The 71,624-nt window shown below is 43.7% G+C and overlaps 2 protein-coding genes across 2 annotated transcripts; one reads left to right on the top strand and one right to left on the bottom strand.

Annotated features, from left to right (window-relative positions):
* The first annotated feature begins 1,688 nt into the window (after positions 1 to 1,688).
* On the top strand, positions 1,689 to 16,578 carry TUBE1 (tubulin epsilon 1). Its single transcript, XM_009819786.2, has 12 exons — positions 1,689 to 1,716; positions 1,793 to 1,866; positions 3,088 to 3,140; positions 5,735 to 5,792; positions 6,387 to 6,502; positions 7,512 to 7,633; positions 8,943 to 9,130; positions 9,958 to 10,133; positions 10,885 to 11,025; positions 12,557 to 12,697; positions 13,593 to 13,767; positions 15,376 to 16,578. Exons 1-12 carry the CDS (start codon positions 1,692 to 1,694, stop codon positions 15,532 to 15,534), a joined length of 1,428 nt encoding a protein of 475 aa, XP_009818088.2. The 5' UTR covers positions 1,689 to 1,691; the 3' UTR covers positions 15,535 to 16,578.
* A 359-nt stretch (positions 16,579 to 16,937) lies between these two features.
* Positions 16,938 to 31,680, bottom strand: CCN6 (cellular communication network factor 6). The gene is made up of 5 exons (XM_009819787.2): positions 31,631 to 31,680; positions 21,003 to 21,268; positions 20,333 to 20,575; positions 17,612 to 17,805; positions 16,938 to 17,219 (listed from the first exon to the last, which is right to left on the bottom strand). Exons 1-5 carry the CDS (start codon positions 31,678 to 31,680, stop codon positions 16,938 to 16,940), a joined length of 1,035 nt encoding a protein of 344 aa, XP_009818089.2.
* Between the last annotated feature and the right edge of the window lie 39,944 nt (positions 31,681 to 71,624).

The raw sequence follows: 71,624 nt of genomic DNA on the forward strand, positions 1-71,624 counted from the left end.
ACCTAGTCTGTCCAGAGAGAGATGAGAAATTACTACCTGCTTTTCTGATTAATATTCATGTAGTTTTACACTGATAATTAGTTTGTAAAAGAAGCGTTTGAGGTAGTATTACTCTATTCATGCTAAACTTTCCACCTGCCTATAACACTGAAGCCACTGGTCCTTTGCAACTTCAAACATGAAGCTTGAGTAAGCTTGGGCCACTCCCTACTTTTTCTTAAGAACAATACAAATTTCCAGTAGATGGATTCTTCTCTTTCAATTAAGTTTTAAAAAATTAGTCTTGATATGTATTTCTTATACATAATGCTATTATACTGTATTGTACAATATTGTATTTGCTGCAATACATAGTTAATCTTCCCAGAAAAGTTTTTTAAAATAGTCATTTGGGGTAACTTTATTTTCCTGGGGACTTATAATTGATCTCTACAGAATGCGAGGTCACGTCCAGGAGTCAGCACCGTAGTTTCTCCAAAGCAAATAAAAGATTAAGAGATGCTGAACTTCAGATTTCTATTTAGAATTTCATTTAGCAAATTATGTTTGCACACCAGCACCAGAAATAGTATTCTTGGAAAAAGCATATTTTGTTGGATAGTTTTAGCCATAAAACCTAATGAGCTGGGTTGCATGGAAGTACTTTTCTTCTCCCACAGGAAGCAGAAACGCCATCTGTGTCACAAGAGAGCTTTCTGCAAGCAACCATTTTGCACAGCACATGTTCTTTACATCATTTTGCAGAGTAGCTATGCTGTAGACCAGTCTTACCATTCTGAGACAATAGCACCTCTACATTTCTCATCTCTCATTTTTAGTCCCAAAGTCGCTATGTTCAACACATAGGCAAAATCACCTCCTAATTGCACTGTGGACAATTATTTGCACAAGAAATATGAAACTGAGCTTGAAAAAAAAATAATTTGCAGTCTGATGGGAGGGTGCATCGTTACAGCATTTCCACATGACCATTTTTTATTTTAACTTTTACTTTGTATTTTCATACCATTTGGCACATTTCGCACCATCACTCTGAATAATGTATTTGGGGAAAATAAAACCTATCTGATCATACATTTTTAGCCATAAAAAGGAATGAACTGTATTGTATGGAAATATTTCTGTTCTGTCATAGAAAGACTTCATTTTATGTCCCTGCCACGTCTCTTGTATTTGGGCTTTTGCAGAGCCCCTGTAGCCCCTGACAGGTTCACCCTCAAGACTACACCGAGTTTCTAAGTACCTCACCGCGTCCACTGTTCGCGTACTGACAAATAGGCGAGCAGACACCTTCCTACTGCCTCAGCTGCTCTCACTGCACACTTATTCTTACACCAAACCTCGAATCTTTTAGAAGCAGTCGTGGCCACCAAGATGGACTCCCCAACGCCCTTCCCTCGGCCTGCCGGCCACTGAGACCCACCGGCTCAAACAAACCCACACCCGCCACGCTGCACAGCCTGACACACCCCGCCCCCTAATGGAATGTTCCACTCGCGACGGGCAGACAGCGAGCGCCCGCAGCTAAGCCAACGGATGGGACGTTCCACCGCAGAAGGAAGACGGGGGGGAGGAATCTACGCGTTGGAAGAGCCCGCCCGCCGTAACGTCCCCCCCTCCGCCGCGGCCGTTAAGGGGGCGTGGCTTCCGGGCGCCGAGTTCGAAAGGAGGCAGGCACCGCCCGGCCCGCCATGACCCAGTCGGTGGTGGTGCAGGGTAAGGGGTCGTGGCGCTCAGGGCCTTCCCTGCTGCCCCCCTCCCTGTGCCTGACGCGTGTCTCTCCCCTTTGCAGTGGGCCAGTGCGGGAACCAAGTGGGCTGCCGCTTCTGGGACCTGGCGCTGCGGGAGCACGCCGCCGTCAACAAGGTAACGGTGCCGTTTCCCCCTCGCCTCCGGCTGTTGTTGGGCTAGGGGAGGCCACGGTGGGCCTCGCTTCGTTCTGCGTTCTTTTTTGTGACTGCAAAGCACTGTATTTATTTCGCTCAATTAAGGCGGCTTCATTAGGAACAAAACTATCCCCGGAGTTTCCCGTCGTTTAACTAAACGTCTCTAATTCAGATCAGCCTTTCCGCCTTGAAAAGCCCAGGATGTCTCCCTACAGGCAGACGTTGCCAGGTTTGAGGCAGTTAGTGAGAAGAGAGGGTTGTTCAGTGCAGGTGCTTTACCACTGGCAGTAAGCAAAAAAGCAGCTCACCAAAGCTCACCTTTCTTCTCTATGCTAGCGCATGCCATGCAGTGACTTACTGTATAGTTGTGCTGACCAAAATAGCAGCGTAGAGAGGGCACGGGATTGTTCTGAGTACCCTGAACAAAAATACACTATTCTTGCCGTGACTATAAAGGTACTATTTCCTGGTAAGCACCGTATGTTAACAGATAGTGATGAGCAGTCCTTCTCAATGCCTTCTCCTGAAGCAGCTGTAAAAAGGCAATGGATAAAGTTCATATGTGTATGGAGAGTCTCTTGGGTTTAGTGTTGTAGGGAACAGCGACTTCCAAATTCTGCTCCATCAGGTCCTTAGGAGTATGGTAAGTGGTCTGTAAAATAATAATGTTAAAGTATTTAAACTTGCCAAGTCTCTTTAGCTTTATGGTGGGGTAAGTAATTTCCATGCTACCCCTCAGCAGGGAGTTTAAGAATCACTGATACAGTGTGATGTGCTTTCCTTTCCACAGAACTTCATGGACATTAGTATCATGGGCATGGATACAACTGAGTGTTGTATCAGTGATGAGCCGAGTCAGCTAAACAGCAGCTATTCAATTTAATAATTGCATTGGGATCTTCAGTAAAATCCTAAATCTTTGGAAATGAAGGAAGAGTAGTTGTTTAATCTTGTGCTGAAAAATTAATTTCCTACTTACATCCTCCTGTCCGTTTTTAACATCAAGTTGACCCTTCAATGAAATGTTCTTTTTAGTGCCGACTAGAGCTAGTTGGATTCAACATAGATGTTAACTCTGTTTTGAGTGGGGAGGTTTGATAGGTGACCTTCAGGGGTCCCTTCGAACTTAAATTATTCTATGAAAAAGCACTGAGAATTGCTGATGTTGCGCATCATCTTATGTTGTGTTGTTTCTTTTTAGAAAGGAATTTATGATGAAGCATTAAGTAGTTTCTTTAGGAACGTAGATACAAGGTAAGTCATCTTATCAAGCAGTTCATGAGTTTAGCACAATAGATCAACACTTCTAGTATCTCCTCCTAACTGAAGTTACAGTTTTCTTTGTTTGAGGTCATGTTTAGTTTGGTTAGAAAAAGATTTTGCTCTTTTGTATTTTCCTCAAAACACTGTCTTTACCTTTCCGTTCTAACTATACTTACTTCAGTAGTTAAAGGTGTTGAAAGTGTTTGGGTTTGTTTTCCTTTCCTTCTGTCCCAAAAATGGACAGGCTGCAAGCTCTCTGAATACCAATTTAGCAGCATTTATTGAAGAGTTGTAAGAGGAATCGTATACAAGGTAGTCAGAAAAGGTCATGTCAGTTTTTAAAACCTTTATCTGACTAGTTTGTCACACAAAGAGTGGTGGCTATGATTTTTTTTTAAAGTTATCCAATTCATACCTTAAGAGCATTCAGTCATCTTTTATATATTCAGTTACAAAAATCCTTGCAGTTTGCAAGAATAAAACAGTTCTGCACTTGAATATTGCTGTTTCATTTTAATTAAAAAGCATTTGACCATCCTCTGTTTCCTTCCATCATATGGCAAGGCTGCAGTGCAGTTTTAACTAAAATGGCATTGAAATACTAATTATTTTGTCTCAAACGTCTCTTTGAAAGAACATGCAAGTGCATTGGAGTTTATCATTGCCATTCCTTGTGGGCATTTCCTAGAATTTTTTTTTTACCAAGAAAATTTGGTTGTAAGCAATGTCTGTGTTTCTGTATGTACCGGATGAAACCACCAAATCTGTAACTGACAGGTTGGCTGCAATAGAAACATCTGTCTTCTCTCTGTAAAGAGGAAGGACTTACCTCACTGAATACTGTAGAAGTTTCAAGGAAGATTCCCCTACCTATGAAACAGAAAAATGATTATTCAAATCTCATCTTTTTCCAGGAGCTGTCCCTTTTCCTGTTGAAACAATTCCCACTTTTAACTGCAGCCTTGAACCATAGTTTAGTTAGGGAGAGTCGTTTCAAACTCTGTTGCTCAGTCTGTGAGGTTTTCACCTTTTGTTATTGTTGTGGAGTTTGTTTTAGTTTTATCAGAAAGAACTAGTTCACCCCCCAGGTCATTGCAGGCATAAAACCCTGTGTCATAGAAGTGGCAAACTTCAGTCTTCTACGCTACGCCACACACTTTTCAAAATAATTAATCCAGTTGGGTTGTTCTGTCAGAAACAGCTATGAACAACACTCTGGTAGAACCAGACAGACTTTTTCTGTTATGGTGGTTATTAAATTGTGTGATATTGGAGATGTGGTTGTTATTAAATTGTGTGATATTGGAGATGTGCTTATGCACATGTGCATATATTTTATATGCAGAAATGCATGTCTTAAGCCTAGGGGGTTCTAGGGAACATGGGGATTTTTTTTTATCAGCAATTCAGTCAAAGTAATTGAAAGTATGGTCTAGCGTGAAAGACCACAAAGACAATAGTAAGAGAAAGAAGTGTTGATCTGGGCGGTTTTTTTCCTCTTTGAGTTTTGTTAGTCCCTGAAGAGAAATAGAACTTTTCTAGCTGGATTTACTGGTGCTATAGTGGGTTCATATAGGAAGTTGTGTAGGCTAGAGTAATGACGTGACTACTGGAGGCTGCTGTGACCTGCTCAGCTAATGAGAAGTGTCTGGAGAGCTTCTTTGAGTGAGACAGTGGAAGATCCTTGAGGAATCCAGTGCAGCCCTATACTCTGTTCCCCCCGTTCCTGATGGGGCTGAGCATGGTCAGAACATTTGGTGCTGTAGGGAATTTCAGCTCATGTTTTTGGAATATTTTTGTGGTTGAATGTAGAATAGTCTAAGAGCTACTTTAAATTTAGGCTTGACCAGCCCCCAGATTAGGTGAATTATTGAGGGGAAAATTAGATCCATCTTCCAATATCCCTGCCTTTTTGTCCTGTGTTGAATACAGTTTGGCCAGACCAGAGTATCTCATCCTTTGAGTGCAGAAGCACCAGCATTTATTGTGGGGAAAAAATGTGACTGTACACAATGCATAGTCCCCTAGATAGGCTCAGTACAACAGATCCTGGAAAAAAACAAAAATTAACCTGTATCAGCCTGGCATGATTTCTGAAATGGTAAATCTAAATGGCAAAATAAGTCAAGCACAGTGCTGTGCTAGTGCAGTTACACTGCTTTCATACCTTGAGCAGTAGCACAGTGCTGTACTACCCCTATTAAAAAGCTAGTGATGCTATTTGGTGCACTGTGTTCCATTATATGATGCAGACATACCACATGCTGGATAAAAGATAATCCTTTCAAGTTTTGGCAATGCTTGTAGAATTACCACAGAGCAGAGGCTGTATCTGAGACTAAACTTTCAATGCTTATCTTTTCAGCTTCCTGAAGTACTGCTTAGGATATTTCTGATTGAGATCCTGTCCTGTAATTGCATTACTTGAGGGAATTAGGAGGTCTTTCTTAGCATGTTCAGGGTGTTTCTATTTGTTTACATTGTACCAGTTCTCTGAACACTAAAGATTAAGGGGGGAATTTTATCCTGATATATATTGCCTTATTTTCTATTACAATTCTGAGCTTGGATTTTTTTATTTTCAGAAGTGGTGGTGATGGGCCTGATATTTACAAAGGCAAAATCTGCTCTTTAAAAGCACGAGTAAGGCAATCTATAAAGATCATTCTTTTTACATTGCATATTTATGTCCAACTGCATAGGAATTTTCATGAGGTCCTTGTAAGTGCATAAGTTTTTAAATACTACTTTGAATAGTAATGTTTCTAATAGTAACTTTTATGATTCAGTGGAGTAGTCCAGTTTGCTGCCAGTCTTCTTGAGTAATCTAAATTATAATTTTAATAAAATGGTTGCAGATATTACCAACCATGTTTTTATTTGAATTTTCTAAGGAGTGCAGTTTTTTTGAGCCACTTTAAGTGATTAAGAAGCAAGAAAACTTGAAACATAAAAATGCTTTAATTTCTTTACTCCTAAGTATTGGGGCAAAATACTATAAAATTTTAACAAAATTGCTTTATCTGAAATGCTGTTGTATTGAATGAACTCTAACAAATCAGCCAAAGTGAATGTAGTTTGTCTCCTACTTAATAACTAAAAAAAAATTATGTTTGTCTAGAGTACAGTAGAAACAACATACCTTTTATATTGTAAATAGTTTCATATTTCTTTGTGTGATTATTTCAAAGAGTGGTTTGCTTACTGACTGAATTTTAATCCTTTCCTTTCTCAAAGGCACTATTGATTGACATGGAGGAGGGTGTGGTAAATGAAATTCTGCAGGGACCATTGAGGGATGTGTTTGATAGCAAGCAGCTTATCACAGATGTTTCTGGTTCAGGAAACAACTGGTGAGAACCTCTTAAGAAAGCATTTCTTAGCAACTAATTAGATGGCATTTGAAAAGGGAAATGGTGACAGTAGCTTTCTGGTTTGTTCTGCATCTGGGGAGCTGCAGCATATTACCAGTAAACTTTGGAGTCACTGTTGCCTGGAGGAGGGCTTTGAAAAGCCTTTTACAGAAGGATAATTCTGCTGATACATCATTTTGTCTCTTTTTTTCCTTCTTTTTTCATTTTCCTTTTCAAAAGAACATGCTTTTTATTTTTGTTTCTTTGGTATTCAGCTGCTTGCGTTGCTCAGTTGAAGCCATAATCTAGTTTGAGACTGTGCAACTAGTGTGGAAATGATATATATGAACAGATGCACTTCTGATTTCTGAGCACCACAGAGTCTGGCTTTGTGCATATAAACTACATTACCAAAAAGAGAAATTCAGAAAAAGATTAACATAATGAATTCCAAATTTTCACCGAGGCCTTAATGAGCCTCTAATAATATTCAGTGCACTACAGACTGGAAAGCAAATCATCAGCAAATGTACTGAAAGAGAGTGCAATACAGGGAATAAAGCATCCTGTAACTTCACCATATAGCAGGCAAATGTGTTGAAAATTATCTGTTTGGGGTTTTTTTATTAGTGGTAGCTACTGACTCCTGTAGTACTCAAAGGAAGATCAGTACACATATTACATAGGGTTATCCTTACTGTTAAGGAGTGTATAACTTTCATTTCATGGTTACAATTTGATCATCCAGTGTCGGAGTTTATTTCCTTATCAGTACAAAATAACAATGCACACTCCAAAGCTGTGAACTTGGTGCTGCTTGCATCCTCAAAATCAAAACTATCCCTGCTCCCATATTCAGATGGTGTAGTCACAACTTGGCAACTCTCACAAATTAGATGTTGCACCCAGCTCTGGACTCTGAACTCTAAAATGTCAAATAGGAGGAGTTAAAATAAAAAGCTGAAAGACTGATTGTTGGATATTTTTTAAGTACTTTTCATATCTTCAGGGCTGTAGGTCATAAGCTGTATGGCTATCAGTACCGGGAAAACATTGTGGAAAAGCTGAGGAAAACTGCAGAACATTGTGACTGTCTACAGTGTTTTTTTATAATTCATTCTATGGGAGGCGGTAAGTAATTTTTTTATGGTTAATACGATTGCACCAGCCACAGGTGAAAAAGAAAAATCTGGATCTTGAAAGGAAGATCAATGTGATAATCTACATCATTCAGAATGCAGAATAGAAAATTTAACGTAGTCCAATTAAGTGGACCTGTAATTATTTATTATTTGTTTTGTTAGAGCATTGAGGAGCCCTAATCATGAACTAAGGAAGTGCTACCCAGAACAAAAATACAGCTAAAATTTTAGATACGAGGCAGTGGGTGGATCAAGACAGGTACTAAATACCAGGGAACACTGTGGTACTACTGATCAGAAGAAGGGACAGTGGCCTCAGAACGTTGACATTGTTGTAATCAAGTTATTTTTAATCATGGGGGAAGAGTTTTCCAGAAGACTTTGAAGGAGACTTCTAATGTTGCTTAACTTTAGAAAAACTTTGTTTTTCTGTTTTCCTTCCCTATAATTCTCTTGAATCCAGTCTAGCTACTTCGTTAATAAATCAGAAGGGAGAATCCCTTGCAGTGACAATTTTGTCATTACTGTATTGCTACTAAGCTTTCCTCCGCCACAAATGCGGGGGGAGCATGTATTATAACTGGTTATGATGTGGAAAAAGACACAGAAAATAGCTCTAAATATGAAGCAAGTGTTTTGTCAAGGGTCTCTTTTGTGGCCATTTGCTTAATTTGAGAGACCTTGCAAATATTGTTTCCATTATTGCAGAAAATTGCTGTCTTGTTCATAGACGAACCTGTCTGCTGCTGAGAATGTTAGCAGTCCAAGACAGAAAAAACACAGTTCAGTTCTCTGATTTGAGCTCAGTGCTATGTGCTTAGTGCTAATGAGGAAAAAAGTGTATGTGCTGGGGGAAAGGGGTTATTCTGTTTTAACCGGAGAATGAAACTTATAAAACCCCAAAAGGGAAAGTAAATACTTGTTTGGGGCAGTTCAGTGTTTTTAAATGGATTTTTTATTTCAAAATTCAAATTTAAGAATTAAAAATACTAGGTCAGAAAAATATCATTTACGTAATAGGACTTTTTGGTTTGCAGAAATTTTTGGGATTGAATACTTCATCCTATCTGATATTCTATGGGAAATACTTCTATCACTTAATTATTCTCCTGTCTGGGAAAAACCTTCCTGCCTTAATTTACTTCTGAGTAGCCACCACTGTCAGCCGTATGCTTCAGAAAATGTTACTTAATATATATTAATTAAAAAGTTGTAAGTTTCCAACATATGAGACTTAAGGCTTATTATAACATGGGGAACCTTTTATCCTCTCTCATTCTGTCTTCATTCATAATTAGGGACAGGATCTGGTCTTGGAACTTTTGTACTAAATTTGCTTGAGGATGAATTCCCAGAAGTGTACAGATTTGTTACTTCAGTTTATCCCTCTGGTGAAGACGATGTTATTACTTCTCCATATAACAGTGTTCTGGCTATGAAGGAACTTAATGAACATGCAGACTGTGTGCTACCAATAGAGAATGAAGTAAGAAATAATATCCTATTTCTGTCAACTTCTTTTTTTATTAGACTGCACATAGGAAGTGTTTCTTCCTTCTGTGTGTTGATTTGAGTGCCAAGTGCTAAAAAGCATAATTTCATTTTTTTTAAAATAATAATTGAACTCCTAAGTCACTTGCGGGCTTTGAAATTAATATGGGTATCACTAAAAAGTTGCTCTGTACCTTCAAAGTAGTCTAGAGTGAATTTTTTCATGTATATTTCAAGGTAAACAGTGAAAAGCTTCTATTTATTGTGGCTGAGAGTCTTATATTCTTTTAGCAATCAATTTGTGCATAGTATTAGTAGGGTCCTGCAAGGGAAATGGCTAACCAGTCCAAATTCCAACAGGCTTGCCCATATCACCAATCAGTAAAGTCATCATAGGCACAACTGGCCACACAAACCACTAGACTCATTTGAATCTAACTTTGATGACTCTTGCTGTTTGCTTATGAAAAAAGCAAGAGAAAGTAAAATATATTTAGAGAATATATTTTTGCTTTCACAGGAATTATGAGAATTTAAAATGTAATTTTAGAAGATGAGGATTTTGAAAAGTTGAATAAAATTCAAACTTCTGAGTCAAGCTGTGTACATGTTTGCAATATGTAAGGAACAGACTTTTAGAAACACTTCAGTCAATTGGCATTGGTCAAAGGTTGGACTTACATATATCAAAGGTATAATCTTTGGATTAACAGTACCATGTCTTAGCTTTTTCTTTAAGATTAATTGAAATGAAAAATTGGGGTACTGAATTTGAAAGCTCTGTGCTGAAGACTTCTTGTATGCTTTTTTCTTCTCTCCAAGTCTCTGTTTGATATAGTTAATAAAATTCATCAGATGATCAATTCTGGGAAGTTAGGGTCAACTGTGAAGCAAAACAGCTTGGTAACATCAAGTGCAGGAAGTGCAAAAACTGTACAAGAGAAGCCATTTGATGCAATGAATAATATCGTAGCCAACTTACTGCTGAACCTGACAAGGTAAAGTTACAGGTTATTCCTCTGTAAGAGTAGTATTGCTAGAGGCAGTGTGTGCTGCAAATATGCAGACCTGCATCAACTCAAAAAACATTAATTGTTTTCCATTTGATATAAGTCTCTTTTTAAGAATTAGTTACTAAATGTTAAAGTATTTGGAAGTATTCAGATTGCAGTGGTGTTGCTCTAGCCATGATAGTCTTAGAACTGAAGTAAGAAAAGGTTTGTAGGCAGAATGATATTGTCTTCAATTAATGCTTAATGGACCCCAGGGAGGTTTGCCTTTCTAGGCCAATTGTATTATTTTATAAATACCATCAGACCATTGTTGCTCCTAAACTGTCTATTGCTGTAAGAAACTCATGGTGAAATATACTTCTGGAGTATTGGCCTGCTTTTCTTTTAAACAGCTTGTCAGGAATGCTAAGTCATGCATGTTTTATTATAGCCTGTTTATTAAAACTGGTATTCAGCAGCTATGTCCACATACTGAAAAACAGTGCTAAAGACTACGACGGGGAAACTTAAGGTCTCATTCTTGATGATGAATTATTCTATAATTAGGAGTGTAATGAAATAAGATACAGCACTGTTACTGCCAAATGTGAAAGCTTAGTAATTATACATGAACAGTTTCTTGAACACTGTGTTGTTTTACTGGTTTATTGTAGGGAACGATTGAAAAATAGATTTAATTAATGTTTACCTTATAAAAGTAATTTACTTAGTTTATAACAGTTTGTTAATTTTTCAGCTCTGCTCGGTTTGAAGGATCCCTTAACATGGATCTTAATGAAATCAGCATGAATTTGGTTCCATTTCCACGACTTCATTACTTGGTTTCAAGCTTGACTCCTCTGTACACATTGGCTGATGTTAATGTGCCTTCTAGAAGGTAAGAAAAAATTATGGAAGCTTTACATTTGAAGCTTCATTTCTGATTATTCCATAGTTTTAATTTAAAAAATTCCATTCTATAGCACAACTAAGAGTAGAAGTTTTAAAAGTTTTAAGTCTGCCACGTTTTCAAATTCGTCCTGCTGATTTTGAGAACATACTTTGTGCCTTTTCTCTGTAATGGTTGAGCAAGCAAACTTGAAATGTATTTTTGTTATCTCTGCTAGGAAAAGTTTCTGTTGGAAAAATGTATTACTTAGAACACACACCACAAGTTCTTTTGAGTAACACTTTGCAGTTGACTCACAAAATACTGTAAAGACAAACAAGGAATTAAACTAGACTCCTTGGGAAGTAATGGCATCTTCAGTCTGGAGATGCAGCGAGCCTATTTAGCAGCTTATTGTAACAATAAGCTGATGCTTGTCCAATTTTGTGAGATTTATCCCATTGACATGGCAGAAAAATAATCAGTTAAAATAGATTTCACTGGTTTTAGTGAGTCAAATTCAGTCAGCAAAAGGTCCAAATACTGATAGAAGCAGTTAAGTGATGGAAGTATGCAAAGTGGAGAAGAGGGCAGGACCACCCCTTTTCTGTGATAGCAAGTTGTGACATTCATTGGGATCTCTTGAAACCACACCCTGAGGAGACAATACAGTGCTGGAGGTAAGGTAGCAGACTATGGGGAGATGCTCAGTCAATCATGTTTCAGACTAAGGTGGGAACAGTACTATTTTTGTCTCCTTTATTTAGTTGGGTTTTTTTATTAGGCAGATTGTAGCAGAGGTGATTTAAAAAAAAATAGAGATGATAGATGCAGAGAGTTTGGAACAAATAGTAAGAATAGCTTAGATGTTACAAGTCTATAGAGACCTCCTCAAAATACCATCTCTGATATCCCACAGTACAGTGGAACTTAAGGAGGTGAAGAGAGGAAGAATATGGTCTGCTGTGTCATCTTTTAAAGCAGTCATGCATGATAAAATTCTAATAAGTATAGCCTGATTTTTCCTAAATCATTAATCAAAATTAATACAGTTATATGATTCATTGACCTTTTTAAATAGTAAGGTGTAACAGACAGATAATCAGTTCTGTATGGGTCAGCAGCACTTTGGTATTCCTTGTCCTTCGCAAGCAGTGAGATTGTCTGCTCAAATTGTCATAGAACCAGAACCTCAAGTATTTAAATCCTTTTACATATTTCAATATTTTGTAACCGTTAACCTAAAATTTCCTTAATAAAGGTCTCTTAGTCTGTCCACTTCTGAGTTCAGACTCAAAAGTGGATTGTAATGTGAGGGAGAAGAGAGGGGAAAAATGGATCTGGTCTGTTTTTAAAAACTTCTGATGCCAACATATGTATATATAAAGGTTTGAATCTTTTTCCTGTCATTCATGGTCCCAGGTTAAATGTACCTTTATTTCCAGAATTTTATGTATTTTTAAACCCTGAAGGTGGGCATTCTGAAGAACTTTTGTAGCCTGCTTTAATAAGAGTAGATAACGGTTTTCTTTCCACCTAGGTTGGATCAGATGTTTTCAGATGCTTTTAGTAGAGATCATCAACTAATTCAAGCAGATCCAAAGCATAGCCTCTACCTTGCCTGTGCACTTCTCGTACGAGGAAATGTGCAGGTTTCAGACCTTCGCAGAAATATTGAGAGGTTTGTAATTCCACACCAAGTAGTCATATTATTGAAGCTGTTGTCAGTTGTCCAGAGCACTTTCACTTTTCATCTGAAGAATTTCAATAGCAAATCAGTTTACTCAGAAATATTTTTCTTATTTTCAGAAGGGAAGAAAATAATTTACTTAATGAGTTAGAATAATTCACAGCATTCTTGGATTTCCAAATAATGGGAGCTGACTATATGTCCCTGTGTTGCTCCTCCCGTTCTCAAAAATGCAAAAGAAAGCAAAGCCCAGCCTTCCAGAGGTCTCCTGCCAGGAAGGGATGTTGGAGGAATAGGTTCTGTAGTAGAAGTTTCTTTTTTCTGAACAGAAGCCTGCTCTCTTTCATGGTTACTCTTGGGCAGATAGGGAATCATCCTTATTTTAACAACTCTGTATTGTTAGCAGTTTTCTACCTTTTACACTATTGATCTACATAGTTATAACAGGAAAGGCAGGCAAGCTTCACATACAGAGTGGATTTTAGACGCGGACAGGGGCATGTGGGGAACATTTCTGAGAATCACAAGCATTTTACTTACTTCTAAACTATAGGTATACTGATTGTCCCTGCACAGCATTAATCTGCCCATCTCCTAAATCTCAGAGTGCTTGCAGTCCCTTTTATAGAAATAGGTTGCTTGTAACTTTACTTTTCAAACCCTGATACATTAAATTAACAAAACAAAATTGGTGTTTGCAGTTTGAATTTAAAATAGACATACTGTTCTAGTCTGAAGTTTAAAATGTCGTATTCAAAATGCTAGTTATAACTGTCTGTCTTAGTCCTGAAACCTTTAATGTTAACCTCTTCAGACTGCTAGCTAAGGAGATTTAGGCTTTGTGTTCTTTACTTTCCCTAGGTAGCTGTAAATTTTTGTATCACAGGTTGAAGCCTTCCCTGCACTTCGTCTCCTGGAATCAAGAGGGCTGGAAAACTGGTTTGTGTTCAGTACCTCCTGTGGGCCATTCCCATTCCCTTCTGGCTTTAGCAAACAACACCTGTGTGAAACCAACTTTTATTGAACTTAAAGACAGATTTATGAAGCTCTACAAGAAAAAGGTACAACTCTATCATCATTATAACATCCATAGTCACTAATCATTAGCATCTTGCATTATAGGGAAACAAGCCTTAGTATCACAAAGGGACTGCTTAAAAGTAACAGCCCAAGATTGTTGTCTGTGTTACCTATCGAGGAATCATTCCAACAGCTACTTCTTAAAAGGGGTACACCCCTTATTAACCTGTACCTACCAAGCAATATACTGCCTCATTGCTGCAGAAAGTAAGTATCTGACAGATCTGCCTACCAGTTTGTGGTGGGTTGACCCCGGCTGGCTGCCAGATGCCCACCAAGCTGTTCTCTCACTCCCCCTCCTCAGTGGGACAGGGGGAGAAAATACGATGAAAAGCTCATGGGTCAAGATAAGGACAGGGAGATCTCTTGCCAATTACCTTGATAGACAAAACAGGCTTGACTTGGGGAATATTAATTTAATTTATTGCCAATTAATAACAGAGTAGGGTAGCAAGAAATAAAACCAAAACTAAAAACACTTTCGCCCTACCCCCTTCTTCACAGGCTCAATTTCACTCCTAACTCTTCTACCTCCTCCCCACCCCAAGCAGCGCAGGGGCATGAGGAACGGTGGTTGTGATCAATCCATAACACGACATCTCTGCCACTGCTTCCTCCCTATGCTTTTCCCCTGCTCCAGCATTGGGTCCCTCCCACAGGGTACAGTCCTTCACGAACTGCTCCAACACGGGCCCTTCCCATGGAATACAGTCCCTTCAGGAAGAGACTGCTCCAGTGTGGGTCCACCATGGGGTCACAGGTCCTGCCAGAAAACCTTCTCCAGTGTGGGCTCCTCTCCACAGGCTGCAGTTCCTGCCCGGAGCCTCCTCCTGCATGGACTCTCCCTGGGCCACAGCTTCCTTCAGGGGTGCATCCACTTGGTGCAGCATGGGGTCTTCCATGGGCTGGAGTGTAGATATCTGTTCTGCCACGGTCTTCTATGGGATGCAGGAGGACAATCCTATTCACCATGGTCTCTTCCACAGGCTGCATGGGAATCTGTGCTCCAGCGCCTGGAGCACCTCCTCCCACTCCTTCTTCACTGACCTTGGTGTCTGCAGGGCTGTTTCTCTAGCATTTTTCTCACTCCTCTCTCTCACAGCTGTTACACAGCATTTTTTACTCCTTCTTCAACATATTATCACAGAGGCACTACCAACATTGCTGATGGGCCCAGCTTTGGCCAGCGGCAGGTCCATCTTGGAGCCAGCTGGCACTGGCTCTGTCCGGCATGGGGGCAGCTCCTGATGTCTGCTTGCAAAAGCCACCCCTGCAGTGCTTCCCCCCTGCCCCCCGCCCCCCCGAACCTTGCCACATAAACCCAATACACAGTTTGGTCAGATGTACCCAAGAAGACAGAATATGAAAAGATGGATGTCTAAGAAATGAGCAATATCACCTGTGATTCCATAGGGGTTTGCTACTAAAGTTGCCAAGTATTTAAGCAAGGGAAGTCATGATAGAAGTCTTTAAATCTATTTTCTACAGTGCTTGCACTCCCGTCTTCAGTGCAGGCTGAATGATACTTACCGAGCCAAAGCAATTAGGTTCCAAGAAAAAGGGTAACGCTGAACTTCTTATTCTCATAGGCTCACCTTCATCATTATCTGCATATAGACGGGATGGAGCAAAGCTGTTTTTCTGAAGCCATATCATCTTTGTCTGACCTAATAGAAGAGTACAATGAACTGGATGCCACAAAAGGTGGGCCTAGAACAGATCCATCAAGACTGAAGATAGCTGTTTAAAGAAGGAAGAACTGATTTTTTAAAAAAATTTCTGCCAAGCAGCCAATTGCTTCAGTTAACCAGAATAAATTGCAGCGTGCCTAGCTATTGTCATTCCAAAGTGAGACTGGGACAACAGCTTCCTCAGCTTAAGTGACAGGCCCAGCCTGTAAGAAATATTTGAAGGCACCCAATTATGGTGGGTATCAGAAAGACCAGTCTTCCTAACTGCAGAGTAAATTGACATACCATATGCTGTAAAGAGAAGAAAGAGAGGTTGTAGCAGCCAAAAAATGTAGTTCTTTTCTCAGACTTTCAGCTTACAGTAAACTAAAGGCAGGCCTTGCTTCAAAGAAGGATCACTGTTGCTAGATTTCTTTTTTTACAAAAGAAAACCCTTTTCAAAGGTTTCATCTTTTCAAAGATGAAAGCAAGCCTCTAATGAAACGGGTTTCTTAAACTTTGCAGGATAGTAGTCATTTCAGAATGCTCTAAGCTATGTTCATAGTTTTAATATTTTTGCTTCCATGTTGTACTTGGCTGTATTAGAGCATTCTGAGTTGATGAAATGAACCAATTGCCAGTGAAAATTGGCAATATCAGAAAATTCAACAAATACATTTTGTTTCAAGTATTATACTTAGCATATTAATTAACACATTTTAATGATTCATATTCATGAATGCTGAGTTGCACTTGATAATGAGATAATACAATATACCTCTGAGTGAAACATGCACTAATAATAAAGTTATAATGACTGTTTGGAGAACAAATTTTATATGCTTAAAAGGATGCAAGTAAAATAGATGTTTTAATATTTATAATTACCAGGGTAAGTGGAGTTTCATATTACTGTAAGAACTTTTACAAAATACAGTGCACAGCTATTTCCAGTTGCTTGCCAGCCTTGGCTGTCTTAGAACAGCAAGGCTAGTAAACTGTTACGAATCAAAATGGACCAATACAATGATTTCTTAAAGCTTTGAAGTCCTTCTAGAAGAGTTAGAGTGGGTGTATAAGTAAGTACAATTATCAATGTATAAGTCCAGTATTCAATAAAACATTCTGATAACATCTGTTGAATTCATCTATGAATTTAGATGTATTTGTCTTTGTGGGCAACAACTTGTTACAGTGGGGTACAAAGCTGTCTTGCTGTGCCTTTTATAATTACCAAATGTTCTCGTTTTGACAATACTAGTGTTATATACATCCTTCTCCAGAATGTATTTCCACATATAAAAACAATGAAGTTTAAAAAGATGCACTCTTACTTGCATTTTCCAGGTCCTATTTAAAAAACCAATATTCACATACGTAGTTTCACTATAAACATTGCTGTGGCAGGGGGTGACGCTAAGTCTTCAGCATGTGAATGTGCTATTGCACTCGCAGTATGTTACCGTCAATGGTGTGGCTTGTCATAAAACTTTGAGTTCAGAAAATATATCTCCTGGAGCACTGCAAATCCTCTGACATACACAAGACGTTATCCACATCATCTTCCACTTAAAGAAGCCTTCCTTGGGACACTCAAACTGTACAGTGATCATCTTGGACTTATTAGGTATGCAGCACCTCTTGTCCAAGCACACCCCGCAGAAAGTTAATTTGTAGCTTTGAGTAGTTGAGCATCCGGAAAAAAATAGTTTTTCTGCCGTAGGAAGCTGGAATGTCGGTTGACATGTTTTTCCTTTTGGAATCTTTAGTATAGAAACAAAGAAAAGCCTGAGGTTTTACACATTAAAAACAGAACATGTAAGAAAAAATTGCACCATTTACATAGAAATATCTTGAAAATCATTCCTTCTGAAAGCTGTCTCATTTTTCTTTATCAGCCAACAAATAGAAAATATTTTCTGAGTGACTGAGCACCAGGACAGCATTAGCAGCACTTATATTTCAGGACATTATTTTGTTTGAAATTACACATCCGTAGCTTACTACTGAAACCTAAAGACTGAAGGTAGAAAACAGAAGAGTTATTTTAAAACCCTTAAAAGGAAGTAATTTTATATTAGCAGTTGCTAATACATCCATTTTCTCATTACTTCCAATATTTTCATTTAGGAAGTAATTTTATATTAGAAAGTACCTTTATTGTCTTCAATGTATTGGTCAGACAAGGCCGGATGTAGCATAATCTCTTTTCTTTTTTCATTTCACACTGCCTGTTGTCGTTGGTCACTCTGCTGGATATGCCTATGCCACAGGTCCTGGAACAGGGTGTCCAGGGAGTTGCCTGTACTAGGCACTTTTTCTTCAAAACTAGTGGTAAGCTTCTGTAAGCTAAGAGAGCAATATGTTATTTATGCAGCAGAACAGCTCCAAAAGGATTAATAGAAAATAAAAGGTTAAGCATTTGATTTCTGTTCATGAAGGTGCTGTTGTAGGTAAGTCTAAAAATGAGGCATAAACAAAGTTATACAGAAGCCTTAGGGCTGAGCTGCTGGTAAAGTTTACTGACGCTGGATGCTCAGATCCTAGCAAGGACTATGAAATTGGGGGGGTCATACAACACAGGCAGTTTAATGTGATGAAAATGTTATGTGGAGAGAGTTATTTGTGGAATTTTTCTGAAATGTCCAGAATCGAAGAGACATTGAAAATTATTTAAGGCCAAGCATGGCTTGAAAAGGGGTCCTGAAAACATTAATGTTGGTTTCTTTGTAGATACTGTGAAAGCTTTGGGTTTTGTACTGAGGAATAAAATTCTCCAGTCACTTCCTAGATGTCACCAGAAAGCCTATTTTTTTGATGAATTAGGGCTGGATTAGGTGGAGTACACTTGAAAAAAGAAACAAAATTGCGATGCGAAAGTTCATGGTGAAACTCTGCAAAAAACCTATGTGGAATCTATGCATTTAGGTAAGGGTATGGGCAGAATTACAAGGATACCTGCAAAGTAGACAGCAATTTAAAGATCTCATTGCAGCAAGCAGATTAAAAGCCTGTCACAGATCTGCAACAAATAAAGGGAAGTTAAATGGTTGATTATACGTGATATGTCTTTAAAGTATGACCTGTGTACATCCCTATGTATCTAAATTAGGTAAATAGAATTCACAACAAAAGCCAGAAAACAAAGCAAGAGCAGTGAAATGAAACTTAGCATTTGTTGTCCATGCTAACAGAAGAAAGTATTTTCAAAATAGATATTGGCCCATTGAGGCATTCATGGAATTAATGCACAAGTTGATGTGGTACTTCACTTCTGCTGCTCTGGGAGAGGGAAGAGGGAAGACCTCGCTTTGAAACAAAAATTTCAAAGTGCTTTTGTTCAGAGGGTTTGTATCACCTGAAGAATAGCATCCTTCAGCACGTACAGCCACCACAGGGACGGGCTGCTGGGTCCCTGAACCAAGTCAAATAGGATGTGTGCTTGGCAAGCTGGGTATCTTTTCTCAAGATTATGTTCTGCAGTGGATTCACATTCCTGAATAAATGCTGTGAGGTGCAGTGTTGCAGTCTACTCACCGAAAGCATTACTGAAAGTTGGACTTCAGCTTTTGGATCCATTAATGTGCTACAAAGTAAATGTCTTAATGTAGTTCTCCAGATATCTGAAATACCCACAAACCCAATTAATATATTTCATGGGGTCAAATGGTTTCGTTGCCATTGTTTTCAATGCGTTACGTTCTCTCTTTCATCAGATTAGCAACGTTCTCTAGAAATGAAGCCTCTCCTCATTGGAAGTCAGTTGCCTTACTGAGTGCGTTTTTATACACAGCATGAAGTATACTTCTGTAAAAAGGCTTTGACATTAGTTATAGGTATTGTATCATAATTTTGAAGTAAAGATGAGCTTCCTTTTTTATTTTTACTAACTGCTTATATGTTAGAAGTTGTCCAAACTGAACTTCAGATTTTGTAAGTGGGTCTATTTATCTGCAGATTGACTTATGTATCTATCTGTTTACTCAGCAGACTTTTACAAAGATTTTCGGAGAAGCTTAGCGATCCCTTTATTTTTATTTTATTGATCCATGATGATGATTCAGGCCATAATTCAAACTGCTGCCAAATAAATGGCTCCGCTTTCTGGTACCCACATTAGTTGTAGTGAAGATGAGTTTCACCATGGAAACTTACACTTGCACAAGACAGCACAAGGGCAGGCAGCTGTGGCCAGGGAAGGGCCAGGATAGCTGCTTCTGGCAATGGTGCTTCCTTAAGGTGTAAAAGAGAACTACAGTGTCAGCAGCAGGGCAGGAGTGAGGTTAAAGGAAGTATCAACTGACCCTGGTAGAACTGCCTGCATAACTGTTGTATGATTTTGATCAGACTGAATAGAGAAGAAATTGGGAGGAGGGTTGTCCTTGCAGTGACCTGAAATTTTGTGCATTGATGAAAGCTGCAAGGCAGTCTTTGTAACTTTCTGCTTTCTATTGAAAGAAGAGGGCTGCAACATGTTAACGTACGTATGTGAAAACCAAGACTCCCTACCACCACAAAGCAGGAGAAAGTGAGACAGCTCCCAGGCTGTGAAATGGCTCTCCACCAGCAGCCCTAATTAGTCTGATCTGATGAGTAGTAAAACCTCTGCAGAAAGACGGGTTGAAGGTAGCTTTGGCCAATTCCCTGGTGACGGAAGCCAAAAGGCTTTTTGCTTTTCATATTCATCAGGTTTAGAGAAAAGAGTCTGTGACCTAAGAGTAAGAGGGGTAATTGGGACAGACCAGTCACCCTGGCAATGGCCTTCAGCAAGAACTGAGAAATTGCCAGTGCACTGCCTGCCTGGCTGCTGGAGCCAGGGACACTAAATGCAGCAAGGCTCGTGTACAGAAAAGTTTACCAGTGTAGCCAGGCACACCTGACATCAGTCTGTAGTTTGTTGATTGAAGCTGCTTGTGCTGTCCTGGGCCACAGATGGATTGCCCGGGCTTCTTTCTGCCCATGACCCTGGTGCAGGGACTTGCTGCTAATCTTGGTGTGAATACAGGTGTACATCCAATTGCACCACTGACACACAGGCACTTGTAAAGTGGGTTAGGTTGGAAGGTCTGCCCATTAAGATAATAAACTCCATTGAGCTCACATCCTACAGCTACCAGATCTGCAAATGGTAAAGAACAGTTACTAACACAAGAGGAGCACGTGGCTCCTGCTTACAGAGTGCTAAAACACGACCAGCCTTTACTGCACCCACAGCTTCGAGTTCTTCCTAGCCCAAGCACGTATTTTTTTTATTTATGCCCAGTAGTAACTACAGCCGCCTAACTTTAAATCCGTCATCAGCATGTCTGCAAATAACAGGCTTGTGCACAACGAACTGGTTTCACCAGTGCGTATGCAGCTAAGTTTAAAGACAGTCCCAGCCCTGCTCTCAGATTCTCTGACTGAGCAGCTGGAGGACTAAATTAGGATCAATTGCCTAGCACAGAGCTGTGCAGCACCAGCAAGCAGTTTTCCTCCAAAACTGTTCACCTGCCTGGTCCCACCCTCCTGGATTTCAAGTAAGGGAACGTGAAAGAACAACTTACATGCACACACGCCTGTTTCATACCTAGGCTCGTCTTCTGAGTAGTCGCAGTAGAGGCCTTTGTGGGGATCACAGATGTCTGCTTCATTGCAGGTCTCTCCTGACTGCTTGGCACAGATCTTGCAGCAGCCACAACCGTCCTTCACCAAGCTTACCCCAAGGGTGCAGGTTGGCACAGGCGGGCATCTGCATGGCCAGCGACAAACCTCCTTGCGCTGGTGGACTTCGCCGGTTTCTGAAGGTTTTTCTCCAGGCTTCACTGGTGGGCTGTGGAAAAACTTACACACAGTGGGATATTTTGAGAGCCAGATGCATTATGCATAGCTGGGATAGCATACAATGAAGCTGGGATGGAAAAATCTGTTGCATGAAGACACTTAACATTTCTCATCTCACAGGATCCAAAAAGTGTGAGGCTGGGAGGTTTAGGTAGGAGACAGAGGACCTGCTTCATCAGTCACTGTCATGCACTGAGCTGTCGTTCCACCAGTGAGCCTGGCCTACTGCTTGTATGAAACACAATTAATTGGTCTTTCCTTTGCCTTCAATAGAACAAAACCTGTAGTAGAGCTAAAGTAGGAAAAAAAAGTGTTTTAAAGTAGAAGGTGGTTTTATTTTAAATAGTCCTTCCCACAAACCTCCCATCACATTAGTCAGCTTTTGACTTCTCCCACTGTTTGACAGCCAGCCACTGCCCTGTGTGCCACTTCACTTCTGATGGCAAAAGCCTCTTAAAATAGTAAACCTCTTTTGAGTGTTATTTTTGCTCCAAAATTTGAGTAGCTGTTTGGGAAGGAGCATTATAGTATTTACAAATTCTCTTGTGCTAGACACAAAAATTGAATCCTAATAAGGGAGGCTAGCAGTTGCACTGAGCTTAATAGGTCATTTTCTAAGAGTGTATCTATTTGCATGAGTAAGTGTTCACTGAATCCAGGGCTTACACGGCAAAGATGTATCTCTAAAAGAGATTTGTATCAGCAGTAGGAAGTCAAGATCTAGCCAGAATTTACAGTTTTCCACATTCTGTCCAGAATTCATGTCTTTTTTTTTTTCTTTTCTTTTTTTTTTGAGAAAAGGAAGTCCTAAGTAATTCTTGATGGGTTTATTTTTCTGAGACATGGGGGAAGATTAAGTCAGCACAGAGTGTGAAAGGGTCTATTTGAGATAGCTATATTCTATCTGCTTTTTTGAAGAACTACATCTAAAACATAACAGTTTAGATCTTGGCATTAAATCTTTTCATGCTGTTGATTTCAGCAGAAATGCAGATCATGATACAGTTATTCATCGCGGATGACTGGATCCATAGTTAAGTGGGGGCACACACAGCGCTTGGCCACTGCTACAATGTAAGGCTTGGGAGCTGCTCTCATCAAGCAGCTCTGACTGCCCAAAGAGCAAGAGGGAAAGACAAGGTCCAGCCCCTCATCAGGTGCCCGTATCACCATCTAGCTTGCAGAAAAATGAATATATATATAGATAGCACCTATATTTTTTCTGGGCACGTGAAGCCCCATCTATCCATTTCTCTGTGTTCCTCCAAACTGCAGGGTGCTACTGATGTAGAAACCACCTCCAGCAGAGATGCTAAGGGAAAGCTGGGGAAGGGGTCACTCGGCTGGGTTTCCTTTCAGTTCTACTTTCGAACTGGAAGTATCTGCAGAATTCAGCATTTCGTATGTCATATCGCATGAAAGCTCTCGCAGCATAATTGAGCTGGCCTAATTGCATGCAGCAGTAAATGACCTTTTAAAAGGCTTTTTTCTACCACTAATTTCCATTTTTCACGGTCATTTACAACTATACTTAGGATATCTTAATCCGCAGCTACTAATGAAGCTCCAAAGTAGTAGCTTTCAAGTTCCTTTGGCTGAATGATTTTTAAGATACATATTAATTCACAGAGGCAATTCATATAATAAATGAATATTAAACAATGTCAAGTGATATTCCATGCAGCATGCAGAAGATAGACAGTCATAAATGTGTTATTTTGTTAATCATTTACTGATGAAGGATTTCTTCTAATCCTTTTTACCTAAATGCAGCAATAATACAGAAACAAATAACTTAAGTAGACTTTTTTTTTAGGCAGCTAAGCCTTTCCGATAAACCACAATGTTAATTTGGTGAACGTGTGCATTGGAGTGTAAAGGTTCTTAAAGGCTTGTTCTGGAAACAAGACACACAGGTGTTCCTATACATTTAACAGTGTTCAAGACTGTATGGTTGCTTTAGGAAACACTTCTGTGCTGCTTTTTTTCTTTTTAAGCAGAGTATTATTATTAGGAATTTGGCCATGTGCCAGCTCTGTGAGGTTATGTGGCTTAAATCAGATACTGCGTTTCAAAATGAGTATGTGTAGCAGGAAATAATCCGTGTGCTTCGGCCAGTATGTTTAATTTGTATTACAAATTAAAATGTGCTTTAAATTTTCAGAATTCTACCTAAGCAAGTGCTTTTTCTCTCCTTTTTTTAGGGAAAGATGTCAACTGAAAGGTGTGATACTACAAAGTTTGCCAGTAAGAAAAACACCATCAGGCAAATATCTGAGAGTTTTAACTGTGGAATTACTGAAAAGCTCAGTCTACCTGAAAAATCCTCAAAAGTCTATTGACTTACAATGAAAATTTAAAGTTTGCCTGTAAAGTTTACAGGCCAAATATTTTTCTAATCCTTGCTTCCCAAAGTTTCTATACTAAAGCTATCCACCTCACAGAAGCCCACTGCATACTTTTCCTGATCCTGTGGGCGGATCAGAAAATGAGACCATTGTGTAGGAACCCTTCATGTGTTGTTATTTGTTTTCTTATGTTTTAAAGATTGAACAGGGTCTGTATGGCATAAATAAGCAAATAGCAGAAGTCGGCAATGTATTATTGCTAATGTTCGGTTATCTTAGTCTGGCTTTAAATATGCAAAAAGTTAGCAGAGGGAGAGAGTCATTTGAAAATTCTCCATTTGACATTCATCTTGATCGTAAAGGAAAAATACACGGTGTACAGGTAAAGTGGATCTTCAAAATTAAGTAAATAAATAATGAAATTAGCCTTTGACACAAATACCTTCAGCAAAAGCTATCACTTAAAATTTTCTTATAAGAGACAAAGCATAACACAGCCCGGGAGCCTTTCTCATTTGTAAAACTAGCCTGAAGTCAGGTCACTGTGTATATATATCCATCTGGAATATAAGCATGGACAAATATTTACTTTCTTACTGCATCAGATAACCATTTGTGCTTATATTAAAAAAAAAAAAAAAAGCAGCAAGGTCACTGACAATTTAAGCTTCCCTAACACTTTTTTTTCCATCAAATCGTATTAATGTACAGATTAGAGAGAAAAAAATACCGAAATCAGGACTGATGCAGTAAATAAGCTGCAAATGAAATTTACTCAGGAGTGGGGAATGGCTCCTTATTCTTTATGAGGAATTTGCTTCTCTGAAATTTATTTTGTCATTAAGCAAATAAAAACTTTAAACCGGGACAGGGTGAGGAAGGGAGAAATCTTTTTCTTCTTTTTAATGAACTTACCTGTTGCGTACAAGGGATGATGAAGATGGTGGGAAAAAGGAGCCACCGCATGTTCCTGCACATTCAGAAGTGAAACTGGGAGATAGGGAACAGGCTGCGCTGTGTCAGAGGAGGCACTGAACACAAAGCTCTCCTCTGTCTCCCTTGCCAACCCTACTTTCCCCAGCACATGCACGAACACATACACGCATTCACACTTGAAATTCTCCGCTTCATACAGAACCAGCTTCACACGGAAATTTCCAACTGATCTTCTTTTCTCTGGCCGGCACTAGAATACAGATTTTTCACACCCTGTTTGATCCCATCCAGCTGCTTCAGCAGATTCTGCCTGACTTAATTGAGGTCGGGTGGGGTGACATCTGATTCTTAAAATCTTGCTGCTGGAAATGTAGTGTTATTTTTAACTTATATCTAAGTCCATATTACAGGAATTTCTGAAGTCTGAAGGGCAGAGCCCCAAATACATGTATTTTTTGAGGCAGAGAAAGCAGCGTTTCTCAAAATCTCTAATGTATTGTGCCTAGCAGAATCACAGCGTAAAAATTCAGTGCATGCTTTCTAAACAGAGAAAGAGAGATACTATAGTGTGTTACAACGCTAGTGCATACTCTGCACTGCTTCTTTCCATGAAATCCTAATGGGGAAACCCAAACTACAAAGTACTTTTCCCTGAAGTATGCACCTTGTCTTACTGCCATGCCACCGCGCTTAAACACAAAACCATTCCAATCTCCAAATTTCCTCCTCCCTAATACTACCGAGGTGACATGCCTGATTTTTAGGCAAACAAGTGAGGGTCTCCGGGGTAAGATAAAAGCTCCACCCCTGCAATAGTGATGTTGGTGGTGCCCTGGTGAATGCTCCTCCTTTGCGTTTGTCCTCGCTCGGTCACCTCCTGTGAAGTCCAACAGTTACTGGGGGAGGCTGCCAAAGCCCACGCTCGCACGGGAGCTGTGTGTGGACAGAGGCAGCAGTGGGAGTATCGAGGCAAATCCGGCCCAGGGAATTCTGTTTTGTATTTTTTTAATTTGTAAGAGCTCTGCAGTTACAAATTAATCCTGAACTGCCCTTCCAAACTCTTGATCATCAGCTGGAAATCACTGAAAAACTGCTCTTCTTTAGGACATCTGCTTTGTCACATACTTCAACATAAAGTCCAACCAATACCTAGGTACCAAGTGGATGCTGCAGATCAGTTAATTTCAGCGGCGTTACCCTGAGTATGCATCTGTGCAGACCAGGTCTGACTCAAGCCTGTGTTTCCCATGATGAACATAGCACCTAGGTTTCTCAAAAATCTCTTCTGTATGCTTTCAAAACACAGCTTGTTTCATAGGGTCAGAGGATAGTTGAAGTTGGAAGAGACCCAGGAGGTCTCTAGTCCAAACCCTGCTCAAGCAGGGTCAGCTCTGAGATCAGACCAGGTTACTCAGGGCTCTGTCTATTTGGGTCTGAAAAACCTCCAAGGGTGGAGACTGCCAAACCTCTTCTGGGAGCCTTTCGGAGTGATAATAATGAGCAATGCAGGCTGTCCAAGGAGATCCCAGGAACAGTTTTCTCCTGCAGACCCAAAGACACCCCTTTCACTCTCCAGCCTGGAAGAAGTGAGGAAGGTCAGAGGACTAGGACATCCATTCTCCTCCTCCTAGGGCTGCAGGGAAGCACACAGCATTCATTTGAAATTGTTGTTCCTCTTTGCATAACAGAAATAAAGCATGTGGCCAGTGCAGGGCTGCAAATGCTCTGTATGAGCTGGCAAAGACTGGTCTGCTGTGGATAACGGTCCCCATTCTCGGGAAACAGGAGACAGATGTTCCTGCAGGATTATCCATTTGGTTTACATGGTAAATTTGTTGGAATTCACCTGGAGAGCACAATACCTTCAGGACTGGAGAAAGAGACTTAGAAACTGGGGTTTGAGTATAATTAAGCTGACTGATTGATAGAAACTGTTGGGTTTGGGAGGGGTGGGAGGAAGGTTCCTCCCTGAGGAAGACGTTCTGGTGGTATAAGACATTAAGATGTGATTTTATGTGGCTGGATCGTTGCCCACCTGTGTGCAAAGCAACCGGCGTGCTTCTTCAGCCAAGGAAGGGCCTGCTGCTAGAAGCAGCACTCCTACTAGTAGAACTCAGCTCTCCAAAGCAATAATGTGCCTTCTTTGCCTCTCCCTAACAAATGCATTAACTGAGGCTGTCTGGAGCTTGCAGTACCTGCAGTACTGAACCCTGAGTGTATTTAATAAGGAACCATAAGACCACAAAGACAGCAACACAAACTCCTTTGCATAAACGCACCAGTTCTTTGACTTAGTATTAGAGTCTGTGACTCTGCTAGTATTGGCTCTGATTTAAATAAATGGAGGCTGTGTGCCCTTTTCCTCTCTTGCAGATCTTTAGTGATCCCCCACAACTTAAAAATTAATGCTCTTAATGCCATGTCCAGACTCAGCAATAGTTTGTCTGTATGCATCTTTCTTACCAAATCTCCCTTGCAGATTTGATTATATAAAGCATCATTCATTTCCTGAACTAAACCTGCTCTGTTATCTGGTGCCATTCTAATACTACCCTGAAGGGAAATGTAATTTGGTTGTATATTCAGTGATCTCTACGTACTGCACAGATTTCTTTGGTGCCGAAAAATCATCTTCCTGTCTGTGAAATGCGCCATGTAAATCCATTGTCTTAAGAGATGGAAAAGTATGGGATATAAACCCATAAATGAATACAACCATGCATTCTAAGAGGATACCCTGTCTTAGATGAAATGCCAGAAGTATTCATTATTGGTACTTGTTATGCACCAGGATTTTCAATACTCCCTGCCGGGCTTGGTGGAGTTATTGTGGCTAAATCCAGGAAAGCCAGGGCTGAGTTCAGTCATTCCTAATAACGGATGTCAGTCCCAGCCACACACCAGAGCTGGGGGCTTATCTTTTGGCAGGAAGGTTTCAACATGTTGTCCTGTTTTGTCGCTCTTTGTACATGAGACATGTTTTTACATGTTTGAGATTTGTTACAAAGAGACTGCTCTGTTTCAGTCGGTCAAACCTACTGTCTGCGTCTCTTTGCTCAAAAAAATAAATAAATGAGTAAAAAGAAATAGGCACATTATGTGACAACGTATTGCCCTTGGCTCACCCTGTCTCACATGCTGTTTGCTCACTCAAGCTTTGCAAAGAAGCAGCCTTCCTCAAAACAACTGCGCTCCAAAACCACCAATAGACTTCACCAAGAGGTACGCTTGCTATTGACGGCAGCTTAGCCACACCGAGGCACAGACATCTGCCTGCTGGGAGCAGCAGAGTTTGCTCCCGGGCAGCATGGCGTGCCCCAGGCCCTGGGCTTAGCCATGCTCAAAAGTGTGGTGAAGTAACCAGCTGGGTCACTCAGGCTGAGCGCTGCGATGGTCTTTGCAGAGGAGCCACTTGTCCACCACCGACGAGCTCTTGTGAGGTCCGTCCCTTCTTGGCTGTTCAGCGATTCAACTTTCGTAAATTTGGGCCATTTTTGCTTCTCTTCAAATTGTGTTTCAGACATGAGTTGTACTCAAAAAGGTTCCGTACCTCTCCTCCTGGAGCACCGCCAATAACAGCACATTCCTCACTGCAACTGAGTAAGGAACTTCTCCTGAGATGACAGGGATATTGCCAATGGGACAGAAATTCATCTTGTCCTTTATATCCACTTCAGCAAGGCCACGTGTGACACTGAGATCACTGTCGGAGGGGTAGAAATGCTTTGCATAAGGCAGCTCTAGTATGTTCCCCACAGTGTGCCACTGTTTCTATTATTTCAGCTATTGTCTACTTCCAAACTAATTTATAAAGCTTCTCAGAGCCATAAAATGCTGCCTCATTTATGAAGATACTTACACGCTGATTTAAGATGTCTAAGTCCCACTTTCAAAACTTGCTTATGCAGGTAGTTGTCTATATCCTATTTTCTTCTAACAGGCCTTACACCCAGAAAAGATGCCACAAAGTGCCTATATTCCTAAGGACACATCTCTGAAATGTTTTGTCTTTCCATGACCGTCAACCATGTGAAACAAGAAACTCTCAGAATTGTTTAAGTTGAATATGCGTTAGCAAATAGAGGCTGAGTTTTTATTTTTCTTGTTAGCAGATCATTTAAAGATATCTACGTGCTGAACAGGCTTAGCCGACGCTCTGCCCAGCTCTGAGGGGCAGACTCTGTGCAATCAATCCAGAGAGGCACAGACTATAAAATGCAGGCCAGGAAGAGTGAAGACAGAGACAGGAATAAAAATGAAGACAAATTGGGGACCCACCAAGCAAGGCAAAGAAGCGTAACTGTGCTGAGCTAACCGATTACACCCTGGAATTGGCCAATTCTGCGTCCAGTGCAGCGGCTCTGCTTTCTCTTTTTGATTTGATGCTGAATTCACTGTGACAGAATAAACTCGGATCAGCCCAAATCATATTTGCAAAGCAGCTTTTCTCCTCACAGCCTGGCTCTGGGGGCCCCCCAACACCGGCAGCTCCAGCCTCCCCTACCCTTCTCCCCCGGGGGCTGGCCGGCGCTTTGCAGAGCAGGCAGCCAGCTGCTCCTCGGGGAGAAGCGCCGTTAGGATAAATATTGGAGCACGGCGGCTAATCCCGCGTGTCAGGAGACACGCAAACTTCCACCAAGGCTCATACGATTCTCAAAGGGTTTCCATTGTTAGTTATAGGAGGAAATAGTAAAGCAACTTCCCAAACTCCTGGGCTATTTACACATGTAGTTTGTGTGCCAGCTAAAAAACATCCCCGATGGAAATGAAAATAAGGTCCCAGCCAACGTCTTACCCAAATCTTCCTTGAGGGGAGGGCATGGGAGAGACACAGAAAAAGAGTTGTATTTTTTCCCAAACCACTGGCTGGGGATATTTTTTTATGTTATTCCCAGTACATACTTTATCAACATTTTAAAAAACATCCCGCCTAAATATTGGAGTATTCCCACTGCTATCGCCAGATTATTCTGGCACAAAGTCAAACTCAGAAAGATAAACTCAGCTCTTCAGTCTACAAGGAAAGTACGTGATGCTCTCTCTCTACAGACCCAGAGACACCCATAAATCGCCATTTTGCATGGCAAGTGTCCCAGGGAGTGAGAAACCCCCAGCAAGAGGAAAGGAGGCTGCGCCCACCCCTCTCCTTCCTGCTGGTGCAGTCACCGCCACCTCTCTCCTCTTGTGTACAAAGAAAGTCACCTCCACCTCTCTCCTCTAGTGTACAAGGCAGCTGCTCCAACTTTCAGGGCTGAAAGGATTTGCTCCTTCATTGAAGGGGTCCATTAAAAATAGCGGAAGCTGGTGGTGAAGAGTCCAAAGAGCAAATGCTGAGTGGGCGCTTCGGATCTGGTGACAGCCTGTCTTCAGGCTCTTGTAAGGGAGGGTTTCAGAAAGGGCATAAAGGCATTCTTGTCCCAGCCCTCAGGCTGCCTCTCTTAGGCTCTAAAAAGTAATGAAGTATCCAAGACAAAAAATCTATACCTCTTTGTTGCAAGGGTATGGAGAATAGTGTGAAATTTCTTTATTTTTCTACGTGAGAATCTCACCTCAGCATATATGTATGAAAGAGTGCAAAAAACCATGGGAAACTCAGTTTCAACAGCCATGTTTGGTTTCTTTTCCATTTCCTCTATATAAAAAGCATCAAAATCTACAGAACATCCAAGCAAAACCCTAAACCAACTCGAACTCTCCAGAGGGCTTGCAAGGTTGCCTAACATGTGAGAAAATGTTGCCAAGTTGTGTTGGGTTGACCACCCCAGCAATTCAGGTGCATAGTTACGGTTCCTTTTTCATGCCTACAGCAGAATTCCCTGTAAATCATCAAGGAAAATGAAAATAACCACCTCTGTTGCACAGCTGCGTCCATTTACTTCATCCCAGTTGATGGGATGAAGTCATCATCGGTCCAATTAATGTGCCCACCACCACCACCAGGCTGAAGTAAGGAGAAGAGATGGCAGGCAGGGTTCAGCTGGTGGGTTGCCCAAACCTCATTTGCCACATGGGTGGAGGGGGGAAAGAAAAAAAAGCAGGAAGGGGTTAAGGCAGAAGTCTTCTAGTGAACAAGTGTGCCTGGCTCAGTCATCTCCAATCCGGGAAAGCCCATGGGAGAGCTCAAACATAAACAAGTGAATAATGTGTCCGAGATCCAAGGCTCTCAGTACCATTTTGCAGAAAAGATTATTTCATTTGCATTTTGTATAAATTAGTCATGACCTATTGATAGCTACAAAAGTCTCCGTATTGCTTCTGCAAAAATTGGGCCTCAGAGATGTCGCCTTACTTTTTTTTTTCCGCATTAAAATTCTGGCTCCCCATGTGGTGGGAGCCATGGTGCTGACTGCTGGTGGGACGATACAGTGGCAGAAAGCGAAACCAGGGAAATTTAAATGGGAAAGAGGAGAGAAACAGAATGTTTAGTGCTGCTGGAGCCAAATCCGTTCATGGGGCCATCTTTGGAGCTGGTGTCCCATCATCGCTGCCCTGACCTCCTGCCCCAGCTAGGGCTGAGAGGTGCAGGCGCTGCACCTAACGCCTTGTCTTGCCTCACCTGCTGACTGGTTGCCAGAGAGAGGATGCCCCGGAGGTACATGCACAGATACCCAGGAGGCCTCTGGATGAACCAGGCATGGCCCTACACTACAAAGCTAAGAAGAAATTAGGAAAAGAGAAGAAAACTTTTCCAATGAAATTAAAAGCAAGAAAGATATTAGGGTTTTCTTTTATATATCCTCAATAATGCATGGATCCCTCAATCCCTGTCTTTTAAAATCTCTTGCAGGCCACCTTAAATTCAGTGGAGAAGTTCTCGGTCTTGCATTAGGTACAGCCCTGCCATCTGTCGGATTTTGTTTTAAAATTAAACACTTGTTTAATGTAAGAAAAAAAACCCTGACAGCAGTTGCTTGGTTTTTTATTTCAGTCAAATATGGGTTTGCTTTCCTAAAGGAGTTCAGAAACCAGCAGCAACCCTGACATTTCCTGGGGAGTCCAGTTAATCCGGGGCCCCATCCAGACAGCCTGCACCCAAGGCTGAGCTCCTTCTTCAGAGCCCATCTCACCAAAGGTTGTAACCAGATTCCACAATGGCAACATCCCACTCTGTGGGCATCTTCCCACATGAAAAGGAAAAGGTTGCTTTTAAGGGAAAAAGGTTGGGTTTTTCACCTAAGACTAATGGATCATTTGTCATATCTGTTTGTCTAGGCTCCAGAGAGACTTTCTGGGAGAAGAAGACCCGGGTACTAAAAGACCTTTTAACCTAACAAAGGGATAAGAAGACCCAGTGATGGGCATCTCAGCCAGACAAATTCTTATTAGACACAAATATTTAACAGAGGATGAACTATAATGCAATATATGGAGGGAAGTGGTTGGTCTCTGCCTTTTGGGGCTGAGATTCCCATATATGTCCCCTGATGGGGACAGCTACATGTCAGCTAGGGACCCTTTCTGTCTCTGGAGAGCAACAGGCACTTCCACAGTGCAGTTCATTTCTTCAGATGGACACTTCATCCTCAGGAGGAGATGAATCACATCCTTGAAGTACCTCTATACCTTTTTTCTCTGGTGATCATAATGGGAGCTTGGGATGACATCTGGTCAGAGAAGTGTGCCTTTTGTGTCTAGGCATCTCTCTGGCAGAACCACTTGAACAAAACACAAATAATGATGCCCAAAGCTCAGGAGACCGGGAACAGTGTAAAACTTGATTCTTAGATGTCCTCAGGTGATTTCATAGTCCCTTCTGGCCTTGTTCTCTGTTTCTGGGGCTGGCACCACAGCAGACCCACAGGCACCATGCAGCCTGTCATGGGGTCGGCATAGGCAGTCGGGGCCAGCCCAGTGTCTGGATGACCTTCAAAAGTGCTTTTGGTTCCTTGCTCTATGTGAGGGGCAATGGGAGGTGACATCCCTCGGCTGTGCTCAGTGTCGAGTCACAGGACAAATAAGCCACAGCTACCCAGCAAGCACTCACTCCGCATCTGCGCCCAGCACAACACCCAACAGCAGCTCCTGCCTTTCAACATGAAGAGGGCTTCAGTAAAAAAATGAAGAGAGACTTACCAGACAGCCTCTGAGCACGGAGGACACGCTCGTTACCATCATTCTGATTCAAGCTTCTGATGATTTTGAATATGCTCACATTGCTCATTCATTCTGAATGGAAGAAACAAGCACTCTGACTTCTGTTTTCATGTATTTAAGCTACGTTCAACAGAGAAGAAGCCCCAAGTGGTTTTTGTTGAGGGACCCAGGTAAGGTTAGTTAAACTGGCAACGGGATCTTTTTTCTTATGATAATATGAAAGGCAGGGTTTAGAAACTGCTTATTCAAGATGCTGTTGCAACTGCAGACAATGGCAGAAGATGCTCCCTGAAATACACTGTTGGAAGTAGGATTTTTAGAAAAGTTGGTGTATTTACAGCGGGAAGCTTGCACTGTTCTTCCAAAAGTCTTGCCCAGTTTCACACCGCAACTCTTATTGCTGTTTCAAAACACAGGCAAATTTCCTCTCTAAAAGCCAGCAGGCAGCTAAAGGCACTGCAGATAATGCCATGTGTTTTCTATGCTGTAACAGAAACAACAGGAAAAAGCTCATATCCAGTCTGCACCTAAGGTTTTCCCACCCCCCAGAAGTTCTTCCCCACAACAGACTCATTCAAAACCTCTCAGGGAACTTGGTCCTGCCCTGTCTGCAGCTGGAGCCTGAAAAAATAATGGAGAACCCAGGCAAAAATGCTTCCCTGAGTCATGTATCTGATGCAAGGCAAGGACGCAGTGTGCTGGGAGACAGCCTGGGGCGAACAGGCATGGATGAGCGACATTGCCTGACGCCCAGCCTGAGTTATGACAGTAGCAAAAAGGTGACATCAAGTGAACTGCAGAACATGCACTCCAGCCCTTTGCCATGGGCAAATGCACTCTCGCAGACATAGCCCAGAGGATGTAACTACACTGGTATGCAGGGGTAAAGCTCGATTGTCAATTAAAATCCCAGTGAAGTCTCAGTTAGCATCGACATTACTCATACACATGTATGGGCAGCCTGAACTTTGCCCAGCCATGGAAGATGCTGGAGGGGAGGACGAAAAGACACACCAGTGCAGGCAGGGTGGCCACACCATCTGAATTAAGCAGATCACATATGGATCGTAACACCTCAGCTCCATGCACAACCCACACGGTCTCCAGGCATCTTCAAAGGGTTGTACCAACCTGGACCTTCCCTCAGTGATGCTGGACTTTCGGCCACTCGTGCTCTCTCAGACACAGTTCAGGGTCAGCGCGGGTCTGGCACCCTTCACAGGAGTTAGGGTAGAGACTCTGATCCGGTTTTGGGGGTAAGTGAATTTAGTAGTACAGATGTGAGCTGTGCTGCACCTGCTGGCCTCAGGGCCAGGCAATGGTCTCTGGTCCATTTTATTACAGAGGAGAGACAGCCTCCGAGTCTAAAATGTATCTGATCATTTTTCGATGTACCTCCTGCTAACAGGATCTGGAGTAGAGTCTACTACTATGCACTAAATCGGGAAATTACTATCATTAAAAACCACTTTATTCAATCAGTTTTATAGTCGTCTAGCAGTTAGCAACTTTTGTCTTGAAGTGCACACTGGAAGTGTGTCTACGTGACTGTCAGCCCTTTGTAGGTCTTGTGGAAATACCAAGTATGCCTTTAAAATATCTAGCTGGGGTCCTGCAAACAGAGTTGCCATGGCAGCACAGAGATCTGGCCTGGCAGGACATCTTTGCTTGCCTTTCCAAAGGTCACAAACCATTTGGAGCATCTAATGGATACTTGTTTAAAACAAAATGGGCTTAAAAAAAACCATCTTGGTTCCCCCCACCCCACCCCCCGCCCCTTAAAGCATCAACCTGAGACCTAAATCACTAGTCACGTAAGAAAAGGGGTAAGCCCGTGGTGTGAGAGGCCCACTGGGATCAGAGACCCGTGTAAGCCTGATGTGCAATTAGAGCGAGCCCCCAGCAATGAGGACACCACCGTGTCGCTGCCGGTGGCTGGAGCAGCTCTCGGCACAGCAGTGCTGCAGTTCTCCCCCTGCCTTCTGCAGATGGCTGTCACACTAGCGATTACTGCTATTGAAGCTACCTGATTTTATTCTCCTTCATTACTTTTCTTCTGTCAGGAGAAATTATTGCATTTGGAAAGTAAACAGCTTTTGTTGCATTGCTCCTGAATAGCAGCACTGCTCTAAAACATTTCGAAAAATCACACACAATTCAGGATAATAAACAATACAGAACACCAGTTGTTAGTATTTTCATCATGCCATAGGAGTGCCTAAAGTTTGACTGGAATTACAAAGACAGGTGAGACCATCTGCCCTCCAGGACCTCTGGCCTCAGTTCTTCAAAGACTTCAGGACGTGCTTTCATCTGCCCAGAGCAGTTGTGCAGAGGAGCTGTTTGATGTGCATAAAGGTTTGCACCTAAGTATTTGTAGGGCTGGAGCCTGACCTGACGAGCACAGAAAATTGGAGAAAACTAGTCAGAGTAGCAGAGGAGTTTAATCTTGACTGGACAGAATCGAAACTGAGGCACTCAGCGGCATCAAAAGCCATTTATGACATGTAACTTCTGCCCCTATGAGAGAGGAACATGGGAGCTCTTCTTAAATGCTTGGACTAATTGAGCCCTGTCAAGACTTGACGATCCAGAGGGAAGCAAACATCCCCAGCTCCATCAAGTTGCTCACACTATACGTGTCCAGCTGTGCAATGATGAACACAGGGAAGGAAGAAGGGGATCCCTTCTGATTTATGCCCTGAAGCTTGACCCATAATTTAAAAACTCTGAGACGCCTACATGCTTATATTCAACCTCACCCAAACTTTGTTTTGAGCCAGACAGCTCCAGAGCTGAGCGCAGAAGCCTCCTGTTGACCTACAGCATTTCTGTCTGCAGAGGATTTGAGGAATCCTCCTCCCCTGCGTAAACAAGTCCAACGCATATCCCCAGCCTGCCTGAATCTGAAGTTCAACCACTTGACAATCTTGCTTCTTCTCAATTTTGACATGGCTCTGAATGTATCCTAGGTCATAAGGAATTCTCCCATTCATTTTCTCTTTCACAGGCTACAAGACCTGTTGCACCTTCTTCTATATTTTCTCTCTCATTTTCTCGTGATGAGTGTTACTCCGTCAGCCTTTTTATCTTCTTTTTGTGCTTCAGCTCATACCTGACCTCTGATGGAGTGAGCTCCTGCCAGGATTAGTCCCAGGCAACAACCCTGTGCTGGGTAAGGGGCTCCCTCTGAGCCAGGCTCCCTCGGCCACTGATTCCCGTGAGTGATTCCTTGTTCCCAGTGGGGACTGTGCACATCAACTGTACAATAAAACGTGAGGCCAGGTAAGCTGCAGCTTTTTTCCAAGTGCCGTGTTTTTTCCTTTAAGAAATGCTCTCTTTCCTTAAAAGGGAGGGGGAAGGAACAGAAAGGTGTCTAGGTTATATTTTCTTTGTTCTTGGTCTTTTCCTCCTCCTTTTAATTGGGACACATCAGTAATTTTGAAGCCCTCAGTGAAATGGTCCTTTTAACAGCTCGTGTTCTTGCATCACGGAAACTCACCACCAATGATTCGGACAACCATAACTTAAGGAGTCAAAGCAACATGTCATTTAGTGGAAAAACTACAACATGACAAAAAGCTCCTACAGGTTTTCTACAGACTCAACGACTGCCCCCAGCCAAGGCCAGCTGCTTCCCAGCAGTCCAAAGCAGAAGTGCCCTCTGGGATTCCCTGGCTGCCTCTGTCCCCATCGTCACTCCAGCGAGCCTTGGTACGGGCTGGCCACGACCAGAGGCAGCACTTGTAAAGGAGCTGGTCACTGCTTCCCAGATTGGAATTTTTCAGAATTACTGGTTTTTAGGTAAACCAGTCTTCCTTGAAATTGGAGGAGGAAAGAAAAAGTCAGGGTTTTTTCTCGTGTCTCTGGTTGTTGGGGTTTTTTTTTTGGTGGGCTGGGAAATGACTGAAATGCAGAGTTAGTAAAAGCAAAAGAGGGAGAGGCAATGAACCAACCCAGCATGGGTGCTTGTGCATCCAGCAGCAGCAAGGGAGGCTTTGCAGTGGTGGCTCTCCACTGGCCGTGGCCACTTGGAGATCAGGGCTTTGACTCATCTGCCATTACCACTGCCTCCTGGTTTTGTCCAGGCTCTCATAGGCAGCTGTCTTGGTGAGACTGGCAGGACACTCTAAAAGCCCATGTTCCTGAGGCTGCCTATTTTGTCTGGTTAAAGTGTGGGTGGCAGCATTGTGAACCATTGCTCTCCTTCACAGGGGAGCAGAAGGGTAGTTTGGGCTGAATTTAGGATTAGGGGGAAGAGGGCATGTTTCGCAGTCACCCTTTGTGCCCTGCCAAGATCTTACACGTAGCAGAAATTATTTCTGCAGAAGGTGGGATGTCCTGTGGGAGACGGGAGAGAGTCATTGCCCCACAGTGGGGCAGCAAGTCCAGCAGGTCCAACATTTCTCACCACTTGGGTTATTAATGCCATTTTGGAAATGCCAAACAGAGCACTGTGGAGGAGACTAAATTCTGATAATCAGGAAAAAACCTCAGCAAACGTGAAAGTAGCTTTGTTGTGATATTCTTGGATGGCTACAGCTCTGAGAGGCAGCCACTGAAGATTTCTTTTTATAGCAACAACAGCTCCAGTGTCACCTAATGGGGACTGAGAATTTGGGTCATGATAAGGGGGAGCTCTTGCAAAGAGCCTTTTCTAGACGTGACTCTGCTCTGCATGGTGCTGCGCATTGAGCATCAGCAGGTAGGAGAGGAAAAGGCAGCACTGGTGCACCCAGGTAAACACTGCCTTTCCCACCCTGAAGCATCACGACTTGGTAGTCAAAACTCCCAGAGGGACATATTTCCCATTGCATCATGAGTCCTGGTCATGCATCACATGGGCAGAATTAACATGGCTTGGCCGGGAAAGTTTGCAGTAGGATTTGCAGGCAGACTGCTGCTTCCCTTGCCTAATGAAGGACAGGATGGTTGACATGGATGGTGCGCGCCCGTGCTCCCTGCGGTGGAAGAAACCTTCTTCTGAACACTTTGTTCCTGGGGAAAAGCTATTTAGCTACTGCCTAAGCAGCTGTCAGTTCACACTGTCAAGCACGGAGGGCGAAAATGTGCTTTTTACAAGGGTAATGGGTGGGAGCATGCCAGCTCAGAGGCTGTTACTGCCGGGTGATGGGTTGCCCTTTCTCTGCCTGTCTCCAGCCAGCTTATAGCTGTGCTATATGCACCTCACATTTGGAAAAGGCATAGAGCCGCAGCGCCAGAGGAGAGCTGAGGCAGGTCCAGGACGGGCAGGAGGTGGTGGGTGGTGATACAGAGGGTGCTCGCGATGCAAGCCAGGGCTTCGGGCAGCTGCCAGTGGGAAGCAGGCAACCGGAGCAATTTATAGAAGAGGAGTACATGCTGCCCTTGATTTAGCAGCTTACTTTGTACTGTCAGAGGGAGGCAGAGAATTATTATGATATTTGCCCCAGAGACATTTTCAGAAGCTGAGTAAGTAAAGAAGAAGGTGTAAGCTCCGAATTTGTTGGAAGAAATATTAATAATGAATGGATGCTTTTCAGAGTGGAAATAGGTTAGTAAAACGGGCTGTTCATCTGACGAGTGGCAATCTGGGAAAAGATGTAGTGCTAATTTGGCTAAGAATAGAAATACGTAGAATTTAAATGCAGCTGTAACGTGCCACTGAAGCTACAGAGGTGTCTCGACTGTGGCCATTGCTGCGGTTTCAAAAGAAAAAAGAGTTTTGAGTCTTAGGAGATGTTTTGTGGTATACGTATAATACTTATCCGTGTTTTCTGCCTTTTCTCCCTCAGCCCTTACTCTTATATCAGATCTTATAACTACCAAAGAGTGCCATAAATACAACCTCTCTTATCTAGTATATGTTCAAACTTGGTGGTGCAGATAAAGACCATCCTCTGGCTTTATCAGATCCATACAGCTGGCAGTGTTACCCCCTCCTGCGCCAGGTAAAGTATACGGGGCTCTCCTCCGTGTGTGCCCCCCAGGCAGTGCCCGGTGTAGTCCCAGGAAAACCCAGACCCCCAGATTTCTCTCAGACCTGAGATGGCTACAGCATTCACTCCTAGTTATCCCCACAGGTGTTTTGGGGAGGGCCCCCAAATGCTGCCTCCCGCCTGGAGGGCCAGACAGGAAAGCTGTCTGCATGTCAGGAACCGCACCAAACAGCAAAATGTTGCGGGAAAATACACCGGGGAGAGCTGACTGCTTCTCTTAAAGTCTTTCATTTGAAAAACTGGCCAAAGTTCATGGCACGACAGCACTTGGCCAAGGGGCAACCTGTGTTCAAAATGAAGGGGCAGCAGTCGGGTTAGATGCCCCGACTCAGCTTTTCATCCAGCTCTCTGCTACAGAAGGACAACATAACTCCACAATTTGCCTGGAAAAGCTACAGGTTCGGGCCACAGGGCCATGACTCCTTGGAGCATCACCCGAGTGCCCATAATTTGTCCCCAGCAGAAGGAGTGGTACCATGTCAGTGTGCAAGGGAGGAAGAGCGGCATCCTCCCGAACGTGGATCAATGCTGCCAAGTTAATGCACTCAGTGATCATGCCACAAACCTCAAAACTCATAAAGTTGTTTTGAAAAGCACATGATTTTAAAAAATATATATTTTTTTATTGTTTTTCTGTTTGTTCAGTCTCTAGACTTATGGTCCCTGAGGTCGGCTCTGCAGCCAAAGGGCTACAAGATTTTTCCTGAAATGGAAGCCAAGGTTGTCAAGGAATTGTTTAGTCACACAAACTGAGACTTTAAGAAAAAAATACCAAAGATCACAAGACTCCTGATAATTTTCTGGACTTGGCATCACACATGATTTGTCATGTAAGCCTGCAGAAAGACATGGTTTCAAAATCCTCGGAAATGCTCTCTGGTTTTATGGAAGCTCCTAAAGAACTGAGTACTGGGTTTTCCTTTTTAACTTTTTTTTTTTCCTTTTTTTTTGTGGATTAGTGTGGTACCTGAAGTACTTAGAGTATTTACGTACTTAGCATTTCATTGTTTGACTATGTCAGGGAGCATTCAGAAAGAGGCAGTTTTCTGTCTATCCAGCTGGATTAATCTGGAAAACTTTGACTTCTGTCTTCAGTATACTCCCTAGTTCAGACCCTCAAATAACATGAGAGTGGAGTAAATACTAAATTGGCTTCTCTTATTGTGCAACTGGACAGACAGAAAATGGAAATAAACGCATAGTACAGGAAAAATGAGTTTGTAAAATAGGTAAAAAGAGTTTTGTCAAATTTTTTCATTTGCAATCCCACACACAGTTTTGTTAACCTGGTTACAGAAATAATAAAATTACATAGCTTACCACCAGTGGGTTACAGTTGCCTTAATAAGAAATGGGAGGTAGCAAAACTTTGTATTATTTCCCATTTTGTCTGTTTGCACTGTCAGTGAGATAGTGGAGAGGAGTAGCTAGAAATCAGAATTAAATAATCTCTTCTCCAAAGCCTAAGCATGTACGAATATATGGTACCAGGCATTAGAAGTGACCCAACATAGGCATTTTTAAAGCTGTGGAGTTTATGTGTCTGCCATCACAAGGCCTTTCGCGCTGGTGAGCACTGGGAAGGAGGCAAAAGGCACAACCGTCCCAATGCCCTTATGTGCCCTGACATCTACATCTGGAACTGGTGCTGTCGTCCTGTAACTTCAACAAAGTCATGATCACACGAGGTCTCTCCCCTCCTGCTTCCTCTTGGTTTAATAAATAAACTTCTTGTGGCGTTTGCTAAGCTACAGACAAATATACTTTTCAGAAACATGTCTGTGAAAGCTGCAGTTCCTCTTCCACTCACCAGTATGTGTGTAAGGACACTTGATTAATATGCCTAGCCTTAACAATAAAATGGAATTCTGATCTTATCATAATACTCTAGCTTGCCAATCTCTTTCACTAAAAGAAATTAAAAGCTCCACAATACCTGTCCTCCCAACAGCACGTGCCACCTCCTCAAGGTTAAATAGCTCACATTGCACTGCTGTTTCCACTACTTGCATGTAATTATATTTTCTGTGTAAGTCTGCGTGTTCCTCATCTCACAGCAATTCATAGGGACATACTCTGGTGACATACTCTTGTGCCAGCCTTTGGAAATTGTCTGTTTTCTGTGAGATTAAGTTCTTCCCTCCTAATTAAAAGAATTACTCAAATTTGGCAAAACTAATTGAATATACTATTAGCTAATTTATTTTTAGTTAGACCTAAGGGAAAATCCAATTTTAGACAATGAAGTTCTACAGCACGTCTCCGTCTTCTCCCTTCCCCTCAAGAAACTATTTCTGATGAGTCGAATCCTCCCAACATTTCCTACCTCCAGTACACCATTACCACTGCAGGCTGACTGGAAAGCTGCGTACGACCAGCCTACAAACCCAGCTAACCCCGAGGACCTGCGGTCTGGGTGCAGGTGACTCTGGGCAACTGCAGCTCCCTCCGCTAGCTTGCATTTTGTAGAAACCCAGGCAGTACCCCTTACTGCAGCTGCAGCGTCTGCCCCCTCCAGTGCCCATAGGTGAAGTTAAAAGAATTCCCTGACGGTTTAATTGAATATTTGCTTAGAAAAAATGTCTTTGAGGGTGAACATTTCCTCAGAGACTGGAGGATATTGCATTTCTTCAGACCGATGCTTGGTAGCTCTCCACTGTAACGGCTTTTAAACACCCCGGTATTTCTCAGTTGAAGCTCTCCTGATGGTGCACTGGCAGTTTCCCCAGTCAGAGCTTTTGTCTTTGTAGAAAAAGAGCAGTATTGCAGCACTATCTGCAAGGTTTTGCTGGGAGAGCTGTAAGTAGTGCCGTGCATGGATGGCATGCACACGTACTGAAATTGCCCCAGAAATGAACCCTGCTGTTACAGACCAAAACAGCTCCATTTCACCAGCCAGTAGCTGACAAACAGGAACATGATTCTCCCCTCATAAAGAAGATGAAGGTGAAATAAATAAAGAGCGTGGTAATAGGACTCACCTGTGAGGCACCTGGCACTCAGGGCCATGGCAGTACATGCACACTGGCTCTAGTACAACCCCGGCAGGTGCACGCTCCTTCCCAAACCCAGGACGTCTTATACAGCAGCAGCCAAAAGGGCAGTGCTACCCTCCTAAACATGAGTGATTTCAGACACTCAGGCATTATGGAAACCTGAGTCATAGAGATGTGGAGATAAGGAATACACTTCAGCTTGAGAGGTTCCTTCTCCCACCTGAATTTACCTTGGATTATCAGCAATGCAGCTGCTTCCCCTGTTGGTCTTCTTGTCAAATTCAGTGCGTGCAGAGGGAAGGAAGGACGACTCGGTGTCACGGTTTTCATGCATAGCTAAAAACCAGCAGTAAAAGATGCATTTCAAAAGGAAGCTAACTGTACCAGAAATAGAAGATTGCCATGTGTATACATATATGCAGAACTACTGTGGATGTGTTGCACGGTATATCTAACCTGTTAGTAGCTATCATTCAGGTGAACAAAGAGGACAAAGGATAAAAAAAAAGAAAAGAAAAAAAAAAGGAAAAGAAGAAATGAGGATGCTATCACAAATGTACACAGTAATTACACCGGCCGGTTGCTGGGTCCCCCTTTACAGCCTCAAGGCCAAATCCACTGCCTGTCCAGAGGCATAAAGTGCCAATGGCTATCAGGAGGGTTGCCCTTCTGCTATGTGAAGTTTCTCTGTCCAGAGTAAAAATCTTGTATTCAGTAGCCTGTGTGAAAACTGGATGCTGCTGCTCTTATCTGGCCATCCTCAGCACTCAGCTTTCAGACCACATTTGTATTTCCTTCATTGTAGGGCAAACCAGACCCTCCCATCACCCTCAACATAAAAGCAAGTGACCTCGGGGCTGTTCAAACACCCACAGGGCTGGTGAGAGCAGCTGTGCAGAGGGAAGCCAGAGCCTGGCCCCAGGGATGTCACTGTCTGCCCTTGACATCCCTAGGAGGAGACTGCTTAGAGAAGCTCTTGAATATGTTCCTTCAAGAGGAAGGAACTCCTTCCTTCGCTCCTTTCAGGCAGCAGCGGTGCTGGGCGCTCATCACCTGGGCACAGGTACCTGTGGTGCCAGCAGCTAAGTCACCTGTGCCAGGCAGAAAGAGGGCTCGGGGGGCTGTGCTTCAGTGGAAATGGCCCCCCAGAGCACTGCAGGGTGAGGTTCGCTGCATTTCAGAAGGTCAGCTGCTGGCTAGGAGCAGCACAGGCCATTGCAGGCACAGCGTTTGCAACCAGATCCCCCACAGCCAGCTCTCGTGGCACGCAGATGAGTGCGGCTGGCCACTGCCCCGAGGCCTCAGCCCAAAATTCCTCAAAAACTTAGTGATGCTCTCAGCAACACTGCACAGCTCTTAAGTGTCTGGTAATCAGGAAGAAATGGTTTGCAGCTAAAATCTCTGCTGGTGTCTGGGGGGCAGCAGTGACTCACGGGAGCTGCCGCTGAACCATTTCCTCTGTCCCTGATGTGGGGTGTTATCTGCGTGTCCACAGTGGCCACCAGCTCCTGCCTGCTGCGGCTTGGCTTCTCCACCTGAAAGGCTCGGGGTTGTAATTTGTCAGACCACATGCAGCTGTCTGTACGTCTTCATTTGCAAATGAGGCAGATGTCTGCTCCAAATGCACAGCTAGGATATCCACCCTCCAGTTGTCCTCAGTGGAAATTAAGTACTTTTTGGGTGCAATTCACCTCCTCAGAAAGCAGGTCAGATGTCTTGCATGCAAGAAGCACCTACTTCTGTCCCTCAGCTGGAACAGGAGCACGGGGTGCCCAGGGCAGCAGCAGGCACCAGCGGTGTGCGGTCCCACGCAAGCAGCGTAGGAGCTCCTCAATAATCCTCCTGGTGCCCAGGAGCCCCCACCCTGGAACTGCACAGAGATCTGCTTTTAGCACAGTGCAGCTTTCCCTCCTGTGAGCACCCTCACAAAGACCAGGTCAGAACAGTTATTTGAAATGTCATGGGTTTGAGTGTGCAAATCCTATGCTGCTCTGTGGCTTTTTCCCAAATGCTAGGATATTTGGGCTGTGGTTCTAGTGGAGTGCTAGAAGTTAAACACACCAAAGCAGTAACACCTCATCCAAAGACAAAGTCTGACAATGAGATAATTTATTTCCTTGGGTTTATACCTCCTTAGTCATAAATTTGCTTTTTGCTCCTGTTTCTTATCCTGTTGTGTAGCATCTTAGTCTAACAGTGACTACCAAGATCTTAGATTGCAATGGGCCAAACTATGTTAATAAGAAATTTAGTCAACTGGCCACTTGTGACTTCATGAAACTTGCTGATAACCCTTTGTTACAGAGAATTACAGATTTGCCTAGAGGACTGAGATCATATTCTGGGAGGGTGATATCCAAGGCTTTGCCTGTTTTATAGCCTAAGAAAAAGGGAGAAGACAGTTTAATTGCTGCATTAGAGACCAGCAAATCTTGTCTGACAGCTTCTCATTGATTTCTGGTAAGTGAAAATGTCTGTCAAGCTGTCCACCAAACACAGCTATCCAGCCTTTTATTTTGAGACAACCACCTATTTTAACTCTTACTGATAGATGACTGATTAGATATACTACCATAAAGATTTTTTGTCAACCCAAACACCAAATTATTTCATTTCAGTCAACTCTATAGGCTTCTTAACCTATACTCTCCAAGAAAGACTACAGAATGGAAAGCAGAAGCTCTGCACAGATACTGCTACTAATGCAACTTAAATTTCATTAAATAGAAGGTGGGAAAATGCATTTGCTTAGATTACTTATCCCAAGGTTGGTAATAGAAGCAGGGAAATGCATAGCTAAATGTGATCAAGACTTGATGTAAAGATGAGCCTGACAGTCTAGAGTCCTTCCTCTTTACCTGGTTGTAGGACAGGCTCCCTCCACTTCAAGGAGGTTGAACAAGTGAAGTATTTCAAGTGTTAGAAAAAGTTTAGCTTGGTAGTGGTGAAGCAGAGGGCCAGTAGGCATAGTGGTATCATTGCTCTCCATTTTTGTTTTCTGGCTACCATGGCACAAGTTTCACTCAACTCCTGCCCAACTCCTCTCCCAGGCTCATAATGCTCACCAGTAAGCAGGCTTTCTATTTTACTCTGTTTTTCAGAGTGAACAACTCGACCTAAAAAACAAGCACAGAGAATCTCAATTGTAGAAACAAAATTGTATATTTTTGTGATAAACTCAGTGGATATAGTAATTACATGCGTCACCTCTATATGCATATCTCTCTCCTGGCAATTCTTCATGAAATATGGTGTCTGTCTGGGTGAGATGCTGTCTCTTCTCTACTGCAAAGGGATGCATCTCTCACCATCTGAGTTCTCATTTTCCCTGCATGCCCAGAAGATCTCGCATGCCATGGAGAATAGCCAGACATCTGTGCTATGTGCAGAGTAGCAAGTGTCCTCTGTTTTCTCCCTTAAGAACGATAAGGCTTTCTCTGGATGCACTCAGAAAGAACAAAGCTCTTGCTCTGCTATCAGATGTTCTCCCTTATGGAAAACGCAAGCCCCGGGAAATAGTTACGGCTCTAAATCATTTCAGACAGGGCCTGGCCACAGCCAGATTTTCAAAGCCCTGTTAAAAATAGGTTTTCACTCCCCAGTTTCATTTTCTATCCAATTTTTTTCAGTACTGCACCACACCCACACTATTTCTCCTTAAACTGAAATGCTTCCCACCACTGCTTCCTTTCAACACCCCTCACCAGGCTGTCATTTACTGTACATCTGCATTTTGCAAGCCACAGCCAGCAACCAAAAGGACTGAGCCCTTCATGTTTTGCTTAGCACCAGAGGGGGAAAAAGCAATATATTAAAAGGAGGACCCAGCAGCTGACAAGCCACCCCAAAATGGGTGCCAGGCTGAAGGAGGGGTGTGGGAATACTCTCACACAGCACACGTCTTGTGCTACCTATAGTGGCTCTGTAGTACTTCAAGCACAGAAGACAGTGGGGCAGTCTGACATGTGAAGGCTATTTAGGGCTAAGAGCCTTGCTTGAGGTAAATGTTCCTCTGCAATCACAAACAGAGAGGGCAACTTGCATAGTCAAGTCAGTATTGCAATGAGTGAAGATGACGACATGGGCCTCGATGGAGCTTATAAAAACCTCAAGTTCATCTCTACTCGATACTTTCATACGGAATGAGAGTACCCTGTGAAAATATCTACAGTAGAGTTTGTGGATGATATACAATTGAGGAGTGATTTGGAGGAGAGACTTAAAATACAGCGTGAGCTAGATAAATTGCAGAAATAGAGTGCAACCAAACTGAGATTTAAATAGACAAATGCGAAATGCTTCCTATCTAAGGGAAACATCAGATGCATAAACACAGAAAGCAGAGATGTTGCTTTTGCTCAGCCCAGCCCAGCCTAGAAGGAGAGCGGATCCTGGGCCGTACAGGAGGCACTGGCACAAGGGCAAGTGCATCTCAAGCAGGAACACTGATCAAGTGCTAAACAAGTGGGGGCTTTTCCTGAGCTAGACTGCCACAGGTAGGTCTTGGTGTGAACACAGCATTCATCTGGGGGTGTCCTTCTGTCAGAACCAACAAGAAAAATGCTGGAGGAAGTTCAAAGAGAGAAATGAAAAAAAAGACAAGTAGTTTAAAAAAATCTGACAATCGAAGAAGGTGAAACTGACTGTGTTCAAGAGGGGTAGGAAGATGTCCAAAGAGGTCAGTGAGGTGTAAAAGAGTATTTCTATAATTGCACAGGCCACTGCCCTATCAATTTATTGAGGACAGAATAACAAGCAGGGGACAAGAAGAGAAAACAAGGATAAAATTATATGTATTTTTAAGAAAATTTGCAGAATTGCCATCATTGGCGGAAATAGATGTGTAGTCCGGGCAGGTCTGTGCTCCCGGCTGAAGCGAGTGTGGGTAGACCACAGCTGCACCGGTTACTTACAGCAGTGCAGCCCCACCAGCTCCTGCAGCCACGGGGAGGCTGTGTCCTGGCTGGGACTAGCTGGGCACTCAAAGCCCCCTTCCCCTTTTACCCACCGGAGCTTTCCCCTATTGCCCCTCTGATAACACTTCCCACATATCATTCAGTGTAATTATTTTAATGGGGATTTTCAACTCAGCTATCCTCAGCGGGATTTGCTTACTTATAACTACAGACACTTTAAAATGTTACTCATCTTGCTTAAAGAGGCTTTAATTTTTCCTTGTTTTATATCACAGGTATTATACTGAAAATAAAGTGAATGCCCTTCGAGTAGAGATCGAAAGCAACACATCAACCAGCACAGAGAGGTGCAGAGGGACGTTCCCACAAGGTAGACAGCTTCAGTGGCCCTCTCTGCCGCACGTCAGAGCTGAACACTGTCTCTTGCAGAAATGGTGGGTTGCTGTTTTGAAATGCTGAGGAGAAATTTGTAACCCTTTTCCTAACTTCAGGGCTTATTTTTTTCCCCAAACGTTGTAATGTGGATTTTTTTACTTTTTTTTTTTTTATTATTATTCAGGGGGAAGGTTATGCTATGCATCAGCCTCCTCCCAGAGCTCCCTTCTGCAGAGACTAGGGAGTGGGAAGCCCCTCAGAGCCCCCCGATTGCTCTGCAGCTTCCTGAAGCCACTGGGCTTGTGTGACAAAAGCAGACAGGTTCATTCACTGGAAAGCAAGAGGTCTGCGGGGAAACATCTTACAGGCTCAGTGAGCAAGGACACAAGGACTAGATTGTATATGGCTTTGGCTGACAAATTTTATGTCTGCTTCTGCATAGTGAGGGTCATGCTGCTCTTGTCTTTCATCAGGCCCTTCACTTATATTTAGACAGCACCTTCCGTATTAGAAACCACATGTGCGTGTGTGCATGTGTACGTCATCTCACTTGGAGGCAGAGGATACTGCGTCAAGGTGTGACAGATGCCTGTCAGATTTTAAATGTCTGGCTGTACAAATGCACAAAAGACCCTTCCTCTGTACAGCAATAATGAAAGGAATGCACTTACAGTGTTGCAGCAGGAGGTGTCCCAGAATCCCAATAGATTCACTCCAACATCTGCACAACAATAGATTTTTCTTTCCTTTTTAAAAAATTTTGTTCCGTTTGAAAAGAAGAAAACAAGCAAAACCACAGGGCACGGTAAACTGCGCAGAAGGGCAATGATCTGAAGTTGTAGAAATCATCGTAGTGCTGTGTTAGGATGCTGGGAATTCAAAATGTTCAACGATAAAAAGAGAGCTTGCATTCAAAGGTGACATTCAAAGCAATTCAAATGTCATAATAAAGCAGTATGTAATTAGGTACACAGTTCATATCAAAGGTCCTCTTATTAAAGGGTTCCTCCTGAGTGCACTATGCAAAAGGTTTTAAAATAGACATTTCTGGTTAAACAAGGTCTTGTTTCTAACATATCTTTCTTTTCAACTTGTTCCTGCAGCCACAGATGTCATATCATAAGGCTAAATTTATGACGACATAACTGTTTCCATGGTAGCAAACTATTGTCATAAACACTGAGCTTTATGATTTCACAGCTGGATTAAGAAAAAAAGAGAATCAGGCTGGAGAGGGAGGAAGTTTTTTATTCCAATGAGAGTTAGGGGAATACAGAAGATTGCAGGCAAAGAAAATTGCTTTTTGTGTAAATGTTCTTTTTTAAGTTTACCCCAGCGTGAAAGTCCCTTTAAAGGGATATAATTTGGGTAACGATCCCTCTCCTATTTAAATGCTCATAAGGCTAATGAGCAAGATTGTCTATTTTTGGAACAATTCCGCAGTAAGGCTGGATGTTTTGCAGCAGGAAGCCAACTGCATTGAAATGGGTTTTCTTCACTTTCCTGCAAGCTCTTGACCCCTTCCTGCATGAACTTCTCTAACTTCATCAACTAGAAAGCAATTTACAGGTGAGGTTAGCTTATTTATAACAGTGCAAAGAGCCTACCAGTCACCATTCACCTCCTCACTACTTGAATTATGGTTTCTTTTTATCAATTATGTTGAAACACCTAAATGGAACTACCTGTCAAGACGGACAGATAGAAATACAATCATGTTTTTAGGAAGAGCTATTTTCCTGGCATGGTCATTTATGTCCTTAAGCTAAATTGGTATTGGTAATTATCAACAGCCCTTGAATATGGAAATGCAATCAGGGAAATTTGGTTGTGGGAGGTCAGAGGTGCCCTGTGCTGCCATATCACTGGAAGATGTGATGTACCATCACACCTTGGATGATGGGACTCGCTCTGTCAGGGGCAAATCCCGGGCCAGCTTTGTGGGCATGAAAGTCCAATGGCTACGTGGCCAGCCCTGCGGCCTCAGTTCCTCTATGGCTAAGAGAGAGGCCTGGAGAGTTCCCTGCTGCCCATCACTTGCCACTGGCAAGCTCCTCTCCAAGCACCACCCAGTTCTGCTTGCAGGGGAGATAAGGATGGGGTGGCTGTAGGTCTTCTGGGTGATCCAGGGAGAGGGGTAGGAATACAGTTCTCTGTGAGCCCTCAGTGGTCCATGGAGGGAGACCTCAGGGCCCCCTCTCTGACCTCCCCAAGTCACCCTACCCCTCTGCACTGGCAGGTAACTAGCCTGCGTGAGAGGCCTCCCTTCAGGCAGCTACAGTGGGATAGAACAACATCCATCCTCACTGACTGGGAAGGTGGTGTCAAGAAGAAGCGTCACACAATGAAACGCACAATATTCCTACAGGAATACAAGTGGTGAAACATCCTGTGTTGGCCTCCATCAAAGACGGAGCTCAGAGCTAGAGAAGGATTATTACTGTGTCGCCTAGTGATTCCTCTGGAATTTCTACAGCAGAAACAAATTAAACATAACTCATCTTACAAGTAATTAGCACATTTCATTTCAAGAAATCCCAGCTGACTTTACCTACTAGGCACTAGATTAGTATGTCCTGCACTAAAAGGTGCCTGAGATTTAGCTTTCTAACAAAGATTTATCCATGTGCAGGTAATCTACCTTGTCAAGATATAAAATAACAGTGCAGGCAGCGCTACAGGCTGCAAAATTTCTCCCTGAGCCACACCAAAATGAAAATGTTTTAGAGCATGAGGACGGGGCAGCCACAGATCCAACACTCTGCTGCTGCTCTCCCAGCGACTATCAAAGTCTCAAGTGAACATTTTTTATTTCCTTGGAAAGGAATCCAAAATAAACAGAAAGGTCACTTTGTACGGCTACTTCCTTCCAACGAGATGGAAAATGGCCTTGCTCTCTGTAAGCTGGAAATGCCAGCCCTGGATACTGAGAGACGCACACTAGAGGTCACTGCTCTAATAAAGGAAAGACCTAGCTAGCAGGTAAGGCAGGACTTGTTCTCCACCTCGTTGTAAGGTGACTCATAATGAAAAGCAACAGCTAACTGAATTATACTGTACTTCATCAAATGTGAAGAATCACTGAATAAGGACTATTCAGCTATAGATGAAAATTGAGAGATCTTCAGATGTTTGGAGAAAGGGATGAAGACAGAGGTGTGGGACCCTTTATTTTGAAACACCAGTTCACTTTCATCAGTTTCAATTGGTTTAACTGGAACTGGAAAATCATCTTGGCCTGTGGGATTTCTGTCACACTGGTCCTCTTTCTTTTTCTTTTCCTTTTTTTTCTCTGCAAGGGGTACTACTGGGTTGTCTCATCTTGACCAAAAGCCTAATGCTGCCTTGAGCTCCCACATCTGAGTTCTGCTAAACAGTGCTGGTAATAAATGGACACAGGGCACCTGAAGACCAGCCAGAGATGCAAACCAGTGGGTAATTAGTTGAGGATTACAGGTGGGGTGCTGATGTAGCTGTCTGTAGACAGATTGTCACTGCCAACCATGTGCCAGTCAACTTATCCCAAGGTTTCCTAAGTCTCCAAGCACACTCACCTTTTTGTATCTGTTTCTGTACACTGTTAATTAGTGTCTGAGACTGTTTATTTCATGAGGCATCCCACACTCTAGCAGTGCTAACTTCTCTCTCTCATGTGTTGTTGCCAAGCAGACACTATCAGCCTGAATTTTCAGTCTGTCTTTTCTAAGCTTGTGTCATAATGTTATGATGCTATTTAAATATCTTCTTCCCAATCCCAGTAAATTATTAATTTCATTCAGGATTGAGCCATGTAACCTGTCCAGGGCCTGCTTGCTGATGATTCATTACATGTTTCCTGTTTTGTTTCCTTTATAGGAACCATGGTTCCTGATGATTCTGCACATCTTCATGTGGCACATCCTGTCCAGGGAATTTCTTATCACGGTGGTCAACAATATGTTTTGTCAGCTGTTTCGCCTTATTCAGTCTTAGTTCCAGTATTTCACATCCTTCTGGCATTATTTTATCCCTTTCACTTAATTTTCACAGTTTTGTTCTTTTCTTGTGTTAAATGGCACGTCAAGCACGAACATGACAGGAGAAGGTATTTTCGTGGTGGGCAGCCGTGATACCAGATCAACTCACCTCACAGTACTGGCCCATCTCCATGCTAACTTCTTCTATGTTCTCTCGTGTTTCATCTTGGTCAGATGTCACACGCAAAGAGATGAACACATCGCTACTACAGAAACTATCTAAGGTCTAATCAGTTTCTGCACAGATCACCTCAACCCTGTACAGCTTTCTGCCAAAACATTCTCCATGACACCCAGCTTTATATATTTCTTTTCTAATTATCATCTTTCTTATCGCTAAGTAGTCTTCCTTTTTTGCCTCTTTTCTCCAGCTAGGGGGTAGCCAAAGAATGTCTCTTCATCTCCAGTGGCAACACTGTTCAAATATCTGCAAATTATTTTCTTTCTTCTGACATTTGATATGCTTTTAGGCCTCTTAGGCTTTACATCTGCACCTGAAACTTACAGTCAGCTTTTTAAAGCTACTTCATTTTACAGTTTCAGGTCCAGTTCACCCTTTGCCTGAGTCTGTTATTTCTCCTATGCCTTTTTCAGCATGATCGTTTCCCAGGTTTCTTACCTCTACTTGAGTATCCATTTCCAGAAACTATAAAGCTGGACTGTTTCCAATATTAATCTCATTCCTATCAGTCTCTCCTGTCCAAGAAAAAATAAATTTGAAAAAAATCACCATGTGTGGTGGGTTGACCTTGGCTGGACACCAGGTACCACCAAGGCCACTCTATCATTCCGCTTCCTCAGCTGGACAGGGGAGAGAAAATACAATGAAAGGCTCATAGGTTGAGATAATGACAGGGAGACCTCTCACCATTACTGTCACGGGCAAAACAGACTCGACTTGGGGAAATTCGTTTATTACCAATCAAAATCAGAGTAGGATAATGAGAAATAAAACCAAATCTTAAAAACACCTTCCCCCCCACCCCTCCCGGGCTCAACTTTAGTCCCGATTTTCTCTACCTTCTCCTCCTGAGTGGTGCAGGGGGACGGGGAATGGGGGTTGCGGTCAGTTCATCACACGTCGTTTCTGCCGCTCCTTCCTCCTCACACTCTTCCCCTGCTCCAGCGTGGGGTCCCTCCCACAGGAGACAGTTATCCACAAACTACTCCAACATGGGTCCTTCCCATGGGCTACAGTTCTTCACAAACTGCTCCAGCGTGGGTCCTTTCCATGGGGTGCAGTCCTTCAGGAACAGACTGCTCCAGCGTGGGTCCCCCGTGGGGTCACAAGTCCTGCCAGCAAACCTGCTCCAGCATGGGCTCCTCTCTCCATGGGTCCACAAACCCTGCCAGGAGCCTGCCCCAGGATGGGCTTCCCACAGGATCACAGCCTCCTTCGGGCATCCACGTGCTCCAGCGTGGGGTCCTCCACGGGCTGCAGGTGGATATCTGCTCCACCGTGTACCTCCATGGGCTGCAGGGAGACAGGCTGCCTCACCATGGTCTTCACCACGGGCTGCAGGGGAATCTCTGCTCCGGCGCCTGGAGCACCTCCTCCCCCTCCTTCTTCACTGACCTTGGTGTCTGCAGAGGTGTTACCCTCACATATTCTCACTCCTCTCTTTTCCGGCTGCCATTCCACAGTTGATTTTTTCCCCTTTCTTTAATATGTTATCACAGAGGTGCTACCACCATTGCTGACTGGCTCGGCCTTGGCCAGCGGCAGGTCTGTCTTGGAGCCAGCTGGCATTGGCTCCGTTGGACATAAGGGAAGCTTCCAGCAGCTTCTCACAGAAGCCACCCCTGTAGCCCCCCCACTACCAAAACCTTGCCATGCAAACCCAATACACCATGTTTCATTTTGGTCTAATAATTTTAATTTAAAGTATCATTTGCTATATAAATCATGCAGTGTGCTAAAGCCAATTTGGGGAAGAAGCAATCTGGAACTATGCGTACTGGGAGTGTTTTCTATATAGTAAACATTCCTTTCTGTCAAAATGTCTCTGGTCATGTGCATTACCTTTCTGACACTTCTTTGTAATTGAAAATAATCTTGTGATACTGTTGAAATGCAGAGAGGCTAGAGAGAAAAGTAGACAACCAGTTCTTTCCCAGACCCTGCACAGAGTAAGTAGACTGTAAAGTGTTGGTCATTCGGAGGAATTCCTGTCATAGCATAGTTCCCCCAGTATTACACAATAATTGCAAAGATTTTCTAGCAAATACATAGATGCTTCCTGCCCTGCCTTATATCTTCCGTGAAAGGAAGTCCCCACAACAACCCCATGAGCAGCCAGGCGTTGCCCTCTCTGATGTTCCCTCAAACACCCCTCTGCCGCACTGCCTACCCCAAGCCTCGTGATGGTGAGCCAGCTGGTCTGCTAGGGCCAGCACACTGCATCCTCCCCTCCTTGTCATCGACTGTCGGGCACACTGCTGGGACCTAATCCTGCAGCATCTCTCTAGGCCTCCCTGCAATACAAAAAAATAGTAAGCAAGGGGTTTGCCTCAGAGCTGCTGGCCAGACGGTGTTTCTAGGTCAATGGTTCCCTCTTTTGGAGCCATGAGCTTGGAAGCACTCGTGCCAGTGACACTGCCACTTGAGGCCATGGAAGAAGAAGATCATAAGGAGAAAAGTTTGAAAATCAGTGCTTCAGACTGTAAATTTTTCTCAAAAGGGACTTTCTTTCAAATGCTTTCATAAATTATTGCTTACACTGACCTTTCCGATGTGTCATAAGAAATAGTGGAGACAGCATTAAGGTTGGGTGTATTTTGATGCTATTAACATGCAATAAAAACAGAAGCTGACTCCATTGCTAAGCTGGGCTGCTGTATGTGCTCTGAATCTACACACGCTCTTCATTCACCCTCCAGGGGTCTAAACTTGTGCACACACATGTTTTGTTCATCTTATGGCCCTACTCCTGCTCTTTATTTGACGGTACTTGGGACCCTGAGATCTGAAGCAGATTTTGCACATGAGCATCCTCATACTATTCTCTGGAAAGCTTTTTGGTAAAGTGCACGTGACACCTGGGGAGGGCAGAGCATTTGTCAGAAGACCACAATAGGAACGTTTCTCAAGTTTAGTCATCAGACAAAAACAGGCTAAGTCATGTGGTACCTTCATTCATTTTTCTAATTCATACAAATTCATCCTGCAAAGGAATGGCTTGGAAGACTGGTAAGCCTAGAAGCCGGATACATTATATTTCAACTCCGCATTTACATAATACTTTTGTTGGGCACCTATATCCCATGTGCATTTACAGCACTTTTAAGCTTATGTATAAAGAGAAGAATAAATGAGTCATAACATGTGTTGCTTCATCACAAATTTACCCGGATTGCATGAAGATATGTGGGTGCAAATATAAGCAATAATTTTAATGTCAGATTAAAAAGTTTCCGAAACAGGAGTCAGGGAAGGACAAACCCCCTAGTTAACTTTAAGATAGAGCTGTGATGAGATTCGTGGCAGAGCTTCCTGCAAGCACAGGGGCCTGACCTTAGCGACCGCTGAAGTCCTCTCTGGGCTGGGATTTACACATCTGCTTTATTCAAGTTCCCCAGCGGATAAGTCTGATCACACTGCACTTCTCCCCGAGCGAGGTCATGCTCTCACATGGTATTTGTATGGATGAAGGTTTTCATTGTTTTCAAGTGATGTCAAGGAGTAGGATCGCAACTGTACACATGAAATTTCATCATGTCATTTGGCTGAATGCTCCTTGGGGCTGGGATGGAGGCATATGTTGAATTTTTGGATACTAAACAAATCACTGTTAACATTTAGCATTATGTACTGCTGAGTTGTGAAGATTTGTGTGCAGGACTGCGTTGTTTGAATGATTTGGACTTTTCTTTTTTTCCCAGGTGGTCTTTTAAGAATGTTAAAGGCCTGGCACCAGCCTCCCTGTAACCCTCTCCTTGTTTTTTCCAAGGATGATTTTGGAAAGGTCTTGGAGACTAATACCAGACTAAACAGACAGACCCAGAAACCACAGAGCTAATTCTCAGTCATTTGGGACATTCTCAGGCTTTTGGGGCAGGAAGCTCTAAACCACTTTTGATTCCCCCATAATCTGGGTCTGTTTAGGGGACTGATATGTCTTCATGGTATAAAAATAGCCAAGAGGTTCATGTGGTACTGGAGTGCTGCCCCTTTGAGCAATACATGCTGTCCACCATCCTAATGAGACGTCTTCACTGGAAACAGCGAGCATGGTTAGCGCGAAGCCCTTGGAAAGATCTGAGATGACTAGAGGTCCCTTGGGCAGCAAGTTTTCTCAGAGGGACTTTTACAAACCATTTTCAAATCTCTATGTTCACTGACTGGTACTTAGCATGGGCTTAGGCTGTGGAGGCTCCTGAGCCTCTGGGACTGCAAAGAGAAAGTTTCCCCACCGGTTGCGAAGGATCAGAGGTATGCAGGCTGCCATTCAGCCAAGGCATGCAGATGTCCCATGTTACAAAGGAAACTGCATGCATCCTTATATAGACTTTAGTTCGGCTCTCACCTGCTATTCCTCCTTTCCCATCCTGTTTTTCCCTGACTAAAATAAAAGTGTTGTGATTGTAAGCATATTGCTGTCCTTTGCATGTGGAAAAACATGTCAAAACAACAGCAAGCTATCTGCGACGGGTAATATTAACAAAGCCTCTCTGCTTCAGACGATCATGGAGAAGTTCGTTAATTTATTTGCAAGATGTTCTGACTGGAATAAGGATCTCATAATTAGCTTCTACTTCTGCATTGCCAATGCCTTTATGTGTTCTTAGTAGAAAACAAAGGAAAACATAAATATGCAAAGGTACTCAATTTAAAATAAGACATGTAAGGGAATCTTCTGCTCACAGGTGATGTGATGCAAACAGAGATGAGTTTTTTTCTAAAGCTTTTGGTGCCCAGATCACTTTCCACAGACATGGAGCATTTCATAAACTGCAACTCCATGGCCACAGGGATGCAGGATTTATGGAGACAGCACAAGGCAACCCATGCCATCTTATCCCCCATGCCCGTGTAACACGGCGTGCGTGAAACAGAACCATCAACTCCTTCTTATGGATGACTATTCTTGACCTACTACCATGCCACGCTGGCAGGACATTGCCTCACCCCCTGGCTGCAGCTAGACACCCATGCCACAGAGGAGTTCCACCGTGCTCCATCTCGCTTTGGAAGACCCTTAGCCCCCGGCACACATGTGCCTCCTCTCCTCCTATGCTGCCTGCTTTTTGAGCTCTGTCATGGCACTGAGACACCATCGGCACCAATAATTGGAGTTAATCTTTAAAAAAGGTGGGGAAGGGAAGACTTGGTAAACAAATCTTTATTCTATTATGAAGTGCTTAAGATGATTGTAAATGCATTTCAAAGAAGTTTAACTGACACTAAAGCCTGGTGTCACACATCAGATGATATAAAAAAGTCACCTCTCATAAGAAAAGAAGGGCTCTGATAATTAATAAGTTTGCACAGGCAAGAGCAGGGTGAGCACAGCCCCCCATCTCAAGGCTGGGAATAAGCATGACACAAGCAAGGGAAATGACATTACATGGCTGGTGTGAGCCAGGTGGTATGGACAGGGAAGGAGAGCCTGACAGCACAGTCCTGGGACTCCCTGCCTGCAGCAGGCTGCATGCACTGGCAGAGGACCTGTTCCCTGCCCGCAAGTACATATGACAAGTATTTGGGGCAACAAAGGAGTACCGAGTGTCCTAATAAGTGCAGAGGAAAAAGAAAAGCAAAATGTAATGGGTCACCCAAGTTTCCCAATAGGATGGTAGCAGCTAATCCAATTTCTCCAAAGCCTATGTCTAATCTAACAATATCAACATTGTCTCTGTATGTGATTTATGTACAATTGGACAACTGGTTCATCAAGTTATTTAAGAGACAGGCAGGGTAGAAGATACGACATCTTGATCACTAATCTGAAGTACTTCTATTTTAGCTGAGCTGTTGAGGGCAAAGTCTTGAGAAGTTTGTTAATGAAAACCATTACCCATCACCATTGACCCCTGCATGAACCTGCATTTCTGTGAAGTCTGAATCAAGAAAATTTTTCATATCAGAAGAAAGAAATTTATTTACTACTGCTTTCATGCAGAACAGTGCACGAAATTTTACCTACAGACTTTAAATGGGAAGCACTGTAGAGAAATTAGCTCAATAGAAGGAGCTAATGGGGTTGATCTTTACAGCATCTGAAGGAGATAAACAGTCTGCGATATAAAACCAAACTCATTTTCTAAAATGTTTTGCGTAAAAAGGCGAAGAAACCCACCACAAAGCACAGGTCTCTCATGGCAAGTCCAGAGAAGCACAGAGCTTGAGCTACTTTGATTCAACTGTTTCTAAGAAAAACACCTCTGCACAAAAACTTTTCCTCAGCAGCTCCATACTGAGTATTACTGTACCCACTGCTGCTATGCAGACTGGACAAGGAGTTGCCAGATGACCATTTTCCAGTTCGGTTTGAAAGATGTCATCTCAAAAGAATATTCTTTGTCCTAACAGCTGTGCAAGAAGAATGTATATGCCAAAATAGAGGAACAGAGGAGAGTCAGATCATCAGCCCTGGTAAAATAAGAAAAAACCACAAGGAAAACTATTAATACTACTCACAAGCAATAGGGACTGTAACATAAAACTGGGGCACAAAAAACTTCATAACTACAGATGCAGCATAGGGACAACTATGGGAGAAGGAGGCATCAGACACAATCCAGATAAAACAAAGTACTTTTAAAACCATCATTTCCCTCTCCACAAAGTGCTGGAAAAACATAAGATTGGTCATCTATAAAGACTATAACAAGTTAATCAGAAATAACAGCAGCTCAGGAGAGAATGAGGACTTGCTCTAGGGTGAACACTGTGGCAAGAGCTTGCAATACATAGACACCATCACTTTCGAAGAAAAACTGAAATATTGCCATGCAACCATATTCCCAGAAGAGGTTGCTCAAGTGGCAATTAGAGCACCAATATTATTAGAGAGCACTCGAGTTGGACAAGGATCAAAAGAGACAAAATGATGCTCAGACAGGAAAAAAAGAAAAAAATGAAAGATTTGCCACTGCTGCAGGTTATCAATGTGTTTGGCTGAAGCACACTGCACACCTAGCATGAATGTTGCATATCGCTAATCTCTGTGCAATCAAGACCAAAGTGAAGATTTTAAAGGTGCAAGTGCAGGATCTTAAAGATCAATTTGAAAAAGAAGCATATGCCCAGACAAGAAATTTCTATAGCAAATATTATTTTAAGGTGGACAAAGTGCAAAAGAGGAATATAACCTGAAGAACTTGATGCAGTTGATACTAACATGTTGACCAGTGGCTACAGCATTTGCTCAGAAAATGTTTGTGTTTCTTTCTTCTTTCCCCATTGAGTTTTAGCCCACAAGTAGCCATCAGCTAACCAGGAGCATCTATTCTGAAACTACAAGTAGTGTATCATTTACTACCAGTCAAGAAACATGGCCTTTAGGAAATCAAATATAGCAATAAGAGAAACAAATTAATCTTTTTAAAGATGCAGTAAAGTCAGGATACCCTGCTTTTGCTATCAGAATCTTTAAGCAAAAATAATTAGACTTCAAAGAGTAGTAATAATATTATAAAAGAGAAATGAGAGCTCCAAAGAAAATGAGCCCAGAAATTTCCAAAAAAGACTCATAAAACACAGACAAGTGTACTTCCACGCTAGAACTTCCCTGGTCTCACAGTCATGCACAAACAGAAGAAATAGCAATAATAGTTGCGCACAGACAGACCTGCTATGAATTGAAGATGATTCATGATGTCCCATAAAGGGCCTAACAGCAACAGGATGCTTGAACTCAGCGAGAAGTACCTACCTTCTGACACAGAGTATCTACTAAGTCAATGTAAATGAGCAGTAGAGGACTTGTCGTTTCAAGACCATGCTTTATTCTATTGAACATCATACTTAGGATGGACTTCTTTTGGACAATAGACTGCAATATGAGTCTGAGGCATTTTGAAGATTAGAGTCTTACATTTTAATTTTTGGTTTAGATTTGGTTCAGAAAGAACAGTAACAGGAAGGCTTAAGGGATACCTCCAGAGCTGTGCAGGTTGGGTACCCATGGAGAACACCCACCTACAATCAAAACTGTAAGGCCTGAGGATTGCTCTTACTAGAGCAGGGTGACACTGAAGGCACTGCCTGAGATGCTGCCATTGAGGGAGGAGACCACTAAATGTTCTTCTAATGGGCCTCACATCCACGGAGAAAACCAGACACAGAGCTAAAGCCAAGAAGCACAGTCAGCAGGAGATACTACTTGCAAGGACAACAGCAGTACTTCGACCAAACACAGAAAAAGATTCAAGCTCAGAGGCTAAAAGCATCATCTGACCTAATGCTCTTTCTTGAGAAGAATGTCAGTGATTGCATTCCCAACCTTCTGCTATGTAAAGGAAGGAAGAAGTCACATCCTTTAAAAAAAAGGATTTGTTCATTTGTTCTCCTTCCAGAAGAAGTGCACAAACTTACAACCTCATGGCTGCTCTGCACATGTGTGTGTGCTGGGCTGTGGAGAGCAAAGTGAGTTAGGAAATGAGATTAATAACATTTTATTTCATTTACCCTACCCTGTGTGGAAGAGAGACACAGCCAGTTCTTCACTGCTTATGGAACCTTCCCCACTGAACACTACCTCACAGGTCATACACCTCCATTCCAAACATAATATTGCCTCATAATAAAACTTAGGAAAACATATTGAAAGGTCAAAATCACAGTAACAAGTTATAAAACTCTTTCTTTTATTTATTCAAGTTCTCTATTTCCAATAATCTTTCTTTAATCTTCCACTTTCAATATTTGCATAAACTTTTGCAAACTTTATTAGGCTGACATTTTTGAGTTTGGGTGGACAGTGTTAAAGCGTTAATCCCTGCATGTATTTAAACACCCAAACCAGAACTAGGTAACTAAAATATTTAATGTCTTTAGGGCTTTCTCTCCACTTTCTTATGAGCAGTTTCCCTTAACCTCATCCTGAGTGCCCTAGCAGAAGCTCACTTTATGGTCAAGGTGTTCCATCAGCATCAGTAGGCATTTTAGGAGGCTAAGCTGGGGGTTGGTCCAGATGATGGAGAGCCGAGTGGAGCGAGCTGTCTCGCCCTCCCAACACGAAGGCTTCCTTCTGATGTAAATCAGATCATGGAGAGCAAAAAGGGAATTACCAGTGTCCAGGCATTGTCCTGACTGGGCTGGGAAGCTCTCCCATGTCCCTCCATCAAACACAAGTTAAAATACCTTGTCATGGACCAGCTTCCAGAAGTTAATTCACAGATACTCATTGAAGCTGTATCAAAGTAGGTTTCCAATGTATTATTCTAAAAAATGTGCCCTTAAGCAATTTTCCCAAAAGCATACAGGAGGCTGAGGTAGAGCTAGAAATTGGAGTTCAGTCTTCTAAAGACAGGCATATAAACCACCAGACTTCAGTTCTTCACCATCCCTCACTCACTTTTGTAGGACTTAGGGCACGGGCACATAGTTGAGTCTGAATCCAGAAGCAGTGGCCTTAGGAGTTGCTGCCAATATCCTGGGATACTGCACGTGCTGTGTGCAATATTCGCAGAGCACATATTCACTTCTCAGTCTGTTTATCATCTGTTTCCACACCATTTATCACCACCCCTCTGTCCCTGGCTACCACCTGCCATTGCAATGCAAGCAGAGTGGGACATAGGCAGGCACACACCTTCCAGTGCCTGGACCCCTGGCTTAGCTCACACCATCCCCTGCAGCAGTTCAGGCTTCATCGCTGGACGTGGCATCGAGAGACAGGTCAGGATTGCCCCAAAGGTCCCTGCCTTGACCCAGCTGTGGGGCTAATTGCTCCCAACAAAGGGATGATAGCACATGGCTTGGGTGAGAATGTAGGAGGGAAGTGGCAGTAAAATCTTGTATTTCCATGTGGTTTTGCCATGCCAATATTTGGGGTGAGGGGGCAGGTTAAGCCCTCAGACTTGCCCGAAGGCAGAGTAAACCTGCCTTAGATTAATCTGCCCTCGCTGAAGCTTAACACAGCAATGTTACCTTGTGCTGGGGAAGGCTACGAGCAGCACATCAACAGCTCAGCTGACAGGCAGGTATAAAATTAATTTGCCCTAACAGGATTACGTGCTGTCTGTTCCTTCACACTCGAACAATGAGCTACTTATTTCTTATGGCATCACATGAATTGACAGTGTTTTAACTGAAACCTAAAAGCTCTGAGTCCTTGATGGATCCTGAGGCTTCTACGACAACAAAGTCAGGTAATGAATCAGATATGAACGAAAATTTCAAATATTAAAGCTTCTGCTATAATTTCTCAGCTCTTACCTGGCTTTCTTACCCCAGTTAAAACTCTCTTTAACTCCTGTGAGGAATGCAAAGTCCTATAGCATTTTCGCTGCAGTCTCCAAATTCATGTGGCTGTTGTAAATCAGAAGTGCTGGTGGATAAGAGGTAAGAACTGTTCATTTGCCCAGCACTAAACCAGCTGATGTATATGGTTATACCTGAGCTACAAGTGGAGTTGTACAGATGGTTTGGATATGGCTCCTGCATCTTCAATAAAGTAATTAATACTTTCAATTATGCACGTTCAGGAAGAAAACCAAGTAGCTTCAGCATTCTCCTTTTGAATACAGGCTTAACCACAACGATGTTACTACAGGAAACCTTCGCACCTTTGCAAATGGGGTGTTACTTTTATCCACACCAATAAAGCAAGTCATAGTTTCCCTTGCACACCCGCTACGCTTTATCTGCTCTCCATAGCACTTGATACACGAAACACAGTAGCTTATTTTCGTCAAAGAGAAGCAGCAGGTCTGGGTTTAGGCATTGCTGTCGGCGCTGCTGCTGCCCCACAGCACTGGCAGAAAATGGCAGGCCCAGGCCGGCGGCGGCGGCGAAGACCGACGATGTCCTGGGGCACCGGGGAGGCCGCCGGGCAGCAGGGGGCGCTCACACAGCACGGCAGGCCGGCGCACCAGCAGCGGGAGCACCCCCAGGTACCCCCGCAACCGCCCAGCCCTGCGGAGCGTTCCCTCCCTGTCCTGGTGGCACGTACAGGATCCTGTCGTCCGTGTTTAGAAAGGAGGGAGACAGGTCGGGAGGAGACGGAACCTGACAGGCAGCTCCCCAGAGATGCCGCGCGGTCTGCGGCCTTCGCCTCGCCTCAGCCGCCACAGGAGCAGCGCGGTTGCGGACAGCGAGCTGCGGGATTCAGGCTTGAATGGAGGAACCGGTGCTCTGGAGACTTCATGAATCGTATTTTCCATCTTGTATTGGGTTTGCATGGCAAGGTTTTGGTAGCGGGGGGTTACGGGGGTGGCTTCTGCGAGAAGCTGCTGGAAGCTTCCCCTATGTCCGATAGAGCCAATGCCAGCCGGCTCCAAGATGGACCCGCCGCTGGCCAAGGCTGAGCCAGTCAGCTGTGATAACATATTTAAGAAAGGGGAAAAAAACCTGTGGAACATCAGCCGGAGAAGAGAGGAGTGAGAATGTGTGAGAGGAACAACTCTGCAGACACTTCACACCTTGGTCAGTGAAGAAGGTCAGTGAAGGTCAGTGAAGAAGGAGGGGGAGGAGGTGCTCCAGGCGCCGGAGCAGAGATTCCCCTGCAGCCCCTGGAGAAGACCATGGTGAGGCAGACTGTGCCCCTGCAGCACATGGAGGTCCACGGTGGAGCAGATCTCCACCTGCAGCCCATGGAGGACCCCACGTTGGAGCAGGTGGATGCACCTAAAAGAGGCTGTGACCCCACGGGGGACCCACGCTGGAGCAGTCTGTTCCTGAAGGACTGCACCCTGTGGAAGGGACCCATGCTGGAGCCGTTCATGAAGAACTGTAGCCCATGAGAAGGACTCACATTGGAGAAGGTCGTGAAGGACTGTCTCCCATGGGAGAGACCCCACGCTGGAGCGGGGGAAGAGTGCGAGGAGTCCTCCCCCTGAGGAGGCACGAATGGCAGAGACAACTGTGCTGAACAGACCACAACCCCCATTCCCCATCCCCCTGCGCTGCTGGCGGGGAGGAGGTAGAGAAAATCAGGAGTGAAGTTGAGCCCAGGAAGAAGGGAGGGGTGGGGGGAAGGTGTTTTAACATTTTGTATGAGGTTCAACAAGGCCAAGTGCCGGGTCCTGCACTTTGGTCACAACAACCCCATGCAATGCTACAGACTTGGGGACGAGTGCCTGGAAGGCTCCCCCACAGAAAAGGACCTGGGGGTGTTGATTGACAGCCAGCTGAAGATGAGCCAGCAGTGTGCCCAGGTGGCCAAGAAGGCCAACGGCATCCTGGCCTGTATCAGAAATGGTGTGGCCAGCAGGAGCAGGGAGGTGATCGTGCCCCTGTACTCGGCGCTGGTGAGGCCGCACCTCGACTGCTGTGTTCAGTTTTGGGCCCCTCACTACAAGAAGAACATTGAGGTGCTGGAGCGTGTCCAGAGAAGGGCGACAAAGCTGGTGAGGGGTCTGGAGCACAAGTCTTATGAGGAGCGGCTGAGGGAGCTGGGGTTGTTCAGTCTGGAGAAGAGTAGGCTGAGAAGAGACCTCATCATTCTCTACAATTACCTGAAAGGGGGTTGCAGAGAGGTGGGTGTTGGTCTCTTCTCCCAAGTGACTAGCGACAGGACAAGAGGAAATGGCCTCAAGTTGCACCAGGGGAGGTTTAGAGTGGGTATTAGGAAAAATTTCTTTACTGAGAGAGTGGTGAGACACTGCAATAAGCTGCCCAGGGAAGTGGTGGAGTCACCATCCCTGGAGGTGTTCAAGGAACGTTTGGACGTGGCATTGTGGGACATGGTTTAATGGGCATGGTGGTATTGGTTGATGGTTGGACTTGATGATCTTACAGGTCTTTTCCAACCGTAGTGATTCCGTGTGTGATTCTGTGAATGGCTTTGGTGGGCACCTGGCATCCAGCCAGGGTCAACTCACCACACGTGTTCAGCTGTAATCTGTGTAATTTCTTTATCACGGGGCAAAATGCATTAAAGCCCAAGCTACCGCGAGGCATCAGCACTCCGTGGGCTGCGTTCTGGTTTTCCTCCACCATCAGGAAACAGTGCCAGCCGGGCTTCCCCTTCCTTGTGCATCTTACGCAGTCCTCAGGGTGCTCGTGTCTTGGCAGCTACCTTTCTTCCCTCCCTTTGGTGCTGCCTTCCTGCAGCAGGGCTCAAGGGTGCTGAGAGATGAAAACTGCTCGGTTGCTCACCCTTGTGCCCTGGGAACATGGACTCACCTGCAAAAGAGCACGGGGAGCATTCAGGAAGCGCTTCTCTCATCCGCAGCCCTGCAGGGTGTTTGACTTCTCCTCACCTTGCCTTTCCTAAGGGGGATTTTGTTTCCTCCTCCTGAATGTTGCTCCAGAAGGAGAAGGACCATGCAGACAGGGAGCTGTGTTGTGTGACATTGTCTGCTCAGCTGCTCCTACCTGCTTTGGCTATGGAGGCAAGAAGTGGCTGTACATCTAAACTGAACATCAAGCTGCCACTCCTGAGCATATTGCCAGAAAATGCTGGGTCTGGCTGTTAGCCTCACCAGGCCCAGAATAGCTGTGCTCTGTGTGTGACCCAGATCTTTACCACCCATGTGGATTTTCCTTTTCAATTCTGTCACTTGCGCTGCCCAACTTACAGCAAATTTCTTAGTCATTTCCTTATCTACCAGACATAATATCACACTGGTCGCTGTGCCTTTCCATGTAACGGGGTGCTGGTTTCGATGCTCTGGCTACACCTCCACCGGTAAACTAAGCAATGCTGTGTCATGGCCCCTCTCCTGGGGTTTTTCCACACTGTCAAACTGTCAATGGGATTAAGTAGCACAATTTGGACCTGTGCTCCACAGTGCTCTCCCAGACCGTGTCCAGGACCAGTCTAGGGATAGCACTGGGCAGGGCCATTCCTAACAGACAGAGTGGGTGCAGTTACCCTGATCTGGAGGGTGAAATGTGTAACTATATGAACACAGCCCATGCTGCACCTCAGGGACAACAAATGATCGTAGCCCTTTTTATGGATGGGGATAAGGACTAGAGAGACAAACTTCTCCTTTCTCTGTAGAGTTATCATCTCCTGACCGTTACCAGATGTACAAATCGGGATGGGCTTCACCTCACTAGCCTTTGGCTGTTTATATCTGTCCCCCTCCTTAGTAAAGGGGCAGAAACAGGAACCTCTAATGGGCATCCTAAAATAGATGGGGTGAGTCACCAACAGAAGACATCTGTTACTATCCACTAATTCAGGACGGAGCCAAGAGGACTAGCTCAGACAACCATCTTCACCCAGCTAAACTTGGGTGATATGAGTCTTGCTTTATGTGGTTTTGCCCCTAACTAGCTTACTGAGTCTAGGACAAGGCAGTGAGATATGCATGCTGTCAGTCAACCTAGTACACTACTGATGCAAATGTACTAATGCAGAGTTTCCTATGCATTTTCTGAATTCTTATTTGTGCAGAATTAAGGTTCTGAACATTTGCTTTCCAGAGGGATATATGTCATGCCATACAATCTGCTATGTGCTGGATTCTGGATTCACATCATAAATGGATTTCAGAAATATTTTTTGACCAACATATTTGTTCCCTGAGTTATACCACGTGGCTGAAGAAGAATATACACTTCTGACCAGTTCATCAGATCCCACAGCTCAAGCAGAAATGGATCAGTAGTAGTGACTGTATCCAGCGCATATAAGAATAAGTTAGTAGCAACATCATTTTATACCCACTGATGGTGGCATTTGTGACAGCATGGAATAAATGAGAAGCTGGAAAGTGGTTCTGCCTGAGTCCTGTTCCTTTCCGCTGTTTGACATCTTCCATTGTTGCAGCAGGGATGAGGAAGGAGGATTGGAAGAATGCATATTTCCTTCACAGGCCATAAAATATTGGTATGGCAAGTCTCTTTGAAACAGCCAATAAAAACTCATTTTCCTCTTGCCTCCATGTGCTCATGAGTGTGTGAATAAATATAAGCTGACATGTGATTTGTATGTGTGCAATAGCGTGAGGTACCATTTTACTTTGCACTGCCAAGTTTTTGGCATGACCGCATGTCTCATGAGGAAAGGAACGGTTCGCAAGCCATGCAAGTCTTCCTAAAACACACATCATAAAACCTGTGGTGTGCTCCAAGCTGCTGTGCACGCTGTTTGTTCCACTTACTGCCTTCCAGTGCTAGTCTTCGCCTTTCAAATTCCTCTGGTTTTCCCTCTCTCATTGAAGCACATTAGTTACTATGGAAACTGATCTGTGGGTACTGAACTTGGTGACATCCACATGGAAAGGATGCTTCCCGGGAACTTGGTGAAATCCACATGGAAAGGATGCTTCCCGGGAACCTAAATATCAACTGGATGGTTATACGTCAACACTGCATATGGCTTAGATTTTGTAAAAACCCACAGTAGGACAGAGGGAGAAGAGGTAGCAGCTGAGGTTTTGATGAAAGGAAACCCCAAATCCAGCCACTGGTATGTTCTGCAGTCCCATGACCTCCCAGTGACAGCCCTGTGACTCAGAGGGAGAGAAACCAGAGACGGGCAGTGCTGAACCATAGGCCTGTGGATCCCTCCCAGGAGCAGCTCCGTACTGAGAGAATCGCACAGTTTTCATGGTGATCTTTAATGATGCTTACCAGAGGACTGTTAGCACAACTTAAAACGAATTGAAGCAAAAAAATTCCACACACAGCAGACCAAAAATGACCGTGAGTTAACTATTTCACAGAGGGCCTTTCTTGTAAGATAGAAATGCATCTATTGCAGAAAATCCTTTGTGAAGATGCACTTGGCTCAGTGGTACGTTGCTGTGTCACTATGAGGAGAAAAACCTCTTAGAGGGATCAGGTCCACCTGAAGACAACCGTGACAAAGGTAGCCCTGCCCTCAAGCAGGGAGCACGCAGCAGAGGAGTAAGACAAGGTAGCAGCAGGAACCAGCTCCTTTGCTGGTGTCAGCCTGCACAGTTCCCTGCGGTCACTGGAAGTCAGCAGCCCCACCTGGCCACATGGGGATGCCTCTTGGTCTCATTGCTCATTAAATGTTGTTTTCCATTCTCGTTAAATAAACTTACGAGATACCAGCTCCCTCGGGGTGGGTGGGAGGCTAGGCAGAGGGGTGCCAGGCAGACAACCCCCCTTTGCCTCAGGCAGAGGGGCACCTGCGGGGCAGGTGGGAGGGAGGTGACACCGCCGGCAGCAGGGCGGAGAGCAGGGACTGGGGGACCAGACGCAGCATGGTCTCAGGCCTTATCTCAGCCTAAATTTGGAGATTCCCAGCCCTTGTTTTTGATAAAAGTGTGAATTGCTTTCTGGAATAGAGGCACACGTGCTGAGTTGGGCTGTCATGGTGCAACCACAAGCATGTGCTTTGGAGCAACAGTTGTTCACACAGGGTTTTTTTCCGCTGTGTTAACAGGGGAGTAGGAAACGTCTCCGAGCATCATAGAAGAGAGCTTTGCATCACGTAGCAGGCCTCACAAAAAGAGGCAGGGAAGCACCAGGGGAAGCAGGCAGGCAGGGTGAGAGCCGCTGGCAGGGCAGGGGTGGGAGCCCGGGGTTCAACCACACAGCAGTGCCTGACAAGCAAAAACCAGAAGCTTGTGTTTGACAAGATGTGGGGGTCATTTTTCATCATTGCATAGCCCGTGTCTGGAAACCCATCCTGTTCCTGGCCCAGCACCACAGTGTTAAAGAGTCTCTTCCAGTGTGTACCAGCACAAGTCACTGCCAGGGCAAATGCTGCCAAATGAGTTTCCTACTGGAGAGGGCTAAAATCCTTGGACTCGAGGGGTTGTTTGACTTGTTTTGGGTTGGGCTGAGTTGGGTTTTTTCTTTAATACCAAAGGCCTGTGTTATTTTGGTTCATCTACAAACCAGGCCAGTTGGCTGCCTTAGGGTACCAACAATCCCGCTTCTTTACCTGGGTGCGTAAGGAGCAGATGGGGGGGGGGTGCAGGTTCCCTCCTTGCCCTTTTCCAGCTCATCCCACAGCCCTGAGTGGAGAACACGGAGGCTGCCCTTCCTTCCCTTGAGTAGCCCAAGCGGAAAAAGGCTGTAGAAGATTTAGAGACCAATGGCTGAGAATGGCATCTGATACAATTGCAAGCTCCTCTTGAAAGTTGGGTTGTTTTCTTTTTTAATTTCAGTCCTGTTTGGAGGTTGGTCCCATTGCACCAGTAGCAGACCTAGTATGGACAGTAAGGTAAAGAGGTACAGATTCCATTTTTTAAGACAGTAAGTGGGACTATCCTCAAAGACAACCGAGTAATTTAACACCTTGCACTGTGCTGTCACATTTTCATTTAGCAACTACGTGAAAAGTCATCATGTCCCATTTTTAGATGGCCACCTCCCTGTTCACACTGATCTTTATAACAAGCACGCAAATGCCCGTCTATATTTAAAGTGGGCTTTTCACAGAACCCTAGAAATTTCAGCGAGACAGAGATTTGAGGCTGAGTATGGGCAAGAACAGAGAGTCCCGACTTTTGCACAATTTGCCTAAACTTTCAGGACCTGCTCTCCATCCTCAGGCTCCCCCTCAGCACTGTCCCTGTCCTCCCCTTCCCTGCTCTTTCAGGGGATTAGTGGTACACAAGCTACCCTGGAGATGGGGGGGCGGGGGGGGTGGTGGCTTTAACACACTCCCCTTTTATTTCCCAGTGCGTCAATTGTAGGGATTTTCCAGAGTGCTTTTTTAGATCCACCTGTTGTTTGTTCAGCCAGCCCCACAGAAACATATAAACCTGTTTTACTTGAAAAGGGAAAGCAGGCTAACCTCGCTACGCAATTAGATTGAGCTGGCTGTCTGCTCTCAGCCAAGAAAAAGATGCCAGTCAGGTTGAAGGAACAATTAACCTGACTGACATCTGAAGAGGAACAGAGTGAATCCCCTAAATGAAACTTCCTCTGCAGCCACAGGGCAAAAAATCTATCCTATTCCCACGGTTTTGTCTGTTCCCCTCCACGTCTGTGTGAAGAATGATGGCTCCGATCTGTTCTTACTTGAAATAAATTGGCTGGCCCATCCCCAACCAAAACCAGTGTTTAAAATGCGACAGAGGAGCAGCTGTCCAAAAATTAACAATGAGCTGATGACCCAGATGTGGAACATAACTGCCAAAAACTCAGGCTCTAAAATACGAGTATTCAAAATGAACATTACATAAATACCGCTTGATACCAATAAAGAAGCTACAGAAATAGGCTGGAAAGCTGTACTGATGATTTTGTAATAATCTTATGTGCTACATACACTTAAAAAAAATAAGAAGAGAGAAGTGAAGCAATAGCAAAAATTGCACTTGATGGGAAATCAACTGGCTGGAATCCATGCTGGTCAGAAAGAGAATGATTGCTTGTTACAATGAGTAGTGCTAAACAATAATTGAGTGGAGAAATGGGAAGAAAATTGAACAGCAACATCTCCCTATCTTTCCTAACAAGGAGATGTCTCAAAATTTAGCAATACTTTTGAGATGGTAAAAAGTAGCTTCAGAGCAATCAGAGGGAGAGGTGACACCCTAAAGCTGCAGTCACAGACAGAGTTGAAAAAACAATGCTGAATCTGATTGCTAACATATTCTGTCCCTATACAAGGGACGCCACAGGAAAAGGCAATGCAAAGTCCAGAGCGAAGACTTGCAATAAGGTCAAAAATGAAAGCCAAGACAGAAAAAAGATGAACAGGAGGGCAGCACCATCCTCTGATCACTTGCGTCAACCAGCAAGACCTCTCCCGTATTTGCATTCATTTTTGCATACTGATGTGAGCTCTAGACTTGGAGCCGAGGGACTGAATTTTTAGTAGACGCAGGCTGTCAAAGCTTAGAGAACGGTAGTGTAGCAAGGTTTGAACAGCCTCTGTCTAGCTGAGCGGGACTGCAACTGCTGTCTATAAATACACCTGATGGGGGTAAGCGTCAGGGGGAGGGGAGAGCTATTTCAGCTAAGAGAGATGTTGGAAGAAGAACAAATGGCTGTAAAGCTGCCGGGGACGCATGCAGGCAAAGCCTGGGCCTGCAGAGGGGACAGGCTGTGCCACCCCGGCTCGGCCACAGCGACTGCCTCCCTGGGTGTGGGCTGGCTTCCCCCCGCTCCGTCGGGAGCAGCAGGCGGGCTGGCCTGTGCTGCGATGCAGAGGACAGGTATGAGGAATTATTCGAAGCCCACGGGCTTTGGCAAGGTGTTTTTGGGCAGCTGTGTGCTTCCAGGAGGATGAGGACTAAAGGCAGTGTCCTGCTACATGCCGGGGACACCGGGGTTCCTGGCATGGGGCCGAGAGCATGCACTGGCACCCCGGTCCTACGTGCCTTTCCAGCAGCATCAGCATCTCAGGTCCATGCAGGACGGCTGCACATTCAGTAAAGCTTTCCCAAAGACCTTGACTCAAAAGTCCAGATTTCAAACCAGGGGGTGGAGTGTGTCCATGAGGAAGCTGCCAGCAGCATTGACTTTGAAATAGATAGTAAAAATAAAATAACTATTAAAAAATACTCAGGGAAGTACTACAGCATACTTCTTCCCTTCCGGTGTTCAGAAACACTCAGTACACAGCTGGACAAACTTTTTCCCCTTGAACAGTGAATTATCCAACTTGAATATTCTCTGAAAGGCATTGCTCTGGCGTGCAGAGGGAAGAAGGAAAGCTCCACCATGAAGGATGCAAAGAAGGTAATAAACGGGCCATGTGACAGGGGAGGAGATCCTAATGCACCGGCAGCCACCTAATGCCTAATGCCACCTGCCCTGGGAGAGGCAGGATGGGGCCGACGTGCTGCCCTGATGTGGGACCATGCACCCCCTCTGTCCCACCAGCTTGTCCCTGGCGTGCAGGGGGTGCTGAGCACAGGCAGAGCTGGCCCGTCACGCTCCCAGCCCCACTGCCGGACCACAGCAGGACAGTGAAGGGGCAGCCATGGACCCGCAGCCCTCGTGCGGGGCATTCTCCAATCATCTGTCTGCGGCACAAGTTTTCTTCTCACCAGAAAAGTACTTTTAGCAATTAGCTGGTCTGTTACCATTACATTTAAAAGGCTACTGTCAGCTTACAGATGGCCCTCTTCTTTTTTTCTCTTTTTTTTCCCTAGAACTTGAAGTAAATAGAAATGTTTTGAAATGTTTGTTGGGGAGGGGGGGTGTCTGTTCCAGTAAAAACAGCTGGGTTTAGGCAAATAAATATTATGTTACTATGTAATAGCCACAGCACAAATAATGCAGCATCAGGAACCTAACAGCAAAATTACCCAAATTAAAAACTGTGTTTCGGTCCCCAAGCCAAGAAACAAACACAGAATGTAAAGGGAGATCTTTTTAAACTCATCTCAAATTTAATAATTTCAGGTGTTGTTGGTAGCGCTAGTGAAGAAGTATGTGTTTAAAATACAAATTTTCAATACTGAAAGCAAGAACAGAGGCTGCAGGGTATAAAATTTTCCCAAAATGAAACACTTCCTTTCCAAAACTGAAAGATAGCAGAAGAAATCTGATAAACATCAGACTTTTGGGGTTTACACGGGCCTAGTCTGAAGTATGCGTACAGAGCAGGGAAGTGATTCTTCTGTAAGAAATAGCGATCTCTAAATTGAATCCTTTTGTTTGTTTCCACCCAAAGTCACTTCATTC

This window comes from Gavia stellata, chromosome 2 (genome assembly GCF_030936135.1).
Source record: "Gavia stellata isolate bGavSte3 chromosome 2, bGavSte3.hap2, whole genome shotgun sequence".
Lineage (NCBI taxonomy): Eukaryota > Metazoa > Chordata > Aves > Gaviiformes > Gaviidae > Gavia > Gavia stellata.

Excerpts from the sequence above, each read along its gene's own strand:
- TUBE1 (XM_009819786.2), top strand. The coding sequence starts at position 1,692 with ATGACCCAGTCGGTGGTGGTGCAGG. Across the intron at positions 1,717-1,792 it reads CCAGTCGGTGGTGGTGCAGG|TGGGCCAGTGCGGGAACCAA; the intron begins GTAAGGGGTCGT and ends TCCCCTTTGCAG. Across the intron at positions 12,698-13,592 it reads CTTCGCAGAAATATTGAGAG|GTTGAAGCCTTCCCTGCACT; the intron begins GTTTGTAATTCC and ends TTTGTATCACAG.
- CCN6 (XM_009819787.2), bottom strand. The coding sequence starts at position 31,680 with ATGCCCACAGAGTGGGATGTTGCCATTGTGGAATCTGGTTACAACCTT. Across the intron at positions 21,269-31,630 it reads GAATCTGGTTACAACCTTTG|CCCACCAGTGAAGCCTGGAG; the intron begins GTGAGATGGGCT and ends GTTTTTCCACAG. Across the intron at positions 17,806-20,332 it reads AAACTACAGACTGATGTCAG|CTTACAGAAGCTTACCACTA; the intron begins GTGTGCCTGGCT and ends TTGCTCTCTTAG.